Source organism: Nipponia nippon, unplaced genomic scaffold, assembly GCF_047370975.1.
Source record: "Nipponia nippon isolate SJK-2023a ecotype South Korea unplaced genomic scaffold, ASM4737097v1 scaffold_1, whole genome shotgun sequence".
In the NCBI taxonomy this organism is placed as follows: domain Eukaryota; kingdom Metazoa; phylum Chordata; class Aves; order Pelecaniformes; family Threskiornithidae; genus Nipponia; species Nipponia nippon.
In genome coordinates this window covers 69643169-69715257 of record NW_028262290.1, presented here as the reverse complement: position 1 = coordinate 69715257, position 72089 = coordinate 69643169, and the positions used below count along the sequence as shown (strand labels likewise).

The window sequence follows — 72089 nt, the reverse complement described above, 5'->3', positions numbered from 1 at the left end:
TGTATCTTTCAGTAACACAGACCGTGCTTGTCCCTGTTCTTTCACTACTTTTACAATACTGTCAATGAAGTAAGCATTACAGATAGGAGGCAAACTGCATGAGGAAACCCACGCAGAATTATGTTGACAGCCTGAAGATGTGCACTGTAACTCACTGTTCGTGACTGCACACATGTGCTGGAGCTATGAGTTCACTTATAGTTCGTGTCTCTGCAATGCAACACAAACACGAGTTAGCTCCAGAGATAGTATTTCTCTTCTCGCACTCATCAGTGTGGGTGTCCCTATCATCAGCTCCCGATAAAGCTAGCTCTGTGCTGGTCTAATTGAGTCTTCCGTCTTCCTGTACCTCGTCCTCTTCATGTTAACAGTGTGAACAGTAAGCAAAATGAGTACAAATATCAGGCTCACTCTACAAGCAGCTGACACATGCAAGCTTGTGGCAAGCCAGCCTTCATGTGGCCCAACCTCTTCCTTTGAATGCAAAATAAGTGCAAACCTCACACCTGAGCTACCACACCCATTTGTCTAATATCAGTGAGTGATAGCGTCTTTTGGGGCATGGGCTTCTGAGCAGCCAGTGTCTGGAAGAAAATGAACAGATGAAAACACTGGGATGGCAACACCTTGTCAGACCAAAGATCTCTGTAATCCTTTCTCTGCCAATACCTGTCAGAAGACGCTTCCGGAACAGTTAGGAAACAGGACAAACTCATGCTGATATTTCTGCTGGATAATCCGTCATCTGTCAGTGGCAACTCAAACTTCTGAGCCAGAAATAGCACTTTCATATTTATAATTTTTTCTTCCATTAGTTTGTCCAATCACTTTTTGTCTCAGGTAAATTTCTAACATTCAAAACATCCTTTTGGCAGGGGATTCTACAAGTAACCACACACTATAAGAAAAACTTCCTTCCTTGCTTGGGACCTGCCAATGACTTATTTCATTTGATGACTTAAAAGTTATTGCAGCAGAAGAAACGTTAACTATTCTTCTCACCCTCCCATCATGAATATATAGACCTGTGTCACATCTCTCCTGTGACATGTCCTTTAGAAAAAATTCCAGTCATACGTGATATTTACTTGCATGGGTGTCATTCCATACCTCTGATCATCCCTGCTGTCCTTTGACTTTCCCAGATCCTGTGCTTCTTTCAAAGTTGGGATACCAGTTCTACATCCAATATTCATTATGCAGGTGGGGGATTTATGCAGCACAATAGTAACATCTATTTTGAGCTCTATTTGTCATCATACTTCATAACAATTTGGTTTTGGTTTTGTTTTTTTTTTAACTAACGTTGAGCATAGTTTTCATGAAACTACAAAGTTAGGAGTGTCCCCTGGTACATATCACTTCAAATTTATCTACCCCAAATTTCATTTGCCATTTGGCCTGTCACTCACTCATCACCATGATGTCCTTGTGCAGTACTTTGCAGGTGTCTCTCATTTTTATAATGTTGATTAGCTTAGTAACACCTGTGAATTTTTTCATCTCACTGCTCACTTTCTTCTTAAATCATTCATTAGTATGGTGAACAGCACATATATGAAACAGACCCATGTAAAACTCCACTGGTGATCTCCTTCCACTGTGAAAATTTATTCCTACATGATTTTTCTCATACCAATTTTTTTATCCATGTGAGAAGATTTTCTTTTATCTCATGGCAACTCAGATCAAGAGCTTTTGGAGAAGTAACTCCAAATAGAAATGTTTTTGGAAAACCAAATGGCTATATCAACTGATCTTCCGTATCCACATACTTGACTTCTTCAAAGAATTAATCACTCATTAATTGATTAGAATTCTTTTCACAACTTGATGATTCTTTCCTAATATATTGTAGTCTTTATTATATTTATCTCTAATATATTATAGTTATCCATATTTTATCTAATGCTATCCTTTACTGTAGTTTCTACCAATTTTCTGGATACATACATACCTTACAGACTTATATTAGTCCCTGAATGATCTAAAAATCTGCATCTCGAGTCTGTGTTATGAGGCAAATTATATGCCACAGTTAATATTTCAGCTATCTCATCCAAGGGAACCTATAAAATCTGAGAGGCAGGTGAACATGAGCTGGTTTTGACAATTTTTAGAGTTCAGTTTATTGATCTATTCCTCAGCTCCTCCTACTTATATCTTTATTTTGAGGCAGATCCTGTGAGTTCCACCCAAAAATAGGAATTATTCTGTTTCAACCTCCCAAAACTTTTTTTGTGAAAAAAACTTTTTGAAAGATTTCTTTTTTTACTATAAAATTATCTTTATCGAGCTCCTTTCAGATCTCCTGGCAGGCTTCCTACTCCTGATATATTTGAAAAAGGATTACTACTTTTTATGCCTTTTGTAAATTGTTTGTCACACTCTTTCTTCCTTTTTTTTTTTTTATATGTTCAAATCAATGGTTATCCTAATGTTCTGTTTTGTTTTCTTCCTTTGGGTAAGATATCAAGCTTTGGCTCTGCTGCACTGAGGAGGCACAGCAGCCTGTGCAAACACAGAGATATGTAAATTCTTGGATACTCACAAGGGATGCAAACTAAGGGATGAGAACTCTGTGGATTTCTTGACGTCTTTTGAGAGCAGTGGCTTGAATGTGAAAAACACCAGTGAACATGTGTGGTATGAAATCTCGCTGTACTTCATATGTCTGGAAAGTAGAAGCATACATAAATACTGTAGTATATAAGAAATAATATGGTATGAGCAGAGAAGAACATTATTCAAACCTCCAGATTTAAGCCAACAGACATTTGTTGGCTCTACTTACACAGCCTCAATCTCACCAAACATATAAGTTAAACTGTGCTGACAGGTATACAATTATACACCAACAGATTTCAGCCACTGACTGAAAATAGGCTGCACCTTGTGGTCATAGGTTTCTTGCTTTCCAGCCAATATTCATGCTTAAAACAAGTAGAGACTCCACAGTTTGCCCATAATACTTCAAAGCACCATTCCATAGAGTCAAAAGGTAAATCCAATTCCTTCTAAAATACCAAGTTCCTGGGATCATTCATCGTGCTGGGCAGGAACCACGAACCTCAGTGGACACGAGTGACTTATTTTTGAAAAACTATTCTAAGAAAATTCTAAAAACAGATGCAGAAATTGGTCATTTTAGAGATGGCTGTATTTCGGGAACTCCTTAGCTAAAGTAACCTGGGTCTTAGCCTAGCAAAGCAATTTTACAGAGCAAACTCATGAGGTATTTGAACTTTACTAAAAGAAAAAAAAAAGAAAAAAAAAAACACAACAGAAATTGAAATACAAAAAAAATTTTTGTAGTCCCTAGATACCCACATCAACAAACAAGTGAACATAGAGTCTCCTCCATCACAATTAGCAAAGGGAAAAATAATTTTTGTATTCTGTACAAAGTGTAGTTTGCTTCCACCATCTGTCCAGCTGAGCTATTGAGCAAAAACTGAAGTGAATGAGGATGTTTTGCATTAAAACATTCTTTGACTTCTTGAGACTCAGCACTATACAAGGAACACATTTTAAGTTCCCAGGAAAATTGTTTCTTCCAACTAATGCTCAGATTTACTACACATAATTAAGTCCATATTCAGATGTGTAAAAATAATCTAAATAAATGCTCATATGGCCTTTAATTCTGTAAAAATCAATGTGTTTAACTGTTCAACTCCATATAGAATAATGCACTGAAATAACAAGCACACCAGTTGGTGAAATCCTTTACAGAGAACAAAATATAGGTACTTTGTTTCATCGGAGAACTGCCATAATCATATGACAGTTATACTATAAGTTATGGGTAAGGAGACAGGACAGTGCATTAGATTAATACTTTGCCTTTTTAATCTATTAATCTACTACCTTTGGGACATGGTTTTAAATCCACTGCAGAGCAAAGTGACTGAAAATCATTCCATCCTGACAGCTTTAAAAGATCACAAGTGAAATGTGTTAAGAAGGTCTCAATCCAGTTGATACTGAACAGGAGCAGTCATCTCAGAAGATACCCAGCATTGGTCCGCTTTCAGCATTCTTACCAAAACAGATAGCTTTATTACAGCAAGGGGTATTTCATACTAGACTGGTGATAAAATGATTGAAATCCATGCTAAAGCAGCCCAGGATGAGTGCACTACAGGTTCACTGTCAAAGAATATTGTATGTCAGTTAGTCATGTATAAAAAGTTAGGAAAACATTCTCCCTACTGACACTGGTATGAAAAGGGCAGAAGGATATGGTGTAAAAGCAATGCATTTGACTGTTTTTTAACTTTTTAGAATGGACAAAAGAATGACAAAATCATGCGAAAGACAAAAGAAGCTAGGCAAACTGTTCTGCAGCATTAATGTGCTACGTTAAATTATAACTGCAAATTCTGTAGCTCGTCTTTTCTAACTACAGTAAGTTTGTATTAAAAGTGTTTTTTCAAAGACGCAAAATATTCCAGCAACTGCTGTGGTTTCTTTTCTCTCACCAATAAATGTGAGTAAAGACAAATAACAGCTTTAGTACTTTTCCTGCTGGCGAATTCCTAATTAAATAGTTTATTAGTAGATTATCTAACCTTCATTTAATGAGGCCCTCCAGATGTTGTGTCTTAAGTGAAGCAAAAAGAAAAACAGCTGAATGCTAAGCACAACATAATTGGTTATGGTCAGCTTGGAAAAGACTGCTTTCTCATGTTACCGTTACTGTAATAACACATGATTTTATCTAGAAATTGTCAATGAGTGATGACCTACAGAAAATCCTTTAACTGTCTCCAGTTATAATTTTAAATATACTCAGCTATATTTGCTTCACTTCTATTTAACATTAGTCTTCTCCCCACTACTTGTGTGCAGCTGTCTCTAATACTTGGAGATTCCAGCTTGCACTTTTCTGCTCTCTTTATGACACTTCCATTTTTATGATGAAGTTCCTTCTATTTATTCCTCCTAAAGAACTGTGTCCAGTACAGATTCATATTTCCTTTCCTTAATAGTTAGACAGAAAAATCATCTCAAATTATCCTATTCAGGATTTTTTTGTGGGATAATAATTGATCAGAAATAAAGCATTTAAGAATTAAGTAGAACAAACAGAATTTTCATACAGGATAGGAAACAGCCTATTAGTATACTTGACTGTCAGAAAGTCTAAATTTAAGCCCCTGCCTACATAAGCATGGTCAGAAGTATTTAAAACACAACAGAATAACTTTTTTTTCAATAATCATATTGAATCTTATTGGGAAAGTGTCAAGTTTTTTTCTGGAGAAACATGGAGATGATTCATTTATCTTTTCAGTGTATATTAGCCTTTTTAAGTTAGTCATGTGACACTTCTGTGAAGAGTTCAACAATAGAATGTAGATAGAGGAAGATAAAGATATTTGCCATGAATGTCCAAAAAGTTTTCAAAGGAACTATGTAGTCATGGGATAAAAGGGATTATAGCATGGATAAATACTGTACCTCTGTGCTGGAAACAGAGGGTAGGAAGGGGGTCAATGGCAGAGGGTCAATTCATATGATGGAAGGAGGTTTTTCAATGGAGTGATCTGCCCTAGGGTTCATGCTGTTCATGTCTCTGGAAGAAGGATAACCAGGTGACAAGTTTTCTGATGACACTATTAAGGTTAGTAACAAGGCCCAACTCTTAAGAACATCAAAAGGATCTCATGTGATTCAGGGTCTTGGCAATAAAACAACAAATTATATTTAATTTTGATAAACCTGGACTGTTGCGTATGGTAAAATAAGTCTTACCTTTCCACATAAAGGGATGGTCCCTTAGCTGTCAATGAAGTATGAGATCTTAGAGTTATGATGGAAAATTCCATGAAAATATCAACTTGATGCACTCTGGTAGTCAAAAAGGCAAATCAACCATTAGAAATTAGAAGGAAAAAAGTATAACATTATGCCACTCAGTAAACAGATGGCTGACCCACTTCTCGAATGGCACAAGCTCTGGCCCCCCCATCTCCAGGAGGAGATCATTGAACTGGGAAAGGTTCAGAAGAGGGCAAGAACAACCAAGAGTATGGATCACTAAGAAAGCACTTCAGTTTCTTCAATTTGGAAAATAAACAACTATAGGGAGGTATGATAAAATCATCTATAGGATGGAAAGGGTGGGCAGGAGTGGCCAGTTCACTGTAACTTGCAGTATAATAACTAAGGGGTATTAAATGTTGCTAGAAAGCAGAACGTTCAAAGCAAAGAAAAGAAGGTGATCGTTCCTAAAGCAAAGTAGATAGGGTGGGATGCCTTGCCACGAAATTATGTAAATGCTGAAAGTTTATATATGTTCAGCAGGAGCCTAAGCAAGCCCATGTTAGAGAAATACATTGAAGCTATTAAATACACAGGAATCACAGCTGGGTGAGGAACTCCCAGATCACTGCATGGTGATGAAGCACTCTTTCCTTTTCTTTTAGAAAAGATTCCTTTCTTTTACAATAACACAAAATAATAAAACAAACTCCTTTGAGAGTATTTTTCCTTCTTCTTTTCTATAATTCTGTATTTTTCCACTTTTTCCTTCAAATTTCATGAAGATACAGATAAGATTATATATTTTCATTATTCCTTTGCCTATTAACAATTGTTCTGATCTTGAAAAAGGTCTAGAAAGTTCCACAGTGAAAAAGGAAAACAAAATAGAAGTTTGAAAAGAAATATTTCCAGTATTTTAATTTTTTATGTCTGTTATCAGAAAAGGAAATAATGAAGGAGAAATAAAAATGTGGATTTTCAGCAGTAAAATTTTCCAAAGGAAAACAATAAAATTGGAAATTCTAAATAAAGTAAGAACATGTTAATTTCAAATTTCCCATAAAAATGTTCAAGTGCAATAAAAATAATGTTTTCTCATAAAAGTTATTTCTAAATGAAGATTATTTTTCTAGCAGGATATGCTTGCATTTCATGTGTTAATAGTTGAATAAAAATCTCAGGAAAATTAGCATTTTGCCGTCTTTCTATACAGTTTTTACATACAGTTTATACAGTTTTACTTTTTTTTTTTAACTATTTACTTATTTTTTAAACACTGAGATAGTTGGATCTGCTATTATTTTTAAGGTTTATATAGCCTTAGATATATACATTTTATGAATAAACATATTTTTCAAATATCATAATAAATTGATAATGACATTTAAAATAGTTCTATTTTTGCTATATTATTTGTGAAACATTAAAAAAAAAGGCAATCCTGCAGTCATTTAAAACTGACATCATGCGCAAATGCTAGTAAGGGTCTTTTGGGCCATGGGGGCATACGGGGGGAACAATGAGGGAAATAATAGTGTGATGCCTGCATTATTTTCCAAGAACTGTACTCAGAATGTAAGCAAGCAGACTACAAAAGCAAAACTTTCTGACCTTTTGCATTATGGAGTTGCACTTGTCCATTTGATCATCAGCCCTGCTGAACTCATCCTGAACTAAAACTGCCTGGTTTTCATCCAGGTATTTATTTCTTGTAAGAAAGCTAGTAAACAGCATGTTTTATTCAAAATGAGGATGATATGTTTAGCTGAGTATTGTAAAACCTAGTGTTAACATTTAAGACCTGACCTTCTCACATTATCATCAGATAGTTTAATGTCATGCTAAGACCAAGCAGAGAGTAAAGACCACATGGGAAACAATTCAGAATAGTTCTCCATGGTGAAGGGCACCTGCACCTTGCCACTTTCAGAGCATTGTCTAAGAGTGAACCATCCACAAGGAGATCAACATGACTGACTGGTTTTCTATCTGGCACTTTTCAGTGAACAGTCGTATTGATATATTTGATCTATGAGTTGTGCTGAGATTGACTATTTGATGGAATACTCATAGCAAGCATTTTTCTGTTTGTTATTAAAAGTTAGTGACAGGTCACCCACACCACATGGTCTTGTTTCCATACCTTAATTGGATCATCTAATCTTGCCAGATTCTTTCTACCGTCATCAAAATCAAATTGAATTTTATTTCTTTAATAAATTAATCCCGACTGCACTTCTCTAATTATAGTGAACACTTATAGGAATAAAATTTATCTCAAAGTGGTGTTTATGTAGCACAAATACAAAAGATACAAGTGTATCAAATTCAAACTGCCATTTGAAATTTAGGAAAAATAGTTGTGAATATTTTTCTTAAATTGTCAGTTAATACCAGCATGGATGATTGCCATCAATAAATAATCAACTAGTCTGAACAATGAGGATGGAGGAGGTATTTGGGAGTTAGTATGTGGAAGACATTTAACCAAGCTTTTACAAAATTGATCTTGTAACAATGAATGTACTTAAGCTCCAGGACTCTTGGGAAGCAGATCATTCAGACTAAGTGGGACTCTGTTCTTAAAGGAAATGTGTGAACTAAGATGAAATTATTTATAATTCAGACTAACTATGGTCAAGTCTGAATCCACAACAATCTACAGTGTGTGTTTGAAAATTACCTAGTAAAAATGGATATCAAGGTGGTTACTGAGCCTTGGCCAATGGCTTTGAAACATGTTGCCCAGATAAGTGCAAGTATCCCAGGGCAAAGATTCTTTACAAAACCAGTGCTCAGCTTGTGACCAGTTGTTTTTTCTCTAAGGATAATGACTTAGAGCTGTTAGGAGGCTCAGATACAACTGTCTGGGCTTCTTTGAAATCAAATAGTCTTCAAACAATTTCCCCCTGTGTGTCAGAGTTTGCAAAAATACATTATGCTTTTGTCATTTGACATTGCTATGAGTTATTTCAGAGAAGATCTTGGTGAAATATGAAAAGGTGACAGCAAATTCCCATGTTAGGGGTCAGCACTATAAATTAGATCTATTTATGCTTCCATGGCTTAGTTAGTTATGCCAATTTAAATGGCACACTTCTATTCTAAAGTATAAGTAAACACTAATGAACTGCTCCAAGGAATATGCATATTAGAAATCCTCACTTGGTACAAAAATGTAGTAATGACCAACACTTAACTATAGTCAACTCTCACACCACCTTGCAGAAAACCCTGTGGGGAAAACTAAGCTCTTTGGCATGACTCAAAGACTAATACCTGCAGGCAGGCCAAGCTAAAAAGCAAATCCAATGTAAAAAGCCATGGACAGAGATTGCTCTTCCACCTCACATCCTTTAGACTGGGTAGAGCAAACGCAGAACCTTACACTGCACCTTGCAGCAGGAGCACAGCTGAGCTGATGGTGGAACACCACTCTCTCAAACCATGTTTAATACGTGATTCAAAGCCATCCACACAAAGCATCACACAAAATCCTGTGAAGGTTGTACCTCAGTGTGACAAAGGGATGGATTATTGTAACAGGGTCTGTATCTGAGAGGCAGTTGCAATCTTCCAACAAAACACACAGGACCAAAAGAAACCTATGGAAATCAAATCAGCCTGTTTATTTGACCTGTGGAGGCATGGACCTTTTCTACAGGACAAAACACACACTAATTTAGTGGGAAATTTATTTCTTTTAATTATGGTATTTGCAAATTTTCTGCAGGATATACCATAAAAGTAATGAGGTTATGTTATTACAAGAAATCTATCATAACACTCTGCTATTAAATCATTTTACTACTTTTGTGTAGTAGTGGAACGCAGTTAAAATATTACAGTTCTCCTGTAGATTAAATACTGTACAAAGGGTATAGTAGCCTTTATTCCAGTAGCCTGATTACCCACAAGTATGATGTGCAACAAATCACTGGCAGGAAGGATTACCTGGAACAGAACAAACTACTATTTTATCAATCATTTCTTTTAAAAACACAGAGTAGTGTATTAAGCCACATTTTATGAATGTGTACACGGACTAAATCCCTGTTTTAAATGTTGTATTTTTCTTTGACCTTAGTATTTGATGGTCATGTACAGTTCAGCTACTTGTAAAAACAAAATACCAGAAAATAATCCAAGAAGAAAATCTCTGTCAAGCTCAGATTCATATGATTATTTTATCTTGTACCTATGAATGATGTCAGTTGACTTATACTTTAACTCATTTTAAAGAAAAATAACAAGAACTAAGACTAAAAGAAAACAAGAAGATTAAGTTGAAAGTCGTACATTAACTAGATCCTAACTGTGAAAGACTCTAAGTCTAATAGTGAAAATTAAAAATTTTACTCATGAACCAAATATTTTATGTGTGCGAAAACAAAAAACAAATGCAGAGGCCAGGAACTGGGAGTTTTCTTGCATTGGTTTACAAGCCACAGATTACACATAAAACCTAAGCAAGCATCAGAGGTTTTTAATGCCAAAGCTTAATATTGAAAATAATGGCAGCTAATGCTAAACACATTTTCTCTTTGAAAATATACATTTGGATCCTCATTTATACTTTAATATCATACCTTGAACCTTCCATCCATTTGTACGCTCCTACCAGGACTCTAAAATAATCTTCACAACCAGAAGCTTTAGAAGCTTTGTGGTAAAACTGCAAGCACCTTTATAAAACCAAAAGGTCTTATAAATTCAGGACTTGTATTTACACTTATTTTGTATTTGTTGTATTTAAAAATAAATGGTGCTTGCGTTTAGACAAATGACAACCACTTTTTTAGAACAGATAAAATTCAAAATACCGAGATAAAACAAGACAGAATTAAAGATCCTTATAACCCTCTACCGACACTCATATCAGTGCTGCCCTCCAGACTCAGCTCCAGTATGTTGCCTTTGTAAAACTGCAGAAACACTGCTCTGACTCCTTCAGCAGCCTTTCTTCACATCTCCTGCAAGACCCTGCTCTCTGTGTGCTCCCTGCTCTTCCCAGCAGTGGACAAACTCCTCACTGTGCTCCAAACACTCGTCCAGTGAGGCTGTGCCACTTGTGGCTCTCCAGGGAAAGGGCAGCCCCCATCCCCAGTCAGTTTCTTCTGGACGAAACATGACACAGTGGCATCCACAAGTAAAGCAAATACCATCAGTCATAGTGAGCCAGGAAAAAGAAAAAAAAGAAAAAAACAAAACAGGTAGGTTTCCCAAAAGGTAAGAAATACGCATTACTTAATTTCCCAAATGGTGAGAAATACATGTTACTTAATTTAGCTCCCAGTGTCTTGTCTGAATTTGACGTCGTCCTCCTGCTTTGCCAAAAAGAAAGCTACCCCATCTGAAGTATAGCAAACCCTTTCTCAGCTAAAACAAAGCACACAAGTAACTATGATAAATATATACATACATTTCCAAAAAAAAGAGTGCGTGAAATGCCTTGCTTTCTCTGAAAAGAAGCCCTTCAGCCATGCCAGTTGTTAAAGACATAAACACCCATGCTTTTCTGCCACTTAATTTTTAAAAGTATATTTCTTCTTAATCAGACAGAATAAGAACATCAGACTTTCATGTAGAGATCATTAAAGATGAAATATTAATCTAGATTTTCAATGCAGTTTTAGAATTTAGAAGAAATATTTTTAAAATAAAATGTATCTTAAAAACACCTCCTGACTGTGTATCTATCAGGTCCGTTCAAAATCAGAATTATTATTAGCTTACACTAAAAGAAATCAAACTGAAATAACTAGAGGTGATGATAGCCTAGAATTATTCATTGCAGTAAGCATAGGTGTCCTTAAATTTGTATTAAATTCCATTCAAATACCATCAAACCAAGACGAATGAAGTATCATATGATTAATAGTTTTGTTTGAACAGTAACAGTAAGTTTTCTTTTCCTACTGTGAGGTAAGGTGATGTGGACTTTTTTGTAAGTTGCACAAAAAAATTACATCCTGTACAATTTTCATGGAAAAGTTTTATGTTATATACAGTTCACTTTATATTTTCAAAGGTTTTAAGGAAATCTCAGAAATTGATTTGTATATAACCCAATTTATTTCTCTGCTATTCATATACCTTGCTGCTGTACTACGCAATTGCATCATTATCATTGAGCTTCTTGGTACTTTATATATAGAAAATCAGAAGTGAAACTAATGCTTTGGGGTAACTTGTTAGCTCCTTTGCATTAAAAAAAGAGATACAACTGAGACTCCAAGACTCTAATTCCAAAATAATCAAACTCTGATCTGTTGAAAATTCACTCAAATCAACCTACCAACATCCCTATGGTTTTCCCAAAATTAAAATGAGCGTAGTAGCTGGCCTTATATCTCCATGACTAATTTAGAGTTTATAGCATTCAGTCTGAGAATATTTTGACATGGTTACTAAGTTTTCCATTAATCGAAACAAGAATGCCACCCCTTCAGACATGTATCCTTACAGATATCTATATAAGCACATACAACAGCTTCCTATCACAAGGTAGTAGCCCTTTGTAAACGTAGGTGCCTAAAGTTAGGCTCCTAAATCCACAGTAAGGAGCCTACTGCTTTGTGGCTATGCCTGTAAATCACACTGCAATCAATACAATCTCACATTCTTTCTTACAATTTTTTTTATCTTATCCATATGCCTGTGCATGATTTTAGAAATCTTTCTTTTGGAGACATGGTTTGATCACTTTGGATTATTATTTTTGTTTGATCATTCTTAATCACGAGAACATGATTTCTTCAATATGGAACAGTTTGGTCAACATACTTTAAACTTCCTCCCGTAGATTCAGATTACAGTTTCAAATTATTCTTTGAGTACTTGAACATCTGCAAGGAACGCTTAAGAATAGTAAGAGAAAATGGAAAAGATGACTTTTGATTTTTTTCCTTTCTTCAGTCATAAAAGACAAGACCATTACAGAATTGGACAACTCTGAAATCAGACTGCTGTAGAAAGCAGTCATCTGCTTCCTCAGAGAAGGTTGCTATATGGTGTTGCATGCTACAACATTATACTTGCATGCTGTTAGTATATCTGTCTCCTGTGGAAATATTTTATATGGTAAAAAATTCTGATAGCATTGTTTCACATCTTTTAAATGGCCAAGTTGGCATTTTTGATGAAAAAGATACAAAAGAAATGTCTCTTGTTTGTAATTATCATTCTTAATTTGAGGTTTCTTTTCTTCATGTAGCTTACAGTACTGAGACTTCTATTAGTGTTTTGTTAAACCAAGAACATTGTTGCTTCAAAAAAGACCCTGAAACTCCTGTTGGGAGATGATAATTACTTATTCCAAATCTTCTGTTAGATCCTTCACAACATGGTGTTATCTTGTCAATCATTTAAAACAAATGAGACTAACCCAAACGCTTTGTGTTTATTTGTCATTAAGGCACTCTTGAATACTTTGCTGATAAGGCAATGCATGTGAAGAGTTATTATATCAGCTGTTCTTTGTCGTAGCTATAGTCTGAACTCCACAGAATTTCAAGTAGTTCTTGAACTGAAAAGCCCCTTTACAAACTTGTGTTAATGTGGAAGTAAAACCCCAAAGATTTAAGCATACAAATGACAATCCACCGATCCATTTCTTGCTTCAAATTCATTGATCCAATTCTATTAGATACACAGATGTGAAGCTGAATTAATATAGTGATGAATCTGGCATTCGGTTAGTAAATATATCATTAAAAGTTGGTATCACAGAGATTATAAGACAGAGGCTAGGCACTGCAGTGTCTTTGGTGTTAAAGTGAATATATCGAACTGACCTAATTTTAGGAAAAAAAGTCAAACTGGTATCTGTCACTTATTGCTCCACTGTTATACCAGGACATGATCTAATTTACCTTTTTACAAAAATCTTTTATGCACAGTATTTAAACATTTCCTTTGGGAGAATATTTCTGAGAGGCTGTTACCACCAGTATCTCCAGAACTGAAGGTCCCTTTAATTTCACTTAGGTGTATTTTGAGTGCAACTTCTTGCCTAAGCAGTGCTTTGGCTGTTGTGATGTAGTTTCCTTTGCTCCTTTGATAAGGGCCAGGATAACAGGCTGCTTTCTTTAGTTTTTAACCTCAACATCCTCCCCTTTGTGTATATTGGTCATTTATACCACCCACATCCACCTCTCTTCGACTTCATTCTCCCCTCCTTTCCTTCCTCTTCCTTCTGCCTTTATTTTTCTATTTAGACAGCATGCCATTCAGACCCTCCCTGATTGTCTCTGACTTTGTTTTTGTAAATCACTGCTTATGAAATGGAGTGTTGTTCTCTGTTGTCCTTGATAGATTTAATTAAGAAAATGTTATTTTATTCCAAGGTGTTGGGTAAAACGAACGCAACATCAGCCTAAGTATCAGGACTCACTCCTGAGCTGCGGGAAGACTGCACGCCAGGCCTAAGGTTACCAAGCACAGCACACAAGAACACTGGTACACTGATCATTACACAGCAGTGGCTCCCATCAGCCAAGATCTTCAGATCTTCTTAACAGACAAATATGCTACTTCCACAACAAATTAAAAAAAATAAGACTAATCATAAATTTGAGAAAAACTGAGATGGTGTGTCAATCAACATGCAGAAGAACATGCTGTCCCTTCCACTAAACTCCACATTGAGACTGAGCTGTTTGTTACATGCGAGTTCACTTACATTCGAATTATTTCGAATGATTGTGCCAGTGTTGATGGAGAGGTAGTTTCCTGCATTCATAGAATTAGGGGAGTTTTCTGCCAGGTTTACTAAGCAAATATGGAATCAGTATCAGATCAGACTACAACGCAGACTAAAATTGTACAAGGCTGTTGTGCTGAACAGACGCAAGATTTTGACATAGTATAGAAAGCACATCTGCCAGCTGGAGAAGTTCCACCAGAGGCACCTATGTGTCTTGCTCTGAGTCAGATGCTACACTAAGCTGACCAGTGATGAATTCCTGCAGCGTATCCACATGGAAGGCCCAGGTGTAATGGGCTGGACATATGGCTTGGATCAATGATGTACATATGTTCAAGTACCTCCTGTGCAGGGAACTGGAGTGTAGAAAGAGGAAGCAATGGTGATCCAAGAAAGCGCTTCTAGGACACCCTAAAGGCAGGATTGATTGAGTGCAACCTTCCGGCCAAATCTTTTGAGTTCTTTGCCAGAAAGAGACAGCAATGGAGCATCAAGGTGAGGGAAGGCATAGGCCTCTTTGAACAAAAACAGATGCCGTTGGGCAGGAAAAGCATGTGGGGAAAAAAAAAAAAAAAAGATTGTGTCAGCAACAGCAGCAGCAATAGATCATTCCATGCAGATAGTGAGTGGCATGGTGACAAGCGTGGTAAAGAGTAGTTACCCTGCACAGGCCTCTACAAGCTTTCTTTGCACCCACTGAGTTTGACTCACCCATCAGCTGAACGGGACTGCCTTCCTTCACTTGGAGGGGCAAACTATGAGTGATTCAACAGTTTTGCACATATAAAAAATACCTGGCGTGGGTGGTTTGGGGGTTTTTTTTGCTTTCACTTTGTTATTGAAGACAAATTCAAAGGAATATTAAAATGAAGTCAACTCGGAAAAGCAAAACTCTTTATTCTACTAAATTAATCATGAAAATGCAAGCATTTTATCTTAATAATTCCTTTTTTTTTCTTTCATTTTGCTAATGTTGTCAAGAACTCTGATCTCTCTCTGTTATTCTCGTAGCCTTCTCATTGTAAAATCTGACATCTGCCAGCTTTTAAGCAGCATGGGTATACCAACTAGTTGCTGATTTTAATGATATCCATATCTTCTACCTTTGTTCTAGGTGGGAGTCTTTTCAGAAGTCATAGAGCAAATGAGAGGGGAAGCTGACCTACCTCAGAAACCCCTGCAGTTCAGGACAGAAGTAGCCTGGAGAAGGTTACATAGCTTTGTCTGTGCTTGCAACTTCTGAGGACATGACTAGGACCTAGCTCTATAAAACAATGTATGTGCCTTAAGTGCTTCCTCATGCATCTAGGTAATTGCATGCACCTAAGTCCTCAGGCCTTTAGCTAAGGCTCTAGTTTGTCCCACTACTGACTGTAAAAGGAGCTCAGGGTGATTATCTCAGACCTTGATGTCTGCCAGTAAGATATTAAACATAAGACAACAAATCTGTGGGGATCTGAGCTTTTTAAAGTGAAACTTCCTAGACTTCCACAGTCCCATTGTATGTACCAAAAGCTGTCTCTTCCTTGACAGGACACAGTGCTTAGACAGAGGTCATAAATTTACCAAAGAGTTACTGGAAGTTGTGCATGTACTGCTTACCTTCTCAGTCTGCATTTTAGAAAATAAGGAGTGGCATCTGTCTCCATCTGTTTTTGGAAAGAATGGCTCAGTTGATAATGTCAACCTCTACTCTGCATTACAGATCCTCGTTTGTTGTTGACCATTGCAGGCCTGACAGTGCTCAGCAGAGCACTTATCTGCACAAGATAAAAGACTCTTTTCTCTCTTTTGTGTTCCAGGACAGTTTTTGGATGTGCTCACTGGCTGTGATGAGGGCCAGTCTGAGGTGTCTACCCATGCCCCCATATTGTACAGAAAAAAATGACACCTGACTGAAGGCTGTTAAACCTCCTTCAATTCCTTCAGGGATCTAGCAGCAAAACTAGCTTTTTTCACAATCATTAGCATTCATGTCAGATGAGAAGTTCCTTTCAGAGAAGCTGAAAGATCCAAAAAGGAAAGACATATTCAAAACTTCTGCATTTCTATCTTCCCTGTTGGGAAAGTAAGGTAGTGTTCCGTTCTGAGAATAGCTAGTCTTCAGCAACTGCAGGTGACAGTTTTGCAGTTTTCTGGCTCATCTATGCAGTCAGCAAGCCTCCTAGTTTTATATCCCTACACCATCTGATCCTTGTAAGCCCATATATCTCTTCAGGGCATGAAAGCCCATTGAGATGAAGTTACTGATTAAATGAACAGCAGTAACAGGAAAAACTACGCTGTTACAATGGGATTTGAAGGAGAAAAGAAACATTGAGCAAATACTATTTCGTTTCCCCATGATGCTCACCTTTACTGCAAACAGGTAAGTATAAGCTCAGTAACCGCGACAGAGAAACAAATGTCTATGCAGTATTGCCAGACTACCACCTACCTACTTTTCTTCTCTTCATTTTTCTTACTTACAAATTTTTGTGTAAGCATTGTGCTACAATTTCTGTCTCCACCATATAACAGAGAAAAACAAATAGAATTTGAATATTATTTGAATAATAGAAAAACTTTCTCAAAAACTGTGTAGTCAAAAGCAAAGCAACTCCAAGTATTTTATACAGAAAGCTAAAAAGCAGATGAGACCGCATATTTTACAAAGTGCATCAGGAGGAAATCAGTACATTACTTTCTAAGATCCTTACCTAGAGCTGTAACTGGTCACACTTACCAAGTCGAGTAAAGCATCCTTGTTCAAAGACAACATCTAAGCTTTATGCCTAACTTACAAACACATGCTGAAGACCTTTTGAGGGCAAGTGTTTAGAGGAGCAAACCAATCATCAGGAGCACAACACCTGAAGTGGACTTTAGGCCAAATTTAAGTCCAAAATTAGTATCCAAAAACTTCTCCTTGGCTGCTGCCTAGCTTTGAAGGCAATATGAACCTTACAGTGCTCAGATTTGCTCTAGTTTGAGCTGGGTTAAGGAGCTGGGCACCTTGTTTACCAGCCTGGTGGGAATCCCAAATAAGGTCTGACTCCCCTGAGACACTCTGTCTAGTAAGTTCTTGGTATTTCTTGCTCCTTGAATGAGTCCCTACTGGCTGAGCTGCCTGACTCAGATCACAACCCATAGAGTATGCCCAAGAAGCACTAATAAAATCAAGCTGCCTACAGCATCATGAGAAGCTGTGCCTTGATTTAAAACCCCAGGGCAAGGGAAAATGAATGCACTTTATCACATTAATTAGCCTATGTAGAGGGAATAGTTTATACAGCTCTGTACATCCCACTCCCTTAGCTCAAGGGTTTAGGACACTGAAGTGGGACAGGAGCTACACAGAGGACAGAACAAAATTTGCAAAAATTTGCCAGCTCTGCAGCTGTTAGGCTGTTGGGCAGGTGATTTCCTATATTGAAAAGACTGTGTCCTTCTCATTCTTCCAAAGAAAATCAGCAGCAGCCTTATACTGGAGAGAGGACACAAATCTGCAGTGCACAAGTGGGTGCAGATGCCTGGGCTGGATTGCTTGCACCCCAGGGAGGGGCAGGATTTCACACAGCCCTGCTCAGCATTTCCTGGGCTGCTGGATGGGGTTTGATCCCATCCTGACATACCTAATCTTCCCCATGGGCTGTACAGAACACTAAATTCTGTTTCCAGGGACAAGCACATCTTTCTCCAAGAGTTCTCCTGAATTACGACCAAATTGGATAACTTTGCCATTTTTGCAGCACCTAATAGCCAGAACCAGCTGTATAAATAAGCACAGCTTAGCTGAAGTCTGTATAACTTCACTGATTTATGTCTGCTTAGATTCTGGCCTTGGAATATGGATTTATGATTTGATATCTTAGCACTTACTTTCACAGGCAACAGGCCTGCCAGTTTATACAATCAAATATATATTTTTTTAAGTCACTCTTCAGTTGTAATCAGTGTTTCTTTTTACCTTCAGTGCATAAAAATTACTACCAGCTTTAAAAACACCATACTGTAGTCACCTTGATCTTTGACAAAGAGTTCCTAATTTTCCAGAATTTTGTATTTGAACCAGAACAGGAAACAGTTTTCCAGGAACAGAGCAAGTAACTAATCAGTCATTTGTATATACAACTAGTATGTTAATTATACCTCCCTCTTCAATCCATTTGCTACTGTAATTTAAAATGCCTTAAAAAAAAAAAAAAAGGAAAAGAAAGCACAGTTGACAAAACAAAGAATTAGTCTGAGATGGTTACTAAAATCTCTGGAAATTTTCATGTGTACAACATGAATTTAACATGTCAAAATTTAAGCCCATAAGTCACTGAACCCACCTTGGATTCAGATTCTAGTTTAAGAATAAAATGATGAAAGTATAATTATGTGGCAGAATTACGTTGAACACAACTGAGAGTTACCAAGGATTGAATTGCTTGTCTTTCTCCACCTTGTCCTCAGCCAAGTGGCAGGAAACAGCTGGCCAGAATTTTTGAGTGCCTTTAATGAAGTGAATACTTAGTTGTTAGGATTTGGTGATTAAAGGAAATAAGACTAATATTCCTGTGTGGATTTCTGAAAGATGGTTGTCCTGAAATGAAGGCCACTGTCTAAGTGAGATTTAGCTAGGGAATAAACTTATTCAAAAGTTCAATTTGCAGAGAAAATTCTTACAAGGTTCTATTTTTTGTTGTTATTATTATTACAAGACACTAAATCAAGGCACAAATTAACTGATTTATTTTCGATGTCTCACCTCAACCATATACATACAAATGGCTAAGCTAAATAAATAAGCTGAGTGAATTTATCCTGCTGTCAGGACCTTCTTAATGTTCTACTGTAATGAATATTGTGCCGGTTTTGGCTGGAGTAGAGTTAATTTTCTTCACAGTAGTTAGTATGGGGCTATGTTTTGGATTTGTGCTGAAAATAGTGTTGATAATACAACAAAAACAGTGTTTTCACTATTGCTGAGCAGTGCTTACACAGAATCAAGGCCTTTTTTGCTTCTCACACCACCCCACCAGCGAGGAGGCTGGGGGTGCACAAGAAGTTGGGAGGGGACACAGCTGGGACAGCTGACCCCAACTGACCAAAGGGATATTCCATACCATATGACATCATGCTCAGCATAAAAAGCTGGGGTAAGAAGAAGGAAGGGGGGGATGTTCAGAGTGATGGCGTTTGTCTTCCCAAGTAACCATTAGGCGTGATGGAGCCCTGCTTTTCTGGAGATGGCTGAACACCTGCCTGCCCATGGGAAGTAGTGAATGAACTCCTTGTTTTGCTTTGCTTGCGTGGGCGGCTTTTGCTTTACTTATTAAACTGTCTTTATCTCGACCCATGAGTTTTCTCACTTTTTCTCTTCTGATTCTCTCCCCCATCCCACCAGGGGGTGAGTGAGCGAGTGGCTGTGTGGTGCTTAGCTGCTGGCTGGGGTTAAACCACGACAAATATAAAGCTCAAAGGGTTATTCCAAAGTGGTTGTAGGTTAAAGAAAGTTCTTCAAGGCAAAATGTTGAAGCTGCACAATGTAGAATTCTGAGTATACAGGAAACTCATCCGTATTTTGGAAGTTTAAGTATAACAATAGGCATCAAAAAGTGACCAATAATATGATGTTGGACATTTTGCATCTGTTTATGTTTTACTAGAGGAGACATAAGAAATTCCATATTCACTTTCATCATGTTTGGTACTTGCAGTTGATCTATATTCCAGATTTGCTTAACAAGAAATACTAACTTTCTGGGAATTCACCCTCCCTCTTTAGTTACAGGTATAATCAATTCATAATGTAATCCATGAAGTAAATATTTTTGGCCAAATGATCAAACTAGACTTGTCATTCTTTTGCAGGAAAAAAAAAAGGGGGGGAGAAACCAAACAAAGAAATGAAAAACAACAACAAAAACCCTCAGGTAAACTGAGTTCAACTAAAATACCAAAAGTGTTGTCAAGTCGCTTTGATGTTCAGTCACATGGTTCTGATAAGAATTTAATTCTATCAAACAATATACTGAATAATCACATTTGTGTTCAGGTTATTGTTTAAAGGCATTCTTAAAATTATTTAACAAGCAATCTCAAAAAATAATAGCATGCATAAATATCTTTACCTATCATTGACAAGTAAAACAGGTTAATTTGATTGAGTATATTGTCCATCCTGAATAGTAGAAATGCTCAAGACATTAGCCACTTCATCTTCTAGAGCCAAGAAAGGGTTTGAAAAGCCACGGCATAAATTCTTATCAAACATTTTTAAACATGAAAAAATACCCCCACTTACAACTTCATACACATCTCAATTACATAAAAGGGAGATTTCCTGACAATTTCAGTGAACTTTTGGTAAGGTCTGCAAACCAGCACAACCCACTTGATTTAATCAATTGACAAAAGTCTAAAGAAGTGTCACATTTAGCTACTGCACATTATGCCACTGGGTTTGGTAGGGGTTTATTGCTTAACCTGAAACAGTGAAGAACCCAGTTCTATCAGTAATAAAGCAGACTGTAAAAGTAACTCAAAAATACGAGTGTCAACAAGTTCCAGGGGAAAAGCACAAAATACTGTATCTAATTGATCCTATTTTTTTTCCTTTTGTATTTCTCAAGGTTCCCAGGATTTTGGTGGTATTTAAGACACTTTCTAGCAGTATTATGTTTAAGGTTTTTTATGCATTGCTTAGCTCCTGTTAATTTTCATTTTTGCCTTTAAGGGACTTTCATAACAATACAACCTAAACATCCACAATACTCACTCTGACCTTTGAAAACCTGTTGTGTAAAACACTACTAATGTCTATAAAGAAGAACCTATAAAATCTAGAGATATTGAAACAAATTATTATAGTGGACCTTTATGAGACATTATCTATCATTTTAATAATTGTCTTTGGTTGGTTTTTTTTTTTTAGGGCTGGCTTATAGACAAAATCAAAATAAACAGCTGCCTGGGCAGGGGATTGCTAGAGGAATGCACTTGGGAGGGTGAAAGTGAAACCGAGCACGACACTGCTGCAAACAGATGATGCAGCCACAACTGCCCCATCCCTCCGGATGGAGCAGGATCTGCATGCCTGGCTCCCGGAGCTGGCCCCCAGTTCCCCACGTCAGGCACAAGCTCCTTAGTCTTGGGAAGACAAAACTGAATTCTCTGTGGACCTCCATCAGCCCATATGGATGTCCTCAGGCATCCTGAAGAAATCCTCCGAATTTCTAGTGTGAAGTCCTACGCAGTTTGGCTTTCTGTGGCCTTTTTCATTTGTTTTTAATGCTACCAAACAAAATACTGCCTGCTTAGAGCCAAACCTGAGCACAATTCTTTCACAAGCGTGGGATTTGCTCAGCCTAAGACTGCTCTTTCCCTGTGACTTCAGTGGAAAGAAAGACATCTCCAGCCAGCAGTAGCCAGCTTCACCCTCAGATGCTACATGTCCTGATGTAAAGTGGTGGTAAACAGCAGGGCATAACAGAACAGAGCTCCTTCAGCGTACTCCAGTGCCTCAGTCCCTGTCTGAGACAAAGTCATAAAGGACATAAGCAGCTGACGTCACCGTCCTGTGTAGCACAATGAATCAGTCAATAAGGCAGAGGAACTATCCCTAAATTTGTCTTGCTTATTTCCTCAATCTTTCCCATATCCAGACAACATTTTATCATTTTTAGAAACATATGAAACCTTATTATACGGTGTCAAAGAAGCACAACACATGGCTACTGGCAAGACAGGACCACATTAAAGTGAGAAATTTTTAACTGTAAAGACACAGAAAGTACCGGCCTCAGGCCTATTCAAGGAAGTTTGAATTGCCTTCATGAAAATGGCATTATTTTTAGATAATGATGCTCTCCTAATCTGATAGCTAAATTATCCTAGATTGACAGGTTTTATATGGCATAGTACACTTTTTTTAGCACTGTTGGTTGACCATTGCAAAAATGTTTTGAAATAACTCTTTTGGTATCATAAATACTAACCAAAGATTACCAAACATTCTGAAATAAAGCATCTGTGGTCAAATTTTCCTGCAGATGTGCATAAGTAACCATCTCCATTATACAAGAGAGAATTGTGTGTGTTCACACATGCGCACACGTGTATGTACAATACCAGGAGAAATGGGGATATATGTATACATACATGGAAACCAGAGGTCTGCATTCTTGCTGGTGTGATTATTGTTCTGCATAGCTGAGAACTGAGAGATCCTTAAAATTTTCCTTCATATGATGTCCTGTTTTTCCATTTTGTTACTTCTTGGATGGCATCAAGGGTTAGGTATTTGTTACTTTATATGTGTTATGTCATGTCTTTTTTCTCTGGAGTAGCTGCAAGGAAGAAAGAGAAAAGTATATTCATCTCTTACATACCCTTTCTGCTGCTCAATTCTTACGTTTGTTTTCCTTCCTAGGAGTAATTTTTTGGGGGAGAATCACTGACTGACTGACCAACTGGCTCAAGGAAAGCATTAGATACACTACAAATGCTTTGGCAGGACTAACACATCTGGCAGTTTAGCCCTGACTTGTCCATATCCCTTTCCCACTTAGGAAGACAACAAAATAACCAAGGCTCAAATCCTGCAAATATTAATGTAAACCAGTAACTTTAAACTTACAAATGGCTCGGTGCCTGCATTGACACTAGCTATCTGCATACATTTTTGGACAGATATGGGAGCTCTGTGTATATAAATTTAGCATGGAGCCTTGCTGCAATCAGTTAGTTACAGCATACTGTAGCACTAACACTGCTGGAAGAAACAGAAAGTCTCTAAATAGCTACAGTCAATAGCTGCAATCCTAGAAACTCTCACATATGAATAACATCAATGTCACAAATTCTCATGCTAGATTTGGCATTCCTCTCTCAAATAAGGTAAATTACTTCACCAGAGTAACTGTTTATAGGATTATATAACTCTCTGCTACTCTTTATTCCATCTTCAGCCCACAAAAAGACATATGAAAAGAGAGAACACGTAACAACATATATACGCATATATAAAGCACATATAAGTGTACATACACACACACACACACATATATATAAAGAGTCATAATATGGATGATGAGTGACAAAAAACCCAGTTGTGTCATTTTTTTCTATCACTTGCTGGATTCAAGAATCAAGTTTAAACAAAACATTGAGGGCTGCAAGGCCAAATGCTAAAAAGTTAGGAAATCCACAAGTAAAGGCTGTTTTTTGAAACAGTGCCTTGTTCTCAGAGATCTGTCTATCCAGCAGACAAACGAGTGGGATGATGCAGGGCCTAGGGAAGAAAAAAGATAATCACTTCTTCATTTCTTAGTCTGACAAAAATGTTAATCATATGAAATCTTTCCAATTCTCACATTGTGGACCACGGCGCTGGAATTTGTATTCCAGCAGAAGTTTATCACCTGAGACAAGGGAATAATCAGCTGTGATTGTGGACCCACTGCTATGAAGAATAAGAGGTTTATGCTACCAGTGATGTCCCAGTTATTTAGTAAGTAGCAGAGGAACCCTGAAAAACAGAAATCCTGGGTCCTACCCCAGGTTCTGGAAGATGGTGCATTTTAGTGGCTATAGACCTTTTATGGTCTTTTCTAACCTGTCTTATTTTACACCTATCTTTTCCTCTGCACAAGATGTTTTCACCTCTCTTCCGATTTTCTTTTGTTTCTACCACCTGACCTTGTCCCTGACCTCTTCCAGAGCCTGTTGCCACCTCCTTCAGTTCCTAAGTCCTGCAGATACGTGCCCCTGTCCCAGCTCTGCTTCCCACTCAGACTTTTATTCAAGGCTGATTAATCTGTCCTTCTTCAGACTGCCCTGAAGTGATATGGATGGCAATGAAGGAGAAATGAGAGCATAAAAAAGACAGTCTTCTTGCCCTCACCTCTAGAGTTACTGAGGCACATAAGAGGAACAATTACAGGGAATCACATGCTTAGCTCTGGTCTGAGATTGCCAGCCCTGAACATGCACACTACAGATTAAATCTACAAAGAATTAAACTATAAGCTATTATATCAAGTATACCCAATGATAACTCTGCCAAATGGGTGTGTTTTTATAGGGAAAGCAAAAAAATGCACCTCTTTCTGGCCTGAAGATATCCTCCTTCCTAAATTTACATCATTTACTGTAAAGCAGTTTATTCAGTAAGGTCACACAGATTTTTAACATTAGCAAACCAAATCATTTCTCCCTATCATTCCTGGAAACAGTTAAACTGTTTTCCTGAAGCTTTCTTTTTATATAAAAGCAAGACACACAGTATGAGGCAGGCATCAGTCGTAAAAATTCTTGTCTGAATGATTACATCTAACAATAAGAAACACACCAGAATCTTACATAAGAAAATACTATCCATCTTTAAATAGGGATCTCATTTCCAGCTCCATCTGTAGCATATATATACATATAAGTATTCAATTTTGAGTGTTATCTGTTTTTAACCATCTGCTAGCATTGTTATTTCTCACGCATTTCAAAGTTTTTCCTGTTTACCTGCATTTGTATGCAATCACATCAAACACATGATCTGTTTCTCATGTTAAATTCCCATTAAACTCATCGGGCCAAATTCTTCTCAGTAAATTCATCAGCCTCTTTTGAGTAACATCAGTGACTATTTTCACCCAAGATATACTTAATACTCATGTAAAAATGTAAATGAACTTAGAGTTCTGAGATGAAAATGGCTTGAACACCTTACAGTGTTCCAGGTTCCTCTTCAAGGTCATATCTTGAATGCACTTGTTGAAATCCCACTGCACATAGTTATTTACCACTGCAAAGATTGATTTATTGACAACTTAGGCAAAAAAAAAAAAAACTTATTTGGAAGGACTTTTTCTCAAATTACTGTGAAGTCTATACCATTCTCTTTATACATGGCAATAAAATCTGAATAGTTGGATAAGGAATATCTTCATTGTTTTATCTTAAGATTTTGGTTTCCCTTCAAGGGGTTTGTGTAGGAGAATCTTACAGAGTATAACAACAGTTGCATGCATAAATCTTAAATGAATTGATGGAAAGCCTAACCTCATCATGGTTTATCTATTATACCTCTAAATGTGTTTACATTCTTAGATAAAGGCGACCGTATTCCCTTAAAGTCAACTCATAGATCCTTATGTATTGATTCATGGATTATTAGCATATTTAAAGAGATTAATATGTTTAACATGTAATTCTGTAGAGCTATAGTAATGTGATGTCACACTTTCAAGGTAAAATGTATTTTACAAATATATAGTTTTTCTTTAACCTGGACGTTGCCAACATATATTACAAGTTGATAGCTGCATCTCAGGATGTAGACAAATCCTGGCTGAACATTATAAAGCTCTGATTTTGGTAGAAATGTGGTTTCTTCCTCCTCTCTCCTACGTATAAACACACCACATTTCTCTTGAGAGTGTTCTAAATATTAGGTATTTACTTTCCCAGCTTCAATCTAGGTCACAAGAGCTGCCCTTCTTTACTCCCTACATCAACTAATTGCTGTGATGGCTAAGTCTTGAAAAGAAACAAGAAGTCTTTCTCTACCACCAGTAGATGCTGTTCCAGAAATATCTGATGGCTTCGGCAGCTGAGGTGAAAAGAAGGTGGTTAGGCTGAGCTCACAGCAGCCAGCACAGTTCTAGCTCCTCCGCCCGACACTACCTAATATAGTGGTCATTCAGTTCTGTTGATGAGGTGTATACAGAAAATGCTGGATTCTTACTGATGATAATAAATGGTAAGAGGTAATTGCAGCACAACTTATTTTTATCTTTTTTAAAAAAATGTGGAAATAACATACATAGGGAAATATCTGATCTCACACATTTAATACCCTTTGATTCCCAACACATCTTCCTTTTACTGTGCTTGTGCCTCGCACATTTGCAAGGCAGTGCTATTTTCTCTCTCTCTCTCTCTCCCCCACCTCCTTCTCTCTTACATATGGGTCTTACATATGACCCCCACACATCAAATGCAGTTGCCTGACCTGATCTATGATCTACTAACCAGCTGCATCTGGAATCACAGACTGGGGGAGAAGCTATGGCATGGAGCTGGAGATAGAGGAGTGCCTCACAGCAGATTTCTGCAAGAAAATCCCTGAACGTCCCCAGCTCCAGCTCAGGACAATAGCCTTCCTTGTCATATGCCCAGTGTGCCTTGGGGACATGATCATCACAGTCTTGGGCTCCAGAGGCACCTGGATTTTGGTCCTCCACTACATGACCCAACTCAGGGAATCCTATGTATTACAGTATAAAAAAATTTCAAAAAGTTTTCAAAAAATGTATTTAACTTATTTAGCCATTAAATTTAAGCAGTTGGAAGTGTGGATATCACATAAATAACGGCTGTGGGATCTTAATTTTGTCCTCTTATGCATATGATTTACAATAAAGTAATTATTTATATGACCACACAGGCTTTTTTCCACTGGACTTCATTCTGTACAAAGGTGAATATCCATGGCAGCAATTTTCCGCTAAAAAGATGGCATTTCCCAGATAATGATTCTTCTGTTTAATTAAATAGGCTTGCATTCAATCTGTGCATTTTAGATTCTGCATTTTAGAACTGGCATACTCTTTTATTCTCTTTAAATGCAAAAGTAGCTAATTCACAACAGGAAAATGATAGAAACTGTTTTCTCAGTATTGATGAGTGATTTGACATATTTTAAAAGTGGCTGTTTCTTACAAGTGATTTTTTTACTGCATATTCATTATATACGTTCACATTATAATATTCTAATGACAGTGTGATAATGGAAGCAAATGGAAGAAGATGACTGAAGCCATAATTCCCACTGACTCACACAGGCACCTAATGCATTCACACTTAATATTCTCAGGCATTATAGAAGGGATTAGAATAAAATAAAAGGAAAAAAATACGGAGACAAAATATACAGATTCATCTGCTGTCCAATCCTTTCATTAGCTTGAAAACAAGTTTACTATGGATTTACACTGTGACTTATTATCTTCAGAATCACAAAACTACTCCATTAATAAAAATAAGCTTATATGCACACTACATTAAAATAACTTAAAGATGAATAGTTCAACTTGACCACTTTTTTTTAGGACTGGATTCAATAACAGAAATTGGACTCAGCTGTATGGATTTTTCAAGGATATTATGGACCATATTTCCACAGACATTTTTATTGTTTCTAGTCCTCTAAAACATCCGAAAAGTTGTGCTTTTAACTGAGTAGCTTTTTCTGTTTCTTAGTTTGTGTAAATATTTTTTCCTGTTATGTCAATTGCAGGACTATAATTTCATTCCTACTATTATAGATAAAGAAAAGTTCATTTTAAAGCTGCTTCTCGGGTATTTAACTCCCGTTAAAGTCAGCTGAAGTAGAATTACGTGTGTTTGTAATTCAGAAGGGGCTTTGCACAAAGGCGGTTTGGAGGATTCTGCACATAGTGGAACTTTTTGTAACTGTTTTTTGTCACTGTTTTTCATAACTGTTTTCTGTAACTGGTTTTTGTAACTGTTGTAAAAAAATATAAACAATTTATTTATAATGACCAGCTTTCCAAATTCAGTATAAGAAAGCTAAATGATGTGTTCTTACATGTTTGCCAATAATATTCTGCAATTCAAATGATTTACTATGAAAAAAATCCAAAGGAGGTAGATTTTTATTCCTCCATAACCACATTTTGCAGCTCTAATGACAATTTAAAAAATGTATGTGGGCCAATGAAGCAAGAAGATCTAGCTTACAGACATTAACACCGACTAAACATGGAGAAATGGAAATGTAATTATGTAGTCACTGCTGACAATAATAATATTTTAAAGTCAAGTGAGATTTCAGTGTTTTAAGGGAAATCTCATACTTGTTTGGTTGGGTTTTTTTACTTCAAAACCCCAGATCCTGGAACTGAGTAATGAGATAAGTATTCCACATTTCATTATTTTATAAATTAATCCCTCTCTCCCAAACATACAGTGCAAAATTTGGTGCGAAAGAAGTTCAAAAATCAGAACACAAATGAAAACCCACCAAAAAAAAAAAATTCTCATGATCTGTAGAAACAGATAGAGCTGAGCACGGTGCTGGAGGTTTTGGGTTGGTTTGTTTGGTTTTTTTCCCGGAAGAAACGTGTGCTGAGAATAAGATTCTTCCCACCCAGTAGAAGAGCAAGCAGGAAGAAAAAAAGAGGAATTAAATCCCCTAGCTTCCTCCGCATGCTCCCTCTCACCACCCATCAGAGGGACTGAGCCTTACCTATGTTTTGGCAGCTGCCCACCCCAGCTCCCTGCCTGCGGGGGGGGCTGCATCCAGAGCAGCCCTCTCCCTGGGCAAGGAGCTACCTCACCTGTGTGCAGCTGTTCAATAGAAAATAGAAAAAGTGGCAAAATGTGGCTTAAATCTGCTCCCGCCACAGGCACACATGACTCAAAACTCAGGGAAGCTAATGTCCATATGCTGGAGCCTGCCTCTATGGGAAAGTCTCTCTGCCCCCTCTCTCACAGAGAGGTGAAGAAGGGGGAAAGGAGGGAGTCTTGCTCCCCCTCCCCTGCTGCAGCTGTGTAGAAAAAGGAGGCAAGGGACACGGCGCCAGGGCGCGAGAGATAGTGTGGGCACGTGGTTGAGTTGCCTAAAGGTTAAGTCACTCTGCTGAGTATAGGTGTCTGTCCCTGCTCCAAAGGTTTCGTGTCGGGTTTGTGCTGTGTGGTCACCAGCAGGAACAACTCCATCTCAAGTGCATTGGAGAAGGCAACGATGACCACCTCCTGCAAGCAGCTGGGGTTTTAGGCCTGTTTGGGGAGGGTGTACCAGCCTGAGCCCTTCAAGGATGTGAGCTGGGGGGAAGTTGGGGTCAGCATCCCAAACATCTCCTCACGATCTCCTCACCTTTGGGAAGGCTGAAGCCTTTCTAGACATAGGAAAGACAGCACATGATTTCTTGGGTGAGTTTAAGGTCAAAAAAGAGCACAATCCTGAAGCCGAGTGATCTCAAGGATAAGAAGCTGAATAAGACTTTTCTATTCCATTTACGTCTTGTCCCTTTCTTGAATATAGCCCTGAGCCCCTTTACAAAGGGTGCAAGGAGGTCCTGATGCCTGGAGGCCTGTCCTTTCTGAAGACTTTTTTTTTCCCCAAAGAGAAACACAAAAACAAGGTACCACACTGAAGGCCAGATGGTTTACAGTGTGAATTCGGACCATATGGAAAGCCCCCCACTCAGGCAACAGGTCCTAAAGTTCATCTAGACCTGTGGTAAACACCCATGATCCAGAGGCATGATAAGAGCTTTGCACATCTCTTGGCACCCATTTTAAAGCTTCTCTCTTTTTAAGACACGCTGCAAATGCTTTAACTACCAGGTACATCCCTACAGGGAGGGGGAAAAGTCATAGCAAAAATAGGAAATATGCCAGTCTTAAAGGGCATGAAAATCCCTTCCACTTCCTTAAAATGTGTAAGAGAGAGAAATGGTGCAAGATACTGCTCCCCTTTCTTTTGCAAAACCAGACCTGACCAATTTCTGCCAGAACGGCAGCGGCATGCCGTTGAGCTGGGCGCAGCGCTCTTTGCCAAAATCAATAGGGAGCTCTGTGCCAGATCAATGCTCCGATGTGGCTGGCAGCCGGGCAGCGGGCAGGAACCCATTTCCATGTGAGTCACCTACGAGACTGCAGGTGCTGGAGGCCTATGGAAAGTTGAATCCTAGCCACTAACAGCTAATGTAATCATGTTGCTTGCTCAGATCTCCTGCTGATAAACGCACCCAGTTACTCCTAACTGTCTCCCTTACAAAATAACACCTCCCAGGACACCTACCTCTTCAATAGTTTTTAACCACGCTGCAGCTGCACAAGAAAATCCATTCATCAATTATAAATCAATTGAGGAAGAGAAATCTGCAGCTCGCTTGATTGCCCTTGTTGTCCCTGCAACTCACTGATCCAGCTACAGAAACTTTCCAGCCTGCCAGGTCTGTTTACTTATTTATTTATCGTATCATTATTATTATTATTATTTATTAATTAATATTAATAATAATTATTATTATTCAGAGCCTGAATGGCTCATTCCTTCCTTTATAGAAAATAACACTGCAGCAGTAATCTGTCCGCAGAGCAATCTTCCCTCTGGTGGGAGAGAGGAAGAGAGAAAGGGAGCAAGAGAGAAAGAGAGAGGAAAAAGAAAGACAGTGATTGTATTCCACAACAGGCATGCAAGTATGGTGGGCCAGATGCAACCGCAGTCTCTAGCTACAGCCCTCCTGCTCTGATTGCAGGGGACTTCTTTAAATAGGTAGCTATTCCCCGAGAAAGAGCTCTGCTCCTCCTCTCCTGTTTACGCTGTCAATTCCCAGCCCTCTGCTTCCAAGCAAAGATTTGCATTATGCGAGGCTGCTTTTGGCAAGTAAAGCGTTTGCAAAAGTTTACTTCAGAGAGAAGGATTAGGCGGGCTTATTGCTCGACGGTGAAAAAACGCAACTGCCTGGATAAGGGGGAGTGAAGGCAGGCTGGAAATGTTAGAAAAACTGGAAAGGACTTCGGGAAATTTTATCCACTCTCTGAGAAACATAGCTGCATTTACGATCATTGGGAACGGGGCAGGGGAATTACTATATCACAGGATAATAATAATAATAATAATAATAATAATAATAATAATAATAATAATAATAATAATAATAATAATAATACAACTCCGTGGGGGAAGGAGATTTTTTACCGTCCCCTGCTGAAGCAGTCTTGCAGATATTTTTCTCCTTTATTAAACTCATCATTGTAAATATCACAGTATGCTAGTATTTCTGGAGCTGAACGAGTAGCAGGACAACTGGATATTTTCCTTTTTTTTTTGGTGTTGAGTGTTCCGAGGTGACTAAATTTGCCTTGTTGAGCCTTGTAAAATCCTGACTTAATCATGTAAACTTCTGTGTAAGCAAAATAGACGAAACTTCAAAGGGTCAAAACCCCTTTAGGGATTTGCAAGGAGACGCCAGCAATAGATCCTAATCTGCCTCCAGAATCCTGGCTGTATTTGTCCAAGGAACTGGTACCAGCAAACTCTCGAAGGTAGAGATAGTGGGTTGATTCAGCCTTTATCCCCTTAGAGAGTATTGGCTTTGTGAGGCTCTAGGCAGCGCTTCAACGCCAGGGGATCTTGCCCAAACCCTCTAAAAATGAAGTACAGGAGTAATTTGAGATAATGACTTTGTAACAGGCTTGGGCAGACCTTGGACAGAAGAAGTGAGAGATGTTATCACCCCAGCATTCCTCTTAAAATGCAGTTTTTCCCCCTGCTATTCCCAGTTAGTCAAAGCTACATTAACATTCCATCCAGGGCTGCTAAACAGAATCTTAATTAGTCCTGATACTCTTGTGCAAGGGGTTTATTCATTGCACTCTTAACTAATGGTTGCTGTCAGAGTATTTTTTTTCTTCTTTGGGTTCTTTGGGGATATCGTGTTCTGCTGCAAAGCATGACAGAAATGTAATGTGTATGCAAAAAAAAAAAAAAAAAAAAAAAAGCTTGCAGATCTGAAATCTTGAGACTGAGGCTGACTCCAGCCTTGTCTAATGGTGAGACATTATTAGGACTAATGAGAATAACTTCACCAACAGAAATATCCCTGCATCTTGTTTATCTTAAATTTTAATGGTACACGCTCTCTCGCTCTTTTTTGTTCCCCCGTGACAGAAAACATTACAAACTTGTTAGTGTTTTGAAGCAGTTCACGCAACTCCCACTAAATTTGCAGCCCTCTGTATTTTACATTAGCCACCCGTGGCTCGGTATTTAATGAGAGAGTCTGTAGGTGGAGAAGAATTAACAAGTTACTAAACGGCCGGTTGCTCCGGCAGGACCTTTCCCTCGGCATTCTATCGTGTTTATAACCCGCCTTTGCAGTCATTCCTCCCTCTGCCCCTTGCTCGGACACGCACACGCACACACACACACCCGTTTCTGGTTTACACGCACACGCGGGTCTCTCTCCGCAGCTCGCCGACTCGGACCGGCTCCGGTGTCAGCAAAGGGGAAACTTAGGCGCCCGTTAAGTGCTACGTACACACGTGTCATTTGATGTGAGCATCCCTCAAGGTTATTTGTGGCTCGGGGCTGAATCGTGACAATGAACAGCCACGACACACGCCACTAAAAAAAATGGAGAAGCGTGGCAGGGGCGCCTCGCCATCCGTGCTGAACTGAAGCGGCTGTTGCGTTTATCAGCCGCGGCAGAAGTCGTTATTTGCCTGTAAATCTACGTTCAGCTACACCGATCTCGGAAACAGATTTGTAAGACTATAAATTACCGTTCCTTTCCTTCGGGTTGGCGGAAGGAAATGAAGGGGGGGGGGGGGGGGGGGAAGAAGAGAGAGAGAAAGGTGTTTTTTGGAAATAGGAGGTCCATGTTACTTAGCTGCTGCTCACCCCTATTAAAAACTCCTTCCCATAAGCTTGCGTAACATTGATTACTCACAAAGAGTTCACAATAACTATCATGTAGCTAAACTAATTGAGACAATCATGCTAAGTTATAGTCAGTCTAAAAGGTACCATTGATGTGGTAATGCCTATAGAAAGTCAGACATGCGACTCACTACCATTTAATTGCTCCTTTAAACCTGTTATTACAATGTTAACTGGCTTAAGTATATATTGCTGCCTTTTATTGCCTTGATGTGACAAATTAAAACATACACTCTGGAAGCGGCATTCATTTGCGGACGGAGTTGCAGGAAAAAGGGAGCCGGGCGATGTCAAACCTGTCAGGATGAATTAATTTTAAAACTTGCATTTTGCACTGCAATTCCCACTGCAGTTTTGTTGCACGGAAGAAACATTTTATATATAAAACATATGACCATTACATATAACATTATAAACACGTATTCCATCTCACGCAGATCTGCCGTAACATCAGCCCCAGCGCGCTAAAAACGAAAAGTCTTTTTAGCTCCGAGACCTCGCCTGACGCTAAATTAAGTGGAGGTCTGGAGGAAAGCGGGGGGGAGGTGGGCAGGGGGCAACGATGGAGTTTCTACCTCGGCTCAGCGCCACACGCGTGTATGGGGGAGTGGAGGGGGGGCTTTTCAGTGGTTACCTCGCCTTTGGCTGCCAGCTCCCAGGCCCGGGGAGGAGGCGGTCACCCACGCCCCAAGACCCGCGAGCAAGGCGGCAGCCACAGTCCCTGCGGGCTGCCCTTCTTGCTGCTCTTCTTCACGATGAGGATCTGCCGAGCTCCCGCAAGGAGGGAGGAAAAAAAAAAGTAATAATAATTTCTTGCTTCCCCATCCCCAGGGCTGAGCCGGGTTCGGGGTCGTTTAAACGCGCAGGGCTGCGCCTCTGCCGCTCCGAGGAGCGGAGCCGAGCCCAGCCCCGCGCTGCGCTGCGCTGCGCCGCGCCGCTCCCCCGCAGCCCCCCGCGCATCCTACGCGGGCTGGGCGGGGGACTTCGCGGGCTCCGGGTAAAGCACTCCCTCCCCTTCCCCGTGCCATGGTGAAGGCATCGAGGACTCCCCAAACGAGAAATACTCAGCTCCTTCCTTCCCCTTCCCTCTTTTTTTCTTTTCTTTCTCCTCTGCTCGCGAAAAGATGTCAGGGGGTTAAAATGTCCTGCTCGCCCTCGCCCTTGATCTCGGGGAGAGAGGTAAGAGTTGCTGGCACCTTTATGGGACTCAGACCTGCTGCGGCTGCGGGAAGCGTCGGCCTCCGCTAACTTTGATCGGCCTTATTCATCCCAGCTGCGCTCTATTTGTTTGTAATTTCGCCCTTTTCCTCCCAGAATCGTTATTTATGGTCTGAAAAGTGAAACGCGCCGCGATTTGCCTTTACATGGACTCGTCTGCAAACGGGGGGAGACATCTCCCTCCTTCCCCCCACTCCACTCCGCCAGGGGGGTTGCCAAAAGAGAGGGAAAAAAACCTGTCTCAATCATTATCAAATCAGCTTTGAATTCATTACTCCAGAGCATTAACTAATTACCAGATCAGAGAGAAGAAAAAATAAATATTCCTTTAAATAACTGAAGGTAATTATAACCCTGTTGTTGACACTAACGATTAATAATTGATCAGAAGTTATACACAATAAATTGTCAATTTATCTCGCTATAAAAATGCACATACTTATTATTTTTTTCATGGGCGATTTTTAGAGCCCGGGCACCGACAGTATCCACACAGCCACCGTACGAGGAGCAGTACAATTTTCTCTTTTTTTTTTTTTTTTTCCCTCCACATATTCGGGAGTATTTTGAAATCCCCCGTCACGGGTGACACAAGCCCGGGTGGAGCAGAAGTGACTTTCGCCGCCGGCCTGCGCTCCTGCCTTTCCGAGGAGGGCTGGGCCCGGGTGACCGGACCGTGTCCCCCCCCCCTCTCCCGGCCCTTTCCTTTGGAGTCCCCAAATCCCGAAAGGAGTAAAGTTAACGAGTGGCCGCCCCCGAGGCAGAGCGACCGAGTCCCTCCGTCCCTTACTTTTGCTCAGGGAAAATGCGGCCGGCTCGGCCCGGATTGGATGTGAAATGGTGACATTCCCCCGTGAGTCACGGCTGGGAGGAGGCGAGGGGGGGACACGGGTCCAGATTGCGGGAGCCCGGCTGTCACCTCGGCCAGGGCGCTTACAGGTAAAACGCGCCTCCAGAGCCCGCCTGCCTCCAGATCCCTGCAGCTCCGAGCCACCTCTCCGCCAGCGTGTGCCCCGCCGATCGCGCTTTCCCTCGGTAGTTTTAATAAAGACTCTGCTTCAGAGGCGCCGAGTAATAATCAGGGATTAGATGCATGGGTGCTTTGAATATTCACCGTGGATCCCTTTGTTTCTTAACTTTTTTTTTTTTTTTTAACCCCGCTTTTATTTCTTTAGAAGCAGGAAACATACCTAAGTTATTAGTTACTGGATTAAAAACAAAGGGGTGAACATCATATTACTTAATGTGCAGCATTACTGTTAATAACAATATTTTTACCGTCATTATTCAATTCCTACAATGGAAAGGCTCTTTTCGACTAAGTAGATCGTAAGAAGTTTGCTCAAGCACCCGAGAAATGTCTGAATGCAGAAGGCAACGAATCGACCTATAAGTAAATTCCGCCTTTTTTTTTTTTCTTTTCTTTTTTTGCAAAAGTTAATAAGCAATAAAATCCTCCCGGTATTGATTACATCCCTGCCACGGTTCCTCAGCGGCGCGGTGCGTCTGAACCGCCTTTAAGTGAGATGTAACATGTGACGGAGGCAGAAACTTCCAGTGACGAGAGGTTTGGCAGTTTTTTTCCCGTGAGGTTGGGCACGGAGGGGCCGCGACGGAGCGGTCAGGGCCGGGCTGCTCCGCCCCGCTCCGGGCCGCCCGGCCCCGGCCCCGGGCCGCTCCCCGTCCTCGCAGCGGGGCTGCCGGCCCCCCCTGTCGGGAGGTAATTGATGGCTCATTAGGGAAGTGGGTGCCGCCAGGTAGGGCTAAATCAGACGGTGCACCTTGCAATTTGTTTCTTTACCTGAAAATCACCCTTCACCCCAAAACCTGGAAGACCTCCTCCGCATGTGGACGTTTGGGAAGGCAGTCCTCTTTTTCTGTTGTTGGGGTTTTTTTGTTACTTTTTTTTTTCCTGCAATCTCCCTCTCCCTACGGGGGCTAAGCACGTCGGTGCCCAAGATGCAAATGGCAGGGGAGAGAAACGCAGACGCCCATTGCGCTTTATATTAACTTATTTCCCCTTCGCCGGGCCCGTTCCCCTCCAGCAGCGAGCTGGTGTGCAGGAGCAATTCCCGCGTGCGTCTGTCTGTCTGTCTGTCTGTCCGCTGCTGGCCTGGGCTGCGTGTTACCTCCGTCCCCATCCCTTCCCCCAGTCTCCCACCAAACAAAGGTGGGCGACGCTTTTTTTCCGCTCTCAAAGGCAGTTGGTGAGCAGCTTTCCTGAAACAATAACTCTCTTATTGAGAACAAATGTTGACATTTGCAGGGAGCGAGGAAAAAAGCAGCCCAGGAAGTGCAAAGTGGAAAGCGACCCTCTTCCTATTTGACGACAGCGCCAATTCCTCCGGGATCCCACCTGAGATTAAAGCCTGAATTTCAATAAATCAGCTCTAATGAAACCTCTGGCCCCGAAGAGGGGAGGGTTTGTCTTTCCCGCTCCGAAACGAGCACGGAAAAGAGGGGAGGGGGTGGGGGAAGAGGGAGTAAATATAGAAAAGGGTGTGAGATTTGAATCCCAGCGGGTTGATTAGCATCGTTATGAAATAAACCCTACACAAAGTGATGTATTTTATCGTTCATGCCTCTTTCTTGCTATACTGAAATAATCACATTGTTTGTGCCAACAATCTTGCAAGGCTACACTTTCCTCCTGCTTTCAATTTTGATTATTAAATCTCGAATGGGGTTGAATATGCAGTTCTTGCCCATTAATTTCTTGTTTAAAAAATAAGTTTATTTGCCAAATCATTTGGGTGTCGCCCATCTGCCTCCATGAAGCATTCATGAATTTCTCAGACGATGAGAAGTCCATTGGGTTTTACATACATAGTGAAGACTTAAAAGCGAGTTTTCCAAGTCTTTCTACTTTTCTTTCCAGAAAGAAATCCAGGTCTAAATACTAGCAAGGGTGGGTAAATTATGGAAATCTTTTATAAGTCTTTGGGCGTATAAACATCAAAGGAATGTCGTTAGCCTTTTTTAATCTCTGCTACAGCTTTTGGTTTTTACCAACTGAAATGTACACGTTGTGTCCAACAGAGACCTGGAACATAAAACGTCAGTGGTGGGGGGCAATGGAGTAGGAGCAAGAGTGGGGAAAAGAAAGTTCAGGCGTCTCCCCTGACATAAAAAGTCACTCCGTACAATCTTCCTAAAGTGCACAGTAAAGACGGTCGAGGATGATTACAGTAAATATTTGCATCTACATCCTATGCTAAATTGGAGGAAAAAAACTGGGTTACTTCTTAGCTGTTTGTCTAATTGTACTACACACTGCACGCAGATACCATTGCCTTTTACCTCAATGAAAAACGGGATGTTACAGGAGCAAAGCAGCATCATTCTACAAACAACATAAGAAGATGAGTAGGCCTCCAGCTGCAAAGATCGTCAGCGTTTTATATTTAGCTAGATGGATCCCAGAGTTTTCCAGAATTACAATATTAATTTCTGCCCTATCAGCTGAAAACCACATGCATTTTCTCAATCAGTTGGATGTCTTCATAGGGGTAAAATACGAAGGGGGGGGGGGGGTGTGGGGTGTGTGCAGGGGAAGATGGATCATGGGAATTGTGTGTATGTATTTAAGAAAAACAGCTTCCTTTCCCCCTGTTTAATATCATCACAACATATTTCCTGACTCCAGACTAGCACAGCTCTTTATCCAGTTAACATTCCCAAGGCTGATGCCTGAAGTATCTAAGATCACTTTCAAATGCCCTTTCTAACAAGACCTGAGCAAGAGGCCACTAATTTTCACTGAACAAAAAGCCACTGGAGAGAGATCCGTTTGTCAATATCAACTGGTCCAGCAATTTCCCATCTTCAGACACATCGGCCTATCTGAGCTGGCAGATGTTTAGACAAGATTTTATAAATTGTTCAATATCAGATCATAATGAACCCCAACTGACCATTCCAAAGCAGCTAAAAGCATTCAGGATCTCCCCTGCTGGGACCTAATAATGCTCTCGCGCTGGAACATTATTAATCATGGAATAAAATAGATGAGCCTCTTGAAAAATAAGTGTATGATTGATTAAAGGGCAATCTAAGAAGCTATTATTCTTGTTTTATAACCGTAAGTTATATTCACTCAATTTATCTTTGGGGGAAATAAATGATTGTTCGTTTCTTTTCTGAAATTATATTCTATCAGGATTCCCATTATTTTACTAAAAATTAAAATGATTAGTTAGCTGATTTTATGAGCCCAATCAAAGTGGATTTCCAACGTGACTGTAAAGATATGGTTTACTGATATAAAGAAAAAGAGGGCAAATCATAAAAAACAAGAATTGGACTTTTTAATCTTTTTTTGGTTGTTTTGCTTTTGCATATTTTAGCCAGAAGCAGAAACAAAGAAAGAGAAATAAGCTGTAGCTGATTATGATTCTTTTTTTTTTTTTTCCTAGAAATGGTGGATTGAAAGAATGTTAACTCAAATAAAGAGCTACTTCACACCCAGCATAAATAGTTTATAAGAAACATGCATGTATTCACATCACTCTCTCTACGCATATGCATGTATATATACAAATACGTATTTGCACACATGTGTGTATTTAAAGCTTAAGTATAACGGAACAACCCAGAAGGAATTAATTTATGCAAAGCATATCTTTTGCAACACATTTAAATTGCTTACTCATTTTATGGTCTAAGCTCTACTACTGAAATTACAACTTTCGTCATTTTCTAAATAATAGATTATTATTTTGAGGGAAATGAACGAAAAACACCATATTGTTGCAGACTAGTCTGTTTTTATTTACAATTAGAGATATAAATTAGTAAAGAATTCTCATTAAACAACCAAAGATTGTATAACCATCAACGTTTCAAATAAAAACCAGGCAAAATTTATTTACAAAAAGTTCAGATTCCATTGCAATACAACTTGCATAAATTACTAGAAGCTTTATATCATTACAAAAATAAATATCAAATTTGTTTCCACTTTGTAAGGACTCAAGTTCTCCAATCACGTCTTTATTATCTCTACTGTATACATCTTTTACAAATAAATTTTACAATAAATCCTATCACACCTATCGAATATATACCGTGGCAATGAAGTGATCAATTCAAGATATCCTGAGAAAAACAGATCTGTTTTCAAAAGTCACACATACATTGGGGAAACTATACTATACCAGCAAACTCACATATGTCCAACAAAATTCTGGTTTAATAATTAGAGTCTGAAGATTTAATAGTGCTCTGTGGTCTTCTTTTATACAGTGGCACAAGATGTGATCCGGATTTAGAGATTTGTTATATATATTAGCTCGGGGAGAGATGATGGCTTGCTGACTTTTTTCAAAGCAATTGTGACACCTACCTGTGGACCAAGGAAAAAACCAGATCATCCAAAAATCCTTCAATTACACACTAACACCATTAAACTGAAAAAAAAAGGAAGTCAGGCGAAATTCTTACTCGTCTAATTTCTTCCAACAAAAGAATTAGTTGAAAAAATAGCGGCAAGGCGATTTTTTTGTTGTTTATTTAGCCCCCAGTAGCGGAGGTATTGAGTGCCGTTGCTAGCCAGGCAAGAGGCAATTCACAGATAACATCCCCTGCTTAAGATGCATGTCGATCCCTAATAATTGTCCCTTTTTCTTTTAAATACAGGGTCGCTGCGTGAAGCCTCACTCGGAATGTACAATTTTAGCACTGCCACGTGAGCACAAGCACCTTATTTTTCAACAACGATACCTTCAAAAATATTTTTTTCTAAAGCTTGCTTTCCGTAACATTTAAATAGTCCTTACGGCTTTGCCTTACACAAGCGAAGAGTATGCAAGGTGAGGGAACTGTCTAACCTGGCTTTAAAATGAAGACAAACCCGAGAAAGAAAAGCCGTAATGAGAGGTTTTTTAAAAAAAACAAAAACAAAAACCAAAAACAAGCAAACAAAAAACAGCAGAAAAGAGTGTCTTACTTCGTAATCAGACTTTTAAGTAATGAAGCAAGAAATTAACGTTCAGCAAGTCTAGAACTGTGCAGCGTGTCTTAGACCTGATGCCAAATGATCAGTGTAATAGAAAACGTTCTCACTTACTTGCATTGCTGTGTGATTGCACTTCTATAGGTATGGTTGTACTCCTACTGTGCAGACTTCGGTGGGATCTGTCAAAATATAACCGTCAGTTAGTCACAGGACACAGCCAGCTAACTAGATTATACAGCGGGTGGAGGTCCCAGCCCTCACTCGCGCAGAATTCCTAGCTGGGTCGTTTAAAAGGCTGGCCCATATTTTATAATTGCCCGTATCTCGAGTATTTTGTTAGAATGAGCTGATATTTCTATTAGTGCAAAACTTTTTTTGGGGGAAAAAAAAAAGAAAAAACAGTTAAAATTGTCACGGTCCACGTAATTTCACGTCCAAGGTCAGCAATTATCTGAACCCAAAGCTGCAAAAACCGTGAGAATACTGGAAACAAAGAAAGCAAAACCAGTTTGTCGGGGGAAAAAAAAAATACGGGCAATGACACCAGTGCTCTCTGGATATCTTTGTGTGTAGTTTTCCATCTAAAAACGACTTTTAAAAGCTGCCTCTGCAGCCTGTGAGACTGATCTGAAAGTCGTCTTTTACATTTCTTCTCTCGGTTGTTAGAGGCAGGTATCGATACGACGGCGACATGCCGTTTTTAATCCCCAGATTACACTATTGCCCATCTTCACTCGGCGGTGGTGGCGGTGACAGTGCCCTCACTGTTTTCTCCAGAGAAGGTTTCAGTATTTACAGCATATAAAGGACTTGCACGGGTCGGGGAAGGAGGGCGAGGGGGAAGGGGGAAGAAAGCGGCAAAACCAAGTAACCTACCTTTCTTAGAGTCATAACTAGAGGGCCTGTAATGTTGTTCTAGCTGGTTAGTGATCGTTTTCAAAGAGTCACTGCTCTGCTTGTGGACAGAGCTGGCATTTAGGACAGTCTGACTTAGTCCCTCGTTTGAAGCCACTGCTGCGGAGTTGTATCTCAGGATTCCCTGGCTCTGGAGAGCGTTGAAGTTCCCATAGTTTGTATAATTGCTATAAAAAGGTGAGGTGTAATAAATATGCCTCCCCAGGAGGGAGGAGGGCGAGTAGGCAGCGCTGTGCGGGGCGGAGGCGGGGGTGGCCGAGGAGAGCGGCGCAGGCGGGCAGCCCTGGCCCAGGGTCTGGCTCTTGAGGTCCGAGGTGGCGATTTCGGCCAGCGACCAGAGCTTGGGCTTGCTGGCCGGCGTCGGGGGGCCGGGGGAGGCGCGGCCGCCCAGCGCCGCCTTGCTGGCGCTGCGGGCGGCGTCGGCGTGCGGGTGGCCGAGGAGCGGGGCCTCCACGGCCGCCAGCGGCGAGGAGGTGACGGGCTTGGCCGGCGGGTCGCGCTCCCCGCTGCCCTCCTCCTCGATGTCCTCCTCCTCCTCCTCGTCTTCCTCCTCCTCCTCCTCCTCAATGTCCTCGTACTTGTCCTTGCACTCCGAGCCCGACTCGCAGAGGGGGTCGCCCGCTCGGCAGGGCAGCTTCTCGCCGTCCGACTCGGCGGAGCAGGAGTGGTCCGTCAGCGAGTCGACTTGCAAGCTGATCCCTGCGAGGGTCCGCCGGGCACAGAAAGGCAGAGTCAGGGGGGGCGGCAAAAGACAGCGGGCGAGAAGCGAGAACGGCCACCGCCACCGCGGCGAGCAGGGAGACGCTAGCCCCCCCGGCGTTTTCCCTGCAATCCCGTTTCGAGAAGCATCCCTCCCCACGGGCTAGCTCCGCCGCGGCACCCCGCACCGCCCTGCCTGCCCCCTGCTCGGCGCCGCCGCGGCACCTCCGCCCGCCGCCCCCCGCCCGCCCCGGCCGCCGGCACTGCGCGGCGACAAGCGCCCGGAGCAGCCGGAGGCGACGGGACGGGACACGTTTTGGGGTCGCTTTTGTTAAACGCCGCCCCCCCCCCCTTCCCCGCTGCCCCGCTCCCGGGGGGACGCGACGGGGCGGGATGGGGCCACCCCGCCGCGGCCGCGGTCACCCCGCGCCCACCTTCGTCCTCCGCGGAGGTTTCGTTGCTCTCGGGCATCTTCTCGGGACTCTCCTCTTTACTCCTCGCCCCGTCGCCTTCGTCGTCGTCCTCGTCCTCGCTCTTGTTGCGGGGGGCCCAGGTCATCTTGTTCTCCTTCTTGAGCCGCCGGCGGGCGTTGGCGAACCAGGTGGAGACCTGGGTGAGGGTCATCTTGGTGATGATGGCCAGCATGATCTTCTCGCCCTTGGTGGGGTAGGGGTTCTTGCGGTGCTCCTGCAGCCAGGCCTTCAGCGTGGCCGTGGCGTCGCGGGTGGCGTTTTTCCTGTACGCAGGGTCGTTGAGCTGGTAGGGGTAGGCAGGGCTGCCGTACGGGTGGTAGCTGATGGCTCCGGTCATCCCCGTCGTATGGGCGTCGTAAGGGGAGCCCTGGACAGAACAAAACGGTGGGGTTGGCAATTTGTTATTGCTGATAGCCATTAGTAAGTTGTCAAGGCGAGATCGGCGGTTACATTTGTATTTCCCCAGGATGGTGTCTTGTATCCATATTCTATGAGGGGGAGAAGCAGCACCCAAAGGCCATTAAGTTGCGATTCCTCCCCCCCCCCCCCCGCCCTTCCTCCGCCCAGCACACAGACACAGGCACACGCGCTTAAAATCGGCGATGTTTTAATCTTTCTGACTAATTTCAGCTCCTTGTAATTGAATATTTCCCAATATAATTTTTGAACCGCGCAGACATTTTAAAGGCCCTACAGGTAGCGTCTTGATATCTACATTTCTCTCTAAGGTTCAAAAGATGTTTCCTTTTTTGCTATAGAAAATACAACAAAGCCGCCACTTAGCAATTCACTGCACTAATGCATTGCAAATCCAATTTGCAAATCAGAAGATATGCACCGTTTCGAATTGTTCAAATGCGATGTAATTAGCATTTTAATTCGCCCTTTAACGTTTAAATTGCGCTTATTTAAGTCTGCATAATGCACGAAAAGTTAAAGATATCGCTAAGGAACTCGCTAACTTTCAGCACGTCCCTGAATCCCACAGATCGGCGAGTCACAGGCGCACCATCACCCGATATCCCGCACAGTTCACAACCTCGCTGCAACTTCCAGCCACTCGCCTACTGCTTCTCAACAGGAAAAACAAGCAAGCGAGGTCCTCAGATCTTTTATACCACCACGAATAAAGACTGCACGACAATTTATGCACCGTATTTTACAGACAGAAAGCAAGTAGTTTCTCTGTCACTTTGCAGGGAGAGGGAGCTACCCCGCTGCCATCCCCTCCTAGGATCTCGACAGCGGCTCCGGTCTTAAATTCCGGGCACAGGTCTTTGTGTGTACGGACTAGATACGTGTCTGACTCTGTGTGTGTGTTTATAAAATTATATAACCATCTAGACGTGCAGTTTATTTATATAGTTTATGGTTTTATTTCTATAGTTTATGCACTGAATGCACACACAGGCAATTGCAAATGCTCCTTTTAACTAATAAGAAGAAAGTGAAATCCGAAACTGCGGCCACCACAACCATCTTGGGCTTAAGCGAAGCTCACAGATCGCAAACAGATGCTCCTTTTCATTCCTAAATCCAGTTAAACCATTAGCACAAAACACACTGAAAGTAAATAAAACCACACGGGGATAAAGCCCGCAGCGCCTCTGAACACCGACTTAAAAAGAGAGAGGGAAAAAAGAGGGAAAAAAAGAAGGAAAAAAAAAAAGAAGAAATAAAGCCTCCCCTGTCCTACCACAGCGAAAAGAAAAAAGAAAAAGAGAAAGCGGGGGGGGGGGGGGGAATGAAAGCATCCAACCCAACTGACTGAGACGATCCGTATTGCTTTAACCAGGGCGCCCGCACGGCTCCGCGAACGGCGGGGCGAGCCCGTGTCCCAGGCCCGCCGGCACCGCTCTCGGCTGGGGAGCGGAGCGAGGCGGCGCCCCGGCCCCGGCCCCGGCCCCGGCCCCGGCCGCGGCCCCGGCCCGCCGCTCGGCTCGGCTCGGCTCCGCTCCGCCCGGTTCCGCGCGTCTCCGCCGGCCCCGGGCGAGCTGCGAGGCGGCGGCGCGCAGCGCGGTGCGCGGCCGGCGCCGGCAGCGCGGAGGCGGCGGCGGTGCGGATCGGCCGGCTGTGCGGCGCGGTGTCGGGGGCTGATGGCGAGTGTGTGAGGAGAGAGGCTGAAGATGATGAGGATGAGAATGCGGATGCTAATGAAGAAGGAGAGGGTTTCTCTTCGGTAGTTACCATGTAGGAGGGGAATCCCGTGGCGGGGTCTGTGGAGTACTGGAGCGGGCTGGTGAAGCCTGTGGCCGCCGCCTGGGCGGTGAAAGCTGCCGATCCCGGGTAAGGGCTGAACGCCGATCCCGACGAAGACCTGGCCAGCTCCTCGCTCCTGGGGGCCGCCAGCGCCGACGCCCCGTACGCCGGGCAGGAGTACAGAGCCAGCGAGCCGGGGGGCTGGTAGAGGTAACCCTGAGGATAGGACATGGCTTGCGCTGGCGTGCACAGGAGCAGGGAGGGGGCGAGGGTGACCGGCCCTGCTGCTGCCGCTGCTCCTGGCGCTGCTTTCGTGCTCTCCCTCTCCCTCTCTCCCGCCCTCCCTCCCTCCCTCCTTCTCTCTCTCTCTCTCTCTCTCTCTCTCTCTCTCTCTCTCTCCCCCCGGTTGGCTCTGTGCAGTTATGTAGAGAATCAGAATTGTTATATGCTCCCCCCCATGCGCACCCCCTCAGAATAAAAACAAACAGGAGGAAAAAAAAAAAAAAAGAACACCCCCTAAAAAGGGAAAATAAATCGAGCGGTCAGAAATCTAACCGGGAGGGGAAGGACATCTGGGAGAGAAGGAAGAGGAGAGGGTTAATAAAAAGAGAGAGAGAGGGGGGAGAGAGAGAGAAAGGGAGAGAAACAGAAAGGGAGAGGGGGGGAGAGAGAGGGAGAGAGAGAAGCGAGCCCCCGAAATCAGAAAAGTGGCTGCTGCATATGGAGTTCTCCCAGCCAGCTCCCCCAGCGCCTGCGAGCCTGTATTTTGGGGGAAGTATAGAGTCTGAAGTGAAGAGTTGAGGGAAGGAGCACTCGAGTTTCTGAGGGACATTGGAAAACAGAGCTGTCCGTCACCGCCGCTCATCTGCATAGCGCGGCGGGCCCGCCCCCTCCCGCTCCGGCCCCGTCTCCTCCCGCGGCCGGCAGGCAGGCAGGCAAGGAGGCAGCGAAGGCAGGCTTTGTAATGCAAGCCAGCCTCTCCGACTGCGAGCACGCTGCTGAAGCCAAGCGATGATACTGCTCATCAGCTCCTCTCCGGACTCGCGGAGCCATAAATACTCTTTCGCACACTCTCCATTACACCCCCTCTCTCCCTCTTTCTATATCCACGCGGGGAACAAAAAAGAATATGTATTATAAATAGATGCATCCCTTCACACACGCACTCGCCGAAGCGCTATATGCACAGATAACTTAGATGTGTGCATTTGCACGCGTGTGGGTAGCAGGGCCAGGCTCGCTGGAGCTGGGCAGTGTGCAAGGGAAGAGCACTTTGTAAAAGTACTGCCCTATATGGTAGGAAAGAAGAGCAACTGCTCAAAGCAGCACATCCAGGATCGTGCTGTTCCTGGCAGCGAGAGCTTTATAGTTTTATAAGTTGCCACAAACAGTCAAGATCTAGTCATGGAGCGCGTTTGCACATGAAGGGGGAAAAAAAAAATCCTCATCTTTCTTTCATTTCTATTCTTCCTGGTCTGGTGCGTGGGGAAGAGGCCCGGGTGACTCCTTCCGGGGGGCTAGCTGCCTCACCTCCCCCTTCCCCCCTTGTGCAGTTCAGATAAATCTCCTGGAGTACGATCACGATGTAATTAATTTCCCAAATAACGTAATCTTTTCCTCTGCCCCCTCCCTTCGGCCCTGGCCACCATCAGCTTCTAGCCATCGCCGGCTCTGCTCCGGTCCGGATACGGGAGGACGAGGCGAAGGCACCGCTCTTTTCTTCTCAGTGCAAACATAAATAAACACCTATATGTGCGCGTGCATTTTTTTTAGCGATTAGTCTAGAGGGACCCTTCAGAAACTGGCGGTGAACTGCCCGCACTCGAGCTCTGGCCTTTGCCTCCCGGGACGAAGCGCGGTGCCGGCCCGCCGCCCTGCAGCAGCCGGCGGGCCCGTGCCGCCCCCCCACCCCCGGGGCCGTGCCGGGGCTCCCCCCACTCCCTGCCCCGCACTCCCCCCCAGCCCCGGGGCACGGCGTTGTGCCCTGCCCGCCCCAGCGAGCCGCTGCCGGCGGGGCCGAGGCGCGCTAGGCCGCTCCGCGCCTCCTGGCCCGCACCTGCGCCCCGCACCGCCGCCGCTGCCGCCGCCCGGGCGGGGCAGGATCAGGCCGGCAGGTAGGGACGGGGCCGCCGGGGCTGCGGGGCTGGAAGCCACCGCAAGCCACCGCAAGCCACCGCGATTCCCGCAAGCCCTTCATCCGCAACCTGCGCCGGCTTACCAGCCCGGGACGAGCTGAAAAAAATTAGTTTAGGCGCTCAGAAAAAAAGAGGGAAAAAAATGTTCATCAAACCGTGTGTTTTATTTTTCCAACATCTGTGAGTGAGCACCTATCCCGTATTCAACCAAATGAAGTCGCTTGACGTTTACGGCCGACTTCTTCATGGAACACCTCAGGTAATTTCAGTTGGGCAGGATGGAGAAAAGGCGTCTGATGAGGTACGCCGGGGAACCGGCTCGCCACCGACAGGAGGGGAGATGGCAATAGCTGCAGAATTGCGGGTTAGCAGGGCAGCCTATTGTTAATCAATTAAACATGCAGCTAATAAAAAACTACGCTTCGAGAAGCCATTTCAACAGCCTCACGGACACACCGGGGAAAACGCCGTATTGAAACTCTGGCCAAGTATCGGGATGCGTCTACTGTCTGAAGCAATCCGAGCTTTCCATTTTTCTCTTTCTATCTGAATTTTTATTTTTTTCCCTTCCTCTCCTCCTCTTCTGTGAAGCCCACATACCAGTTTACTCCTGCCCCTGCACGCAGCAGTAGAGATCTGGCCACCAGACATACCGGATTAATTCCTATCCAGATCTATCAGTTGGCCTGTGGAAGAGGCAATCCTTAAAAAAGCAGGTGAGGGGGAGGAGGTTAACACCAACAGGTATTTCTTGTCATTAACTCCCGACTTCCTGATAAGAGAGTGATAAACAGCTGGTAAACTCAGTGCAACAGATCACAGAAAAGATGTTTGCTTCCCTGCTTGGTGATTAATGCGCATACATTAAATAAAAATAGAAACTCTAAAAACAAGAGCTTTATATAAAACACATTCATATTTCAGTACTTCTATGGAATAATCGATATCATGCGATTACATCTGAATAGTCAATTCCTGTGTTCCGCAGACCGATTTCTAAGTATATGAGCTCTGCTTCTGAACGGAGCAGCAGCTGGAGAGCTGAGAATGCAAAATTAATTATAACATTATAAAGTCATACATGAATCTCTCTAAGTCAACCTGCATGCCTTGCAAAATGTGCTATACTCTCTGCATTTTTATTTGGGAAGCCAAGTCTGTTCTTTTCCAGCAGGAGTGGTGTAAGTAAGTATTTATCTACACGAATTGATTGCTTTTAGTTCCTTCGCTTTAATAATTAGTGGAACAGTACAGATTGGGAATACAATGGCCGTTGTGTTTACATTATAACAAGGGATTAATGCTATTAAGTGAGTGTTACAGTTGTGACCTGGGAAGAGTACTTAAATAAATACCGTGATCCCAGGAGAATTGATATAATTCAGTTCAGAGTGTGTGTAGATACGCATAGACACACGGACACAGACACACACACGAGAGATACAAATCTCCATACAAATCTGCACGCATATACATATGTTATACACGCTAGGCATACGTGCCCGTCCGTGTAAAACGTAGGTGCTGGCTTTGCCTCCATCTGCACGTCTTTCCTCTATGAAAATACATTTTTTGTGATTTCGGTGGGAGGAATGTTTAAATCAGGAACATTACTCCCCTTCCCCCAAACACAAAGAGCAACAGATTATATTTCTGATGTTTTAATTTGTGCAGTCCAAAAATATTGTTTTATATACAGAAACGGGGTTAATTTCGCAGAGATTAATGGACTAAAATATTATCATTTCAAAAGACAAGTTCTTGCGTTGATTTGATTTGCATAACTTTTGTATGGCTTCAGAAAGGAATGGATTTACCCACTGCAAGGAGACGGTATGCATTTTATTACACAAGTACACCACTAATTTGACTCTGCACAATGTGGAGAACGAATAGCTAGTGGGGTCATTTAAATATAGCCGGCGAAGTCTTTGCGATAAACAAACCAGAAAACCGTGTCAATAACGTTTTTAAATATCGGTCAGCGTACGTGGCTGTATTTAACTTCTTCTGGGAGTTATCTCTGTGTGATTTGCATGCCTTTCGCAGGGAAGAGGTTTTTCATCTGCCTGGATCCACCGCCGAAATCTAATTTTCCCATAGTACTACCCGTTACTAATAAAAAGCCGTCTAACTTGCGCTGTTAAACAGTAGAATAGTATTACATGCACTTTTTATTGGTAATAACTGTGGCAAATTAACATGCCTACACAGAGACATTAAGACTTTACACACTGCGTTTTTATTTGAATAATCTATTCATTAGTTCATCGTTTACCTTCCCGGATTTTAAGCGGTGCTTTCGCCTTGTCTTCTTTAATTCAGTTTGCTCCAGCATAGCTGAGAAGGTAGTCGAGAGCACCCCCCCACACCCCCCCCCCCCCCTCCCCTTTTCAGCTATAGCTCATTGCCGTCCTGGGAGACAGGTTTTGCGGTTTGTCCTTTATTAGCTACATCTCCTTGCCCTAGTGACAGAGGCTGAAGTTTTTCGGGCGAGTGAAGTTGAAAGCCACGTCTGTGGGAATCGCACTCCTGCCCCTGCTGCGGGAGCGCTTGCTGCGAGCGGCGGCTGCCTGCCCGCCTCTGCCCGGCAGCCGGGCGGCTGCCTGCGGGCCACCCGCTCGGGACCCCGCTCCTTTTAGTTCTACTCAGGTAAAAGAAAAAAAGAACAACAAAAAACAAAACATAAAATAAAAATGTCGTTGGCGTGAAGGCGAGATTTCCCCGCCTGGGGAGGGCTCCCCGTGGCCCGGAGAGGCGCATACGCCTGTTAGCCGGACAAAGCCAGGCGCCCAATTGTCATGACACCGGTCACAGCAACTTTTTAAGCTGAGCGAAGTGGGACTTGGTGGGATTTGGAGATGCAGCACAATGCGCAGCAGAACCAGTTTCCTGCGACATAACCACACAATGGTCTGGGAATGCTTTCTCCTTTCTCTCGTGAAGTGGGGGACCTCCACCATCTCCCGGAGACAACGACGTGAAATAATAGACTATTGTATTTAAAAATAACAAATGACACACGCATACTGTGCAAGCGGAGTTGTCCAGTTTTCTAGTAAAAGGAGCCCAGTTTACGAGGCTCTTTCTGAGCGAGGTGCTTTGCAGGAGAGACCTGTGCGAAGGAGGGGAGACGGGGAGAGCTGGGCGAGCCGTTCTGCCGTGGATCTGCTCAGAGGGTTAAAGCAAAAAGCGGGGAAAACAGCAAGGGAGAAAGGAAAAGAAAGAACTTTTCTTTCCTCATCTTCAGGATAAAATCGCTAGTTCAAGCTGTGTGTGGGAGGGGGCGCTGTGGCAATGAATTCTCCAGCGCTCCCGAGCACTGCCAGCGTAATTGTTTATGTAAGCTCCTTCCCTGAGGTTTCTTTTCATATTTCAGTCATTACTTTTATTAGCAATATTATCTAACTGTCGCCCCGTGATACCTGCACTAAAAGGTGGACTGTTCGCGTGAATTATGGTCACTTCTTTTCTCCTTATCCCGTTTTTTTTTTTTTTTTTTTTTTTTTCAGTTCGGTAAGAGTGGAATAGTGTATTTCGTTTCCAAAATACACTGCAAGAAGGGTCTGCCCAGGGGAGCGCTGAGAATTTAGACTACTCTCTATAACACGCAAACGCGCACAAATAGACACATATGAAACGTACCCCCTGTTTGCAGCTTCATTTTTTTCCTTCCCCCCCCCCCCCCCCCCCCCCCGACGAGGCTTCTGTGGCTTCGACATTTTGCACTAATAACGGGCCACGTCTTTACGAAGATTTAGCTCCCCCCCTTTTCGGACGCTATTGGGGGCAGTGTTAAAAAAAAAAAAAACAAAACCAAAAACTAAAGCGGACCTCTAAAAAGCAGAGCTGAGGCTTAGAAAAGTTGCTTCCCATATGTTACACTGTTATTAAGAGTCTTAGTCATTTTCTGCTTAGGGAAATATAAGCAAATACGTATCCGTAAGTATAAGATAAAAGACCTCCAAAGCTTTCCTGGAGCCTGCTATTTTCACCTGAAAGGCAGGCAGTGTTTCTCAGGGAGAGAACAAGTGTACAGGGAGAGAACAAGATCCACAGGTGGGACAGTTGTCCTTCTTAAGCGGGAAAGCGAAAAAAAGAAAAAAAAAAAAAGAAGAAATTAAATCAGTGCGTCCGGTTTTTGAACGAGCCGCCGAGCCATCCCTGCGGTGGAGGCAGAGGGACGGGGGGCTCGGAGCAGCCGGCCGCCTCGCCCCGCCCGGCGCAGCGCCCCGCGCAGCGCCCCGCGCTCCCCCGCGGAGCCGTGCGGAGCGGCCTGCGCGCTCGGCCGCCGCCTGCGCGGAGCCGCGGCCGCTCCTTGCAGCGCCTCGAGTCGGGGTCGGTGCGAGCGGCAGCGGGCAGCCTGTGCCGGGCTACGCCGGGGCCATCCCCGCTCCGTGGGCGGCGGGGCGGGCGGGCTGCCCTCCGGAGCTGCGGGCAGGGCCGGCGGGAGGGGAAGGGCTGGCCCGGGGGTCAGGCGGGGGCGAGCAGCCCCCCCGCTCCGCCCCGCATGCTGCCGGGGGAAGAAGCCCTCCCCATCCCCCATCTCCGGCTCCGCGGGAGCCAGGCAGTCAATACCACGACTTTGCCTCTGGATTTTGTACTTGGCCAGCGTGTCTTGGAAAGACTGCTTCAGCGCTAGTGGGAGGCTGAGTCCCTTCAGCGCCTGGTACGCTTGCAAAGTGGGTGATGGACAGAGTAAAGGAAAAGTGGGACGATTTAACTGAAGGGTTGCTTTATTTTAAGGGCTTACGTTAAAACAGATTCTTCAGACACAGGAATAGTCAACAAGTAGGTTTGGGGACTTTGGTGCCCAAGGAGCACTGGTAGGCAGGCTCTTGGGAGTGCTTCACCTGGAGTAGATGTGTGTAAGTGGAGTTCTACTGGTTCTTCTCATACTTATGCCAGCGGTGTGCAAATCTCCTGTCGGGTTAAAATTGTTTTAGGCAATTTTGAAGTCATTCTGCCAGATCCTTTCCTCTTCTTGTAATTGTCATCATCTTTTTGATCACCACTTTTAACACTAGAGAGCACCTGCTCACCTGCTTTGTGCTTTTCTTTCATTCATACATTCATTCACCTCTGTGTGTATATATGTGTATGTGTATCCTTCATTTGTAGACCCAGAAACACGTTTCTAGATCAAGCCTATTCCCCACTCCTGAACCAGAAAGTCCTACTTTCTCCAATGAATAACCTTCCTGAATGATGAGACCTCTCTGTATCCATTTAAAACCAAGTAGTTTCCTTTATCAGAATAATCAACTATCCCCATTGTATGTTAAAGAGCCTTTTGAGGTTGCTGGTATATTTCCAAAAGTAGACAGAAAAAAACCCAGAAAAACTGTAGTCATAATCAGGAAAAATATTACATATTCGTGTGTTTAGTGATAGGTATTAAAAAAATCTATTTAAAATTGATGCAGTGTAGTTTGCAAACATTCAGGTAGCTTCATAATAATTTTGCATTTTCTTCCTTTAATGAGCAGAGTCAAGGGTAATTGAAGTTCTTTGTTTCATATTTTCCTTTAAATTGATATTTCCATTAAATCACTGTTGAACTTCCAGTGTTTCTTACATATAGTTAAGGAATTACTACAAAAGTCTTTTTTTTTTTTTCTTTTTTCTTTACCTTCAAGCTTCACTCCAGCTTAGAATCTTTGAATTTTGGGAGGAAGATTTTGCATAATACTAGTCCTTCATATATAAAAGGTAAACAAAAAAAACCCCAAATATTATGTTGAATATTGTTATGAGCAAAAAACATATAACGCTCTTTCTAACTTGTTAAAAAAATGCTATCAAGGTTTACTCATATGGTCTCGTTGCTTTTCATGGCTTTGTAGCAATGCTCCAGTAGACTGCTGGTTGAACCAAGTTTACAACCTTCCTTCACATCACGTAAGTGAAGGGCAGACAGATCATCTGGTCCCTAGCTTTCAACCTATAACCGTACAGGTTTGAAGACTCTTTCATCTGGGAAAGGCTGGTTGCCCATTTGCCACTGAGAAGTCTAAACACGTGCACATTTCTCCTCATACAAATGACTCATTTCCATCAGTAGGAGCACAGAATGAAAACTAGGTGAAAAGAAGAGTTGTGCTTTGACTCCTGGTATCAACATGGGTTTAAGAATGACATGAACTGTTGACTTTGTTGTGTCTTTGGCTATGCTCAGTGCAACAGTGGGATCCTGTTGTGGCTAAAATACTGTGTATAGGCTGACTCTTCACTCTATAGAAGGTTTGGAGAGCTTGTATTGTTTTGCTAGTAGTAAGACACCTGGGGGAAAAAAAGTTTCACAGAGGTCTTCTAAAAGATCTACATTAAACTAATGCCAACACAAACTAATCAACAGATTTTCTTCAGTTTTCAGAAAGACATTTTATGTTTGAAGTGTGGGTTCCAGGAGTTTCAAAAAACAAATCTCCTCATTCTTATCAACAGACAACGAGTTCTGCTCTGTGCCGCTCAGCCTTAAAACACATGACCTTTTAATGCATCTCTAAAAGGAAATTAGTGAAATTATCTTTTTTTTCTTTTCTTGGATGTTCCCCAATTGCTAATTAGTGAAGTCCTGGAAGGTTGTGACTCCTCTGCACTTTTGAACATGGATTTTTGAAACTATTGTTGAGAATTATGTGATGTCATTATCTCAAACACCAGAGGTACACAATGTTTAAATTTTATTTCTCATGCAAATACACTGCCTGACTTTTTCATCTGGGACCCATTTGGTAGAGTCCTTGTACATGAAAGATAGGAAGTCATAAGGATGGGAAGAAAAAACCAACTGATTAACCAGCAGCCTCCACTATGACATTTTGTGTCAAATAATTCTACCCTGGGATCATCAAAATTTCTGTAGTGTTCTGGTCTTTTAGTTTTTTAAAGCTCTTGGATTCTCAAAATGAGTAAACCAAAAGTTCCTCTTTCTCTCACTCTTTTCCTCCCCTGTTGCTACTCCCTTACCGTCACTTAGCTGAGATTTTTCTGGAAGGTAATAGCGTGGCAGATACACCATGACTTGGCGATAGTGGACTTGCCTTTGTGACCTTCAGAAGGCAATAATCTCACCCAAAGAACTTTATGAGCTGCTTCTTGTTGTTTGAACTTCAGGTCAATAGCCAGTCACATAAGATATCCTTCCCTATAGGTTTAGTGAGCTTTTTTTATAAACTAACAAAACTTAATACTGTAAGTGCACTGATTTAAGAAATTCTTCAGCACCACTCTTGTAAAAATGTATAATAGATTTTTGGTTTTGCACAAACACAGTTAATATGACATATACTCTTGTACACCAATTAATTTCTTTTTTTTTTTTTCCCCAAGGATAGGTACTTAATTTCTAACACTTCTTGTGTTTCAGTTGAATTTATTCACCTTATCAGATTTGTGAACACTATTCACTAAAAATATTTCCATGAATTTGATTAAAAATCATGTATGAAAGGATAAAACATTAATTCTAATCCTTGTAAAAACATGGGTTATAAAGGAATCTTTTCCTTGTAAATATGCTTGTTTTAAGTATGCAATTGAAAGAAGAAACAGTACACTTACTATGTTTTTTTTTTGTTTTAATTGTTTGTTCTGTTTTTACCTGATTAATGGAATTGTCTCTTTCAGCTCTCTTAATTGATTTTTGTTTAACAGAGTTTGCCTAAAAAAACTGTCGGTCCACTAACACTAGAAACAAATCTATGACTTTTACTTGGGACTAGTCTTTTATTATTCTTTTGCTTTGTCCCTTTTCCACTTTAGTTGGCCACATACTGTTTACCAGATTTACTTTTCTTAAAGTCACTGCTTAGTATTTTGTCAATGGAACACGTAGGCCACGATTGCTGGTTAGTTTTCAGGCTCACAATATCATTCATAGGAAAAGTCAGTGAAGTTAAAAAAAAAAAAGGAAGAAAAGAATTCTTTCATCAATGTTCAAGATTACTCTTTAATATTATGTAGGATCAAGACTTCATAACACCAGCTGCAGCACAAACACACAGCTATAAGGACTGCTCCTAACCTACACAGTAAATAGGACACGTGTAATACTAGTGGGGAGGTAGTAATGCTAACAGACTTTTACAGATCCGTTAGTAAGTTTAGGAATATAAATTACGTTTTTCAGGTTAAGACTTTCAGCATAAGTTAAGTCATAAAAAAGAGGACAAGCACAGAAAGATCAAAGAAAATATTACTAGGTGAAGGGCCAGGGAAACAATCGACTTCACCAGCCAAAAGGCAGGACCGAGTGCACAGCAGGACTGGACAGGTACAGGTAACTATAGACCATACACATGAGGTGAAACTTTGCACAGAATGAACCACGAGACAGAGAGCAAATCAGAGACATCCACTTGTCATATTTGTAATAATGAAGCTTTATACTAGTGATTAGATAATAAAGGAAGTATTCTGTAATGTTCGTCCCTGCTTTAAGAAACAAAATGAGACCCATGAACTCTAGTGTCTGAGGTTGGGCAAGAATGATCTCTTCAAGGACCGACTATGTTTCTTTCTCTTCATATCTTAAAGCATATGAAAGTGTCATCAGTAAGACTGTTCTTTCAGCTACTTTTATTAAAACTGCATCATGAATTATTTCCTTCATGCAGCATTTGTGTTTCATTATTTTAATTCATTTGTTTTATGCCATTATTGATATTTACAGCAAAGCTCTTTAAAATCAGTTCTTTAGAGTACTTTTGAACTGATCACCTGAATTTTCTTCGTTCTTTAAAACATGCCCGGGGGTCAACAACAACATGAGAGGAAATTCAGCCAAGGGACCAAAGGCTGGATTGCACACCAAGAGAAGGTAGATTGTTACTTTGGCTACTCTACTTGAATATTCTGTATTTTTAGACACTATGTTTTTATTGAGCTTCCCAATTAAAAGTTGTTTTTCTTTTGTACATATTATTCTTGTGATATATAACTCTATATTTCAGTAGAATAATATAAAGAAGTTCTATCAAATAAGACATATATGACAATAATTAGTTTCAAGCATTAGAACGCACACTGTTTCATCCTAGGATCCGTATATAAAATGTAATAATCACATTAACTTTTAGGATAAAGCTCAAGAACAACACACAAATTGAGTGCACTTCACAAATTGGCTGTGTGTGCTCTCTGGGTCAGCACAGGGGATTCGAGGTAAGCATGTCAGGACAAAACCTGTCTCAGCTCACGTACCCTTCATTTCCATTTGAGCAAAATAATTTCTTGAGGGGCTATGAAGAAAACCATGACAATCACCAGTCAGCCTGGAAGACCAGGGGTTCAAGCCTGTAGGACGCACTGTGGAGTGCACTTCCTCCACTGTGTAGACCCAACCATTGTGTAGCATACAGGACACTTGGCTGGTGGGCATACTGCCCACAGACATATATAGGAGATCACAGAACTGTCCTTTGAATAAGCTGGCTGGGGAAGCTGGTTTGATGACAGGTCAGAATCAAAATACCACAGAGGGGTAAGTTCCCATGGTTAAGATCTGTCTGAAGAAGCTGCATCAGCATCTTGGCCTTGATTTTAGGGAGCATTGCTTCAAGAAGTTTCCTGGGGCTAAAAGATATTTTCAAAGGCAATGACATACCTAGAAGCCTATACCTTGTTGGTCTCAGTGTGATTTGGGATAGTATGTGTCTGAACCCCTGCCACAGCTGATATTTGATAAAAGAAAACTCTTCTGACTACCTAATACACTGATTAAGAATTTGGTTCCTAGGCTTGCGACTATAAACAGCACAGAGCCTGAAAGCCTGTAAAAACCAGATCCCATGTCTTCATCTGTGCTGGAACTGCTATTCTTTGAGGAAATGGATGGCAAAAATCAATTTGTCTGAAACATGGCCAGACTGTGCTCAGTTTTTGTTCATTTGAAAAAAAGGCCTTGGTCAGGTCATACATCCTGCTTCACGCAGCTAGGCAGCTGAAGCACCGAGAGTCCTACATGTCCGTGACTAGTAGAGCTGAATCATAAACCAGGTACCTGCTCCACCATACTGTTACCTTTCCATGCTGTAACTCGATTGCTGAGCTCTCTCTCGCCTTTCCATTCATCCTCTTTTACTCCATGTGTGATGCCCTCCTGTCTACGGTCTCTTCATGGGAGAGTTTCTTTGGGTTTCCAGTAAAACCCAATTTCTTTCATGTAGCACTACAGGGGAATTAGATGTTAACTAAGCTCTGGAAGGTGAGAAATAATAGAAAAAATAGCATGCTGAATTTTGAAAATAAGAATTGAAAAATAAAATATTAGTCAAAAGGGTTCAAAAAGCAAGTAGAAGAAATCAGAAGTAAATAGCTGCTCTCTCAGAGAACAGCTCTGTTGCAAACAGTATTTTACTGTAAAGGTTATTCTGGGAAATTCAGAGCTGAGAATTCTTACTTTAGCACCAAGAAAGTTGGTTGAAATGCTAATTAAAAACAGAATTATAAAAGACCCAGCTGAAAATAATATGATGGAGACAGATCACCATGGCTTCTGTAAAAGAAATCTGTGCCTCTGTAAGCTATTCACATTCTTTTAATTGTTGGGTGTGATAACAAAAGAGTGAATACAAGAAGATTGGAAGACATAATTTATTTGGACTTTCGCAAAAGATGACAAAATTAATCCTGTAAATCTCATGAGTTAGCTAGGTTCAGTAAATAGACACGGACTTTCTTATCAAAAGCTCCATCCACTCATGAGGTCTTGCTGTCCTCAGTGTAGCAAGAGCTGAGAAACCTAGAATAATTTTCAAAACCCACTTCACTTTTGTGATGGTAACTTAGCCAACAGAGCAAAGTATTTAACATAAAGGTGCAACACTGATTTACACAATGACATAGTAATTGTGCTAATATTATTTTTACCTAATTTTTATTGCTTTAATAAGTCTGGTTGTTCTTTTGAACAAAAATGACCTACTTTTTTTCCCTGAACAGTCCCTATCTCTTCAATCTGTCATCATACAAGCTTTTTAATGTCTAGAGTAATTTTGTTCATCTGCCTCTGCTTTTGTTAGCAACTTCAGCAACTAATTACAATTTTGGGCAAAGAAAGTCTTTGTTCAAGATCCTCATTCTTTATACAACAGTGCCAGAACACCCAGAACACAAGACTTCCCAGAGCTGCTCCAGGAAAAAAATAAAATGGCAAAGACCAAACTTGGTATTCCTATAATGTCAAAAAGCCTTCAAAAGAGTAAATCGAGAAAGAGAAGGAGAGAAAAAGGGAGGAAAAGGGAGAAGAAAGTAGAAGAGAAAGAAAGAAGTAAAGAAGAAAAGAAGGAAAGTGAGAGACCTTTCCAGTGAGTTCTGTTTTTCAGATTAAAAAAAAAAAAAGATAAAATTGATTTAACAAAAGGAAGATTTGTCCTTAAAAGAAACACTGAAATCAACAGAAGTCCTCCAAATAAATTCATCAGCATCACAGGACTCAGTCAATTAGGAACAGAGCAGATACTTTTTATCTCAGGGACATCAGACTGATTCTACCTGGTTTATTTTCCAGCAACCTTGTGCCTGCTGTGGTCCACATTCATCCGGCATTACTAAATAGGAACAGCATAAATGTAACCTGCATTGACACGTTTGCACAGTATTTTTCCCCGTGACCTAGAATTGTGCATACCTGGTACTTTGGGAGCCTGCATGGATTCAAAAGCAAAGTAACTTTGTTCCTGAGGTGTGATACTAAAACTAATAGACTTAGCTGACAGTTGGAGATGGGGCATCTCTATGGCACAGCAGCAGCCCATATGGCTTAGCACTTCAGGTCAGCATTAGCTCAAGGCACTCTTCCCCCAGCACAGTTTGATGTGCTTGTAGATTCTGGGAGGTCTGGGAATGTGTGAAAATACTCTGTAGGCTCAGTTTGTCCTAAAGGCCGCAAGTTTTTCTTTTCTGCTTAACCTCTCAGATCTTTTTCTGATCCAGGAGAGTCCTTAGCCTGCAAAGGGAGTGTTGCATGTCCTTCACCTTGTCCTGAAAATAATTTAGTTTCTTAAATAATTGAAATCCACTAGTGATGCTGTCACTGGCTTTGTTTCCTGTCCAAATCCCCAAAAAGGAAACTTTTGTCGTGCCTATGAAAATCTGCGGAATAAAAACTGTCAAAATAAGTTGAGCCTTTCTGTAAAATAAGCTTTTGAAATTGCTGTATCTGAAGTTATCAGGTGTGAATCCCAGCTAACATAATTCACTTTATGAGTAAGAAGACAATTTCTGCCAGCAGAGACTTCGACCCATAATTGTTCTGGGGGAGGTATTTGTGTGGAGATCACAAGATGTTCTGTCCTGGAATGTCTGGTACACAGGCATCTAAGAAGGACTGGGCAAAAGGAGGGGAGAAGGAATGTAAAAAAAAAATGGAAAATAATAAAGAGCAACAAAAACATTCATGGCATATCTGTTTTTAATTTTTCTTCTTAACAGATCTGGGTTTCTGGTAGGCTATTCTGGTTATGACTAAACTAGCTCTTCAGGGGCACTTCTGGTCTGTATGGCCAGAAAAAGTTCAGTGCTTACATGCTTTTGAGCTCTTAATGTTTGCTTGTTTGTGAAGCTGAGTGAAATTTTTCAACTGATTTTTTTTTTCTGGCAACAGAGACAGAGATATACCAAAACATTTTGCAAAATTGTGTTAATTTTGTTGAGTAGTTCACTTTGAAAAGACCCTTGTAATTTTCTGAAAGAATCAAATGCTTCCTTTTGACGTTTTTGTAAGTGAAGCATTTAAATTATTTCATTTTAAATTACATTCCTTTTTGAAATTTCCATTCAATTTTTTGAGAAAAACAGTTTTAAAAGGTTTGAACCCACTTAAAATATTTTGGCTTCCATCACTTTTGCAATATTTCATGAAACTATAAAAAAAGAAAATAATTTTCAATTTGATCCAAAACAAACCCTTTCTTTTTTTTTCTGTACTACCAATGAACCAAAATTCATTTTTCGCCCTGTTCGACCTACTGAAACTAAATGAAGAATTATTAAGGAGGTATTAACTAATATATTTTTTCCTAATTTTTCATGCACTTTTTGGAGGCGGTTTTATGTTACAGATGAAATATAATTAACTGCTTCACAGTATTTCTATCATTCACATATCTCTAGTGCTGAGGAGCAAAACTGGGGGTCATTTCTGGTTCTGTGCCTTGTGAGAGGACAGACGGGGCTTTGATGATGATCTAGACTTTTTCATTACTGCGAGCTCCCTGAAGAGACCAAAGGGTCTTTTAAACTCAAAAAGACAATTTGTATGGAACAGAAACAAGAAAGTTTAACTTAACAAATAAAGAAACATTTTCTCTCTCTGTGATGATGGAAAAAAAAAAGAAAAGAAAAGCTTATAAACACAGCGTCACCCTCTCCCCCTGGGGGGTGTTAGGTGGGTACTTGCTTCCAGGTTTGGTTTCAGTCAACTCTGTGACTTTCTGGGTTGCAGCAAGCTCCGCGCAGTCCTCTCTGATCCCTAGGAACTTTTCTTCCTGTCGCCAAGGGCGCCTGGCTGTGCATATGTTCCCTGCTCCTTTCATGAGCCTCTCCATGAACAGCAGGCTCCCATCTTCTCGCTAGGGCTCCCATTCTCTTCTCCTCTCTCCACTACACCCTGAAGCCTGGGAGCTCCTCCTATCCTCCTCCTCCTCCCACCCAGTCCTCAAGCATGCTCATCTGCTCTCCAGGGAAAGGAGGAATCTCTGCTCCCTCCAGGGGGTCCATCTGACCTAGTCACTCCCTTTTTAAAGGAACATGACATACAACGGAGAACAAAAAAATAAAACAGATGCTGTCCAAAATAAACCTATTCACATGCCAGAAGAGAAAATCAGCACATCTCCCAGGCTTGGTTCTCTCAAACCCCCATCACGTGGACACTTAGGCCCTCCAGCTGTTTGTTCTCTGTGTATGGAGCAATGAGACCGTGTTCTGGTAACTTCTGCACAAACTGGCCAAGATCCATCGGATTTTTTGATCCAAAGGTTTTACTCATTTCCAGATTACGACTTGCTCAGTGCATTTTACATGAGACACATGAAAACAGAGGGAGTAAGTCCAAGATTTTTTGTTTCTCTCTCTTGCTCATGAAAATACCAAGGGCTGCATGGCCAACAGTACCTAACGTGGTGGGCCTACGGGCTGCCTAAAGTCCTTGTGCTACCATGCAGTGGCTTTGATAACCATACTGGACTTCTTTGTGTACAACCTTCTCTTTCTTATCCTCTCCCCAAACTGTGCCAATTGCTACTGCCTAGGTAGCAAGCCCAAATCTAGGTCCTCTGCAGCAGCCTGATAAAGTCTGAGAGCGCCTCGGTGTCTCCATGGACAATGCATGACTCGGGCCAGTAATTTATGGCAGAATTAGAGAGAGAGCAGGGTGAAGTTGAGAAACATTTTCAACATTTTTACTGCTGTATCTCACTGTCTTGCTATGTTCAGGTGTCTTATTTTCCTTCATGGAAGATTAATGGAACTGACTGATGATGGTTTCATGTGGTTTAAGGCCAGAAAGGATTATTAGATCATCTTAGCCTGACATCCCGTGCATTACAGGCCATAAAAGGTATATGCACATGACACGGTGCAGTGCTGTACAGATACCCACGCTACCTCTGAACAAATTAGCTCAGCTACAGGAAGCAATAAAGCTGCATTAGACTGGGAGCAGTGCTGAAAGCGATACAGCTAACGTAGTCCAGGCACGGCAGCTCCCGGCTGCAGCTGTGCTGTCTCCAGTACCCAAACTGTCACTGCCAGAAGTGGCTCAGGTGCCTCTACCAAGCAAACTATTTAAATTTAAACTTTTCAGTTTTTAGAGATGTTAAACTGCGTGTCACAGGAGAGATGAAGACCATGGCATCACTGGCTGGAGAGGATTTCTCCACCAACGCTCCTCACACTATTGTTACAAGGAAAGCAAAACCCCATTAAATCACTGCCTGGTCAGAGGCCCATATGGGATGACCCACACCAGTGGAGCACCACTTCTTCTGCTGGGTGAACCCTGGCACAGACCGTCTCTACCTGCAGTGTGTGTGGAGGGACTTGGCAGTCCGGCTTTTTGGCTTGGAGTCCTGTTTAACTAGCCTCACAGCTAGGATTTGACAGTTAAGGCAGTGTATGGAGGCAAGACCACCTCCTTGCTTCCACTTGATTTTTCCTGGTTTAGACATCTGTGTATCACATCAAGTCTTTTTTATGTTTTGCCATAGATGTGCACTGGTAGTTGAGGTGGTTAACCCCCAGTATCTTTAACTGATACTTTTGCCACAGTTTTCTGAAGTAGAACTTCTTGCCTGTAGGCACAATTTTCATTCTTTATTCACAGGTATATTACTTGGTAATATATACACCTTATTAAATGAATTTTTTGGGGCGTGGCATTTTAAGCAGCTTATTTAGATCATTCTTGATGATCCTCTTCATTATCTACCTCACTAACCTTTGTGTTATCTGCAAAACTTATTAACAAAGATTTTTGTACCATCTTCAGATGACTGGCACATGCATAAAACAATATGGATAAAAAGAAATCCCTAAAAGACTTCCTTGGAAACAGGACTACCTGGTCTGAGATCTTTCAGTGAGCTAGTTTTAACCTGACCTGTGTTGTCTCTGTCAATTTTGAAGTGTCCTGTGCTCTGGAGAAATCTGGGTTTATTATGGTAGCACACATTGGTTAAACTTGTAATCTTGACAAAAATGGTTGTTTAGCAACCATTCTTTCATCCAAGCTTATCTATAAATAGAATCCTAAATTTAAAGTCCTTTACTTGAACCAAGTTGGGTGAACATTCTATCAGAATTGTATTGGTACAGGAAGTTTTTCAGTACCTTTAAAATTCCCCATTTTTCACATGTTTACAAAATCATAATAATGGTTATTCAAAAGTCTGTGAATAGTTTCCATAAGGCTTTTGCATGTAAAGCACTTTCGTAAGATATGGTAATTTGAAACTATACCATTTTAGCATGTTTCCTCATGTGCCATCCTTTGAAGGTGATAAACTCTCAGTCCCTGGCACTTTATTGAATGTGGCTGGTATAGTGTTTTGTTAAAATGACAACCCCAAAAATATCTATGGAACATACATACCTAGTTACAGTTTGCAATCTAGAATAAGCATACATAACCTAGGGTTTTTCTTGGTCCTCTACATTTAAATTCCTTTTGTTATTATGTATTGTTGTATCCATGGTTGTTTGAGGATATACTTAGTGCAAATTTTGCAGGGGGAGGGGATGTTTTTACTAAATTAACAGATGCAACTGGAAAAAACAGACAAGCTTTTGGACATATAGTCCTTTCTTCAGGCTGAGTATATTTCAACTTGTAGCTTATAATACTTTGTTATTTACTCACGCTTTATATTAATATTTTATATTCTATTTTGTTTTCAATCTCTTTTTAACTAGGATAGCTTCTTGCTCAGTATAATTTGTTTTACTTGTGAACGATGCTTGTGGGTATCCAGGATTTTATTTTTTGACAGTTCGTATATTTTGCCAATACTTACCACTTTAAATGTGCGATATACCAAAGGCTGTGTCATTGTCCAATATACCAAAAAATAGCCTACACAAAGTTCATATGTGTGTGTGTGTGTGTATATATATATATATATATGTACATAGTTTGGTGATATGTTCTGTCTGCACAAGGTAAATGCAATCAGATCATGATATCTATATCTAGGAAACCATTTGCTTTATGGTAGCAATTAACTCTTAATTCATTTAAATAAGATCAAAAACTGAGTTATCTTTTTTGAGTTCAGGAGTTTCTGCATAAAGATATTGCCATTTATTATTTTTAGAAATTCTGGAAAATTTTGTGATGCATGAGATGATGAGAAAGCATCTTCCGGGATGAAGTCACCCCTATTAAAATTTTTAGCTTTGTTACACATTATGGGCAGATGTTAAAGAACAGTACAGGCTGTTATCTACTGTGAGTAGATTTTCTGTTGTGGATTCTACAAACAAGCCAGTAGATTTTTTTTTCCCCAATTTTTTTTTGCTATGTAGATGTTTCATCCATAACATTTGCCTCCCATTCTGAGCTATGAGAAACAACTAACAGTGTCTTTGATGCAAAGTCCCTGTCCGTGCCTTTTTTCCCCATTTTATCGTTATGGAAGAAGCTGGAAGTATGAAAGGCTATTTTAGTCATAACATCCATCTTATCATATTTCCAGTACCAAATGCAGAATATTCCTTCTCAGGCAAGAGCATCTCCAGCTGTGATTTTTATTATCTAGGCTCCTCTCACTAATATACAAATGGTTAAAAATGTGTTCCTTATCTGACCCCTTTTGCTTACATTATCGTGTGGAGGATACCATAAAACTGGTTTAAACACTTGAGTATATCTACTAGGATTATCCTGTTACCACCCTCTGCCTTCATGGTTACATTAACAGCAATCTAATACCTTACCTAGAGATTATTCCCTCTACTACTGAGATGGTATCCATTAGAATCATGCAATCTGCCTCTTTCCATAGTATCTGTGAACTCCACTGAGTACACGCACTTTCTACTTCAGACTACTGCTAAAATTATTTACAAAGAAAAGGAAGAGATATTGGTATAAAAAGACCTTAAACTTTAAGAAACATAATTTTCAGGTTTCTGGGAAAAGGAGACAGTTCTTACAGAATTGCCCCAAAGGAACACAGAAAAGGGAGAACTTAATGATATTGACCAATAATTGCAATCACATTTTCCCATCAAAATACATTTTACTGAGTTAATAGAACTACAGGGGAATAATTAAGCAAAAAAAAAAAAAAAAAAAAAAAAAGAAAGAAAATTAATCTCAGGATTCATAATGGCATAAAAGCATGTATAATCACAAAACAAAACAGCCTCATCATTACAGAAGCACATGTAAAAGCACACATTAAAGCAGTTTCAGCTTCATGAAGGTGCGTATCAGTCTAGAAACAGGAAATAAGAAAGATTCAGATTTTAAAAAGTAGATACAAAGTATGATCTTTTATTGATCTCTTTCCATACAGGAAATAAAAAAAAAAAAAAAGATAAAATAGCAGGAGTAGGATATGTGTTCCTTCTATCAGCTATGTAATGGCACAGATGTGCCTTAAAAACCCATGGGAGAAATGTCCGAGGGGAATTGCTGAAGTAGAAGCCCTGTAACAAATACACAGACTAAAAATTCAGACCTTATGGATAATTAGGTGGTGTTAAACAACTGAATTGTAGCCAAATCTGGCTGTCTGTGACATGTTAAGGGGGATGTGAAACATCAGTGTATCTATTGAGTACCAGAATTGGAATGGTGATGCTCTTGAATAAGAAAAAAATCCATGTTGGTCCTTACCTTCTTCCTCCATATTTGAGGTCTGCATTTCTATTCAGTGCCCGTTGCAACCTTCCACAATTCCACTACACCATGCTCTAATTGTATCTCCCATATCTGTGCCATCCACACAGGGTACAGTTATGGTCAGGATCTCACACTCAGTGAGCGTAACAGCTGTGCAGACTTACCATTTCTTTTAGCATCTGCAAAAGGCAGGGCACAGGGAACAAGGCGGACTGCGTATGCTAGCAAACACCGCTATCGCCCGCTTCACCCTCTTTAAGAGCAGAGCAGCTGCCTCAGTTTTGAGCTCGTTGCGAATCACGATGCCACTCTAAGTCCCTGCATTGGCAGGGTAGTTTTTCTTCATCCCCCAATACTGAGTTGCAGTTGTAGGCCACGGTTTCGCTCTAAACAAGTAACCTTTACATTCCTTTTCTTCTGCAAACAATCAACAGAAATCTAAACATGTGCATAACAGAATATAGTAAGAACAGAGCTCTAAATTTAGAAGTCATGCATTTGGGATTTCAAAGCTGCCTCAAGTGCTGTTAGTACTTTTGGCAGCCCAGATTTATATTAATTACATGAGGGTTGCTGGAGATGTCTCTTAGTGTCTGGACATTTTTGAATGTACTCTGTCTGTCTTGGTTTCCTGCATGCCACAGTCTTCAAGTGAATGTCAAATTTTAGTTGCAGCACTGAAATCATAATTCCACACAAATTCTAAAGGGCCAGAGAGAGTTGTATTTCATAGCTTATGTTTCTGCAGCAATATGGACTTGGTATTACAAACCATGTAACATGTGACTACTGCTGAAGGAAGAAGGCACAGCTGGCAGCTGCGTGGATGAGCAAGCACATTGAATGAGGACATTTTTCAAGCATTGGTTGGGGAGAGAGAAAAATATGCAAATAATTTCTTTGGCAGTGTTTATTTATTTATTTTGGAGCTCACCCCATTGTTTATCATCATGATAGTTTTTGACAGATCATGTGTTGTGGTTACTTTGTATTTCAAAGGCGGATGTTATGATATAAGGGATGTTGCCCACCCCACTTATTAATAGCAAGGGGTTGTAAACTTCCATAACTGCACAGTTTATCATATCATATGTTACGCCTTGTCTAGGAGGAATATTTTCATTTCTGAAAAGGCAGACAATAAATAGACAATAACATACCATAATTTGTGACAGCCAGAACGTCTTTGGCAGGAAATGTGATGACCAAGCTGGGCAGATCATTTGGAGTGTGCTATCCAAAAGCCACCTGATTATTGAATGCATGTACTTGAATAAGGCTTTGTGAATGCCCAACCAGTGCAGTCATTCCTCTCCTATACCAAATGTGGCAGATGAGAAGTCTATTCCATTTCTCTGCGAACTTTCTCCTTCTTGCCCCAAGTGTTTTACCTCATTCAGTCATATGCAGGATCAAGGACAACTGATTGAAGAGAGGTAATAAAAAATATGCCTCAGTTACAACATCAGCCTTGTAATGTCCAAGCCTTGTGTCAGACCTTGCATATATTCATGGAAGCTTCTGCTTCTGGGAGAACTTAACAGGAGGAGGTGATGCTCTGTGGACCGTGGCCTTTCTCACAGTACCATTCCCTTAAGGCCCATGGTGACAGCAATCAACCCTTGGCTACACAGCAAAATCAGCCCCAGGGCAGGGTGCAGGGTGGCAAAATGGCACTGCCATATTACAAGTCCAAACAGTGAGGACATTAACATCCAATTAATAGAGCTTGGTTAAAAGGAAGCATGAAAACAAGACGGAAAACTCTTCTTTGGGTAGAGCTGGCTCAGACATTCTCAATGGTTGTAGAGAAAACTGAATTTTCTTGCCAGCAGTGGAATGCCAGGACCAGGACAAGGGTGGGAACTCTTTCAGTGGAAGTGGGAGGGAGAGGGGGAAAGGGCAGAATTAAATAAAGAACTGAGGGGAGAGCCCTGGCGAGTTGAGCATTTTTTTTTGCTCCTGCGCAAAGAAGTTTTCTTCTTTGGGCAAACTGCTCCTACGGAAGGGGTTGCCTTACTTGCACATGGAGTACCAGCCCTCAGCAGTACAGGCTCCCCAGGAAAGGGGAAAGTAGACAGTCAGCCCAGAACTATTTGCTGCCTCCAGGAACTGCCTACTTCATCATGCTTACAGCTGGCCACTTTACACTGTGGGAAGTTTATATCATATCATATCATATCATATCATATCATATCATATCATATCATATCATATCAATACAAAGTGCTGCTTTCTACTAATGGCATACCTTCTTTAATCTAACCTGGCAAAAGTAACTGTTTTAAAATTCTTCTGGCTGCAAAAACTCCTGTCTGTGGCTGTCTGTGGCAGCTGATTGAGATATTCTCTTTACTCTTTAAGTACTACCCGGGGTACTGGAAGCAGATCTGAAAGAACTAGTGCTAGTAACCCCAGCAGATGCCTGAAGCACAGTGTATTCATAAGTTGAAGTTGTCCTTCCACCAATTCATGTGCATACCTGGAAAGGGGCATATTTTCCAGCAGGGGAACTCCCCTCTGCCCTACCCTTCAGGTCCCATTTCTCTAAGGCAGCTAAGGAAATCACTTCCGAGGAATAATACATTAGCATGTGTTTTTAACCTGGAACAGATCTAGATCTGCTAATAGGCATGTTATGAAGCTCATGTGTGTGTGTAAGCGGTTCTCTGGACGTAATTTGTACAAGCAAAGCCATGGCTTGATTCTTCAGTTATCAGCCTTCAGTTCTTGGCCTGAATAGAATGTAGTTACAGAGGTGGCCGAGGGCAGTAAACCTGTCCTCCTTCATTCATGCTGCCCCTTGCAGTGAGTACTCCTGCCCTCATGGTGCCAGAGCTGGGCTGCACCCCATCCTTTGTCTTGTTCCCTTTATGATCAGGCCTCCGTTCGCTCCATGCTTTTTTGCACGAGACCTCATTGTCCAATGATTTTCAAAATACAATCTGGAGGCTTGTGATAGTACCAGGTACATTTATTTGTATGCAAAACTCTTTACAAAACAGAGGATTAAGGACCAGATCCCTAGCTCCCATTAGAAGTGGAATACAGCTGCCACCCAGGAGTCAACATAATGTTTTTTTTAAAAACATATTTCTCTACTTCTACAAAAAATTAGAATGCCTGGGAATTAACAGTTAAGTCTGGTCCCTCTCTGCACATAACTCTTTTTAACTCAGTCTCTCTACACCCGTCTCAGGCTGGCCGCCTCCCATCTTCATTCTGCAAAAATATGTACAAAGGTCAGAATAACAAATTGCTAGGAGATTGTTGGAAATACAGCATTTAAATAGGAAATGGGGTTTTATAATCTGTGTTTGCCCTGTTCCCTGTAAGGGCAGAAGGGTTTATAATGGCAAAAGCAGGAGTCAGTAGAACCTTCCCATGTGGCCTGTTTCTAAACTGGAGACAAATGGGGTGAAAATAAAGCAGTTGCACAGAAATCGCAGGACAGAAATTACATGAGAATTGTATTGCAGCTAAATAAATTGGGCAGCATTGCCACAGTGTGTTCGTTACACTGAATCTCTCAGCCTGCAGTGCAGAGCAGGGTACCCATGTAGCTAACTTCTCCTGCCTAGCTGTGGTCAGACCTCACCCAGCTTATACAACAAATGGCTGAAAAAGAAACATGAGCACTGGCTGCTAGAGGGGGAGGCTGACATGTTCCTGGCCAAGACTTTTCCCTCAACAAACAGGTGACCAGAGCCAGGGGGTCCTTTAATTGGTCCTTTTGGTTCTTTTTCACCAGGAATAAATTGTCAGAGATGTTCTGGGCCAGCTGCAGATGCCGTCTCGGGGCATTCTGACACTGTGCAGTGGCAGACAAAACCAAAAGGGTTGAAAGAGCTAATGGGAAGGGATACTTCACTTGAAATACACATGGGAGTGAAAAGACTCCATGATATTTTTTTGGACATGGAAGACTTGATGTTGACAGGAAAAGATTGGTGAACTACCTTAGTGGCTGCTGGCATTGGTATTTCAGGGAAAGTGACTAGAATAACCTCTGGAGGGAGGTTACAGACAAACAGAATTACAAAGCTTAATACCAGCAGTCTCTTGCACCTTTACTCCAACACTTGCTTCCTCCACTCGTTTGCTATGTACCTCATCTGCCATTCTGTACCATTACAAAGATAGTCACATCTTTTTACGTAGCAATTACAACAAAGGATACTAAGCTTGATAAAGCCTAATGAAGTCCAGTTAGTCCCTCAGGCTATTTGAACAACATACTAAACTATGCCCCCTGCAAAAAAAACACCATTTATAATTTGTTATGTGTGTTCCTATGCAGCTTTATTCAACATGAACAAGGGATATCTAAAATACCATCTTGGAGAAAAAGTAAATACTGAATAAATTTCCCCCTAAAAGGAATTTTTGTATATTTATTATGTGTTCAATTATTTTAAAATAAAGAATATCATCAAAGAAGAGCCTTTTAATTATATATTAATATATTAATTGCTTTATCATCCAATAATTCTAATGCTCACAATAAAACTACTTTGTAAACATTCTTGCAATGCTAGTACACAAAAGTAAGCCTCCAAATGACTGCTGGCTAATTTATGAGAATGGAATAGCTTAATGTGAGTAATATTCTAGCTTCTTAAGGCCTTGTATTGACAAAATTTAATGTTACATAGTTCAGCAGGTTTCATCCCTCTCTAGTGTCTATGGATGAAGAGTAAGACAAAGGAAATCTATAGCCCATAACCTTGTTGGATAAACTCTACTATTAATCTTCTCATAAAGTAATAGATTTTTCTCTTTCTAGATATATGCCAAGAAAAAAGGGAGAGGAAAGTAGAGGAGGGGGAAGTAAAGAAAAGTTGTACAGAAACAAATATAAACATTTCAGCTGTCATTCAGAAACCACTTGCTTCAAAATACATTATATTGTCTTGATTTTTGAGAATATTTTGCAGTCCTAGAATGTATTGAGATACGTTTTAATCTGTTGTATATCTGTATGCATTTTAATGTCCAGCCACATAAAAATATAATTTTTCTCATTATATGGCCTATACTAATAACACTGGGGTTGCCAGTAAAATGACTTTTTTTTCCTCACACCTCTGTTAAATGATATTTTGACTTCAGCCTTAATGCTGTACTCAGAATATTCAGAAGTACCTTTTCTTATGGAAATAGTTCACTAAAGTGTAATGCAGAGTCTTGTTCTAGATAAGCTTTTTGATTTTGCCAAGCTAAGAGCGCTTAGAAATCTTGTAATGGCCATGCATGTTACCTTTTTAAGAGCTGTCACTTTCATCTTTCAGCATTCTGCAGACACACATTTGTGGTTACGTCTACAGTTGGGGAAAACTAGCAAAGGCTGAGATTCTTCTCAGTACAAACAGGTAACATCATCATTCTTGTAATCTCTCTGGCACTGAACATCTAACTGAAGTGACAAATGACCTGAGTTCAGTTCATTTATTGATTGGTCTTAGTGAGTTTAAATTTTCTTCAGTGAAACTTTGTATCCTCTCCAATAATAAATATTGTTCCCCTAAATGTCAGGTGACTGACAGTCATTTAGGTGAACTTGACCAATATTTTAGGATCAGGTAAAAAGGATTGCAATATAGAAACAATCCTCTTTGGCTACAGAAACGTTGCAGAGGGTCATGTTCAGCTGCTTACACAATGCCTGGTCTTTTCCAAGCTACTGCTTTGCTATCAGAGAAATTTTATCTATTTGCTCCTTTACATTTATGTGTTATCATAATGATTTGCACTTCATATTTGACCATATAGAAATGGGGTTTTGTTCATGCCTCATTTACCAAGGAAGCTATATTGCCTTCTCACCTTCAGGCATACAACCATGCCATTTAGCCAAATATCCCTTCTTTGACAGTAGTCCTTAGCTTCTTGGCAGGAGTGACATGATGACCAGAAGGATTTTCCCAGGGACAAGTTCAGCAGATGTATTTGTACCTGTAATTTCCTCATATCCAGCAAGCAGCTATATATTTTGTGATGCTGGTGAGCTCCATTTGAGCTCTCCCCCAGTTTAGCACAAAAGCCTAAAACAACCCCAATTGTAATTAATACATGCTTAAGGGAAAAATAGGCGAGTCCCGTAGCAGTACTTTTTATGAGAGTATTCTCCCAGTCCCCAACAGTACATGACATGGTAATTTCCTAAGTACTGTCCTGACAGTTAACTGCTATTGACAGATTTTTCTTCCATGAAATTGTCTGGTCTTTTTTTTTTTTCTTTTTTAAATCCAAACACATATTTAGCATCCAAAATTTGTCATTCTACCAACAAATTTTTCAGTGCCATCTTTTCTATAGTTATCTTTACTATTCTAAATACCTTAATATCATCATATCAGACTTATTGCCTAAATATTCATTCCTTTTCAGATGACTGATTAGCACAATCTGATCCCTTTGAGACTCCTCAGGTGATTTCCCTTTTTTTGTGAACACTGACCATTTACTTTTACCATCTGTTGAAAAAAATGGTTATCCATTTAAGAACCTTCCCTTAAAAAGCCTTTGAAAATGAGCATTTCTGAACTTCTTTTGGATATTTGAGAAGGCTAGATCAACTAAGTCTTTCTCCATATAGGCTTTGACTCCTTCAAAAATGTTCTATAGGTTTGTGAGGCATGACTACCCTTCACAAAAAAATGTTTTTTACCCCAATATTTCATGTTTAGCCACATACCCATTAATCAGAGACCCATCTTCTTTACAGATTACACTTTCCCTATCCTTTATCAATCATTGATTTTATCAATAGTAACTATTTTCAGATTATTGATAGAAAGATTAAGTAAGAAGGGACAACAATTGATCATTAATATTTCCCTTTTCATTTTTGTACTGAACAGTTAGAAAGATTTTTCATTCATTTAATGAATATTACTTAGGCTTCAGTATTAGTTTGATTTCTTCATTAGAATATGTGGCATCTGGTCAACTACAAAAAATTCCCTCTCCATACTGCTTTAAATTTTTTTTTTTTGTAAAAGACATATTATGGAAAAATGTATAAAGCAAGTTTCTGTAAACCCATGTTCGGTAGGATCCATTATATTACTCTTCTTAATACTTTTTTAATCACATGTCACACTGGGTCCTTGATTAATTTGTGGTCAGTGTCAGGTTAGAAGACCTGTAATTGCTGTGGTCTTCCTCTTTATTTTTCTAAAATATGGACACAATAATAGCTTTATTCCATTT

General features: G+C 41.1%; 1 protein-coding gene across 1 annotated transcript; it reads right to left on the bottom strand.

The window, feature by feature from the left end:
* Window positions 1-39006: 39006 nt before the first annotated feature.
* IRX2 (iroquois homeobox 2) lies at window positions 39007-44860 on the bottom strand. The gene is made up of 5 exons (XM_087736607.1): window positions 44373-44860; window positions 42147-42552; window positions 40975-41712; window positions 40210-40277; window positions 39007-39486 (listed from the first exon to the last, which is right to left on the bottom strand). Exons 1-4 carry the CDS (start codon window positions 44613-44615, stop codon window positions 40234-40236), a joined length of 1431 nt encoding a protein of 476 aa, XP_087592733.1. The 5' UTR covers window positions 44616-44860; the 3' UTR covers window positions 39007-39486; window positions 40210-40233.
* Window positions 44861-72089: the final 27229 nt, after the last annotated feature.

Bases quoted from the DNA above. Each gene is read 5' to 3' on its own strand.
- IRX2 (XM_087736607.1), bottom strand. From the start codon at position 44,615: ATGTCCTATCCTCAGGGTTACCTCTACCAGCCCCCCGGCTCGCTGGCT. The intron at 42,553-44,372 runs GTAACTACCGAA...TGTTCTGTCCAG, and splicing joins CGGGATTCCCCTCCTACATG to GGCTCCCCTTACGACGCCCA. The intron at 41,713-42,146 runs GTGGGCGCGGGG...GGACCCTCGCAG, and splicing joins AACCTCCGCGGAGGACGAAG to GGATCAGCTTGCAAGTCGAC.